Source organism: Quercus lobata, chromosome 11 (genome assembly GCF_001633185.2).
Source record: "Quercus lobata isolate SW786 chromosome 11, ValleyOak3.0 Primary Assembly, whole genome shotgun sequence".
Taxonomy (NCBI): Eukaryota; Viridiplantae; Streptophyta; class Magnoliopsida; order Fagales; family Fagaceae; genus Quercus; species Quercus lobata.
This window is the reverse complement of record NC_044914.1, coordinates 4,144,623-4,211,198: the sequence shown is the minus strand read 5'-3', so window position 1 is coordinate 4,211,198 and position 66,576 is coordinate 4,144,623. Positions and strand designations below refer to the sequence as shown.

The window sequence follows — 66,576 nt, the reverse complement described above, 5'->3', positions numbered from 1 at the left end:
TTTGGGTTGGGCTAATATGTGATTAGGATGTGCAAGATTTAAATCAAGGTGTGCAAAAGTGTTTCCAAGATAAATTAAACTAGTAAAAAAATATTTTATATATAGATAATTCTTTTTCTTTTCCCAATACCCCTTGAACAATACGTAAAAACACAATGGTACATTACTTTCAATCTTTGCTAGCTGTCGGAGTTCAGATTTTCTTCTCTTTTTCTCCAAAAAAAAAAAAAAAGGTTCAATTCAATTTTGTAACACGCTTTTCATTATTGTTTGTATATTTGTTGTATTTTAAAATTGTTATGGACAATCTGACATGTTCCACTATTATTATTTTTTTTTTCTCAAAAGAAGAAAATAAAGGATTTTTTTCCCCCCTAAAACGAGCAAGAAATTTTCTCAAAACAAAACACAATTAGAAATAAGTCAAGCAGCTCATAAACTAGCCAAAAAACATGCAAACACAAGCAAAAAAGAGTTGCAACTCTCTTAGCAAAGCAACAGGCCTCTTGACCAGAACCACTAAATCAAACTTGAGATGCATAATTAGAAGCAGCGTTTCCCATCCCATATACAGAGGGGAAAATGGACCAAAAAAACATATAAGTCAACCTTGTCATTAGTTCAGTCATACTAATTTTTTCTATACTTTTTTTGTTCAGATGATAAATAGTGGGAGTATGAAAAATAAGATTCAAACCACATGTACAGAGCACAAAAGGATGCCATAACAATTGAGCTATCACTTGAGATAACAATTTTTTTTTTTTTTTTAATTTCTTATACAACCATTCACTCCCTTCTAAAAAAGATCCACATTACCAAATAAATAATAACTAATTCACTTTTGATAATTCAATAATTACAATGGGGAGGAGGAATTTGAGCCCTAAATATTTTTATTAAAAACACTAGAAGGTATCCGTTGAGCTATAAGGCTCTTGGCAAATAAAAATCATGATGGAATCAAGTCACAAGAAAATCTTGAACATTAGCAATGCAAAATCACCCTAAAAAGCTTGAACATTGCACATCTTAAAATTGAAAAAGAAATAGAAAATTTCATAATTTAACCATTATTCTATCACCTCCTTATGTGTGAGCCTAGACTTTCACTCAATAAGTGATTAATACCATAATCAATTACCAATTTATGCCAAAAACTTTAGCTGATAACTAGTGGGAGAAATTAACATAATAATTATCCTAAAAAGTTTATTACATCATCCATATAAATACCAAGTCTTTTTTATCATAATATACAAAAATATTTATATTATCTGCACTAGTGAAAACTGAAAAGAATTTGCCTTAAAATTTGGCAAGAAAGTGAAATATTGTAAACCAAGTTAGATATAACTAAAGTGTGTTTATAGTAATGGGATGGAGGACCACAATCCCTATCTTCAATTGCCGAAGTTAGTTACAACTTGGGTCATCCAACATCTCTACTACCGGAGCAAACTACAAAGTTGAACAATGAGCAAGGATGAGATCATGAGTGAGAAAGTTCATAGATCAAAATTTTAATATGGATACGCACTAACCTCGTCATCTTCTTCAAAGTATATTCCATTGACTACACTGTTTAGCTGAAATTCCCACCCTAGATTGTTCTCAAGCAACTCTTTAAGTTTCCTCATCTATAATAATACAAAGAGAGGACATTACAATTTGTCTTAATAAGTAGAAAGCAACTACTTGCAATGAAGCGAAAGCTTAACAATTCCTTATAGGAGGTTTCACTCAAATGAAGGCTCAACAAACTCCTTTCCTATAGCCTATGGACCAAATGACTTCAACCAAAGTGTTAAAATGCATTAAAACTAATGTGGCTCAAAGCGAGTGTAATGGCCCTTACATAACATTCAGAGTCACAGACAAAATTTTACCAAAACTAGCTGAAGCTACCATAGACTGTTGAAAAATATCAAATATTGACAACTTTTGGCCTTTATACCAGATGGCAAATATTGACCCCTATTGGCCTTTATGTCATGCATTTTAGCCATCACTAGCCATTACAGGTATGGCATTGATATCACAAATTCATATCAGGCTATCGGTCACCTAAACCAAGTAAAATCAACTATTTTCCAAGGTAACCACCAAAATTTGACTCTACACTAAAATATGATTTACACCCTTTAAGTTTGGCATTGCCATCATTTTGTCCCTCGACATCTTTTCACTCTTGCTGCTAAACCACCAAATAATTACACCCTTTTGAATATAAGGAGATGAAATTAACCAAAACCCAAAAATCAACCCATCCAAGCACCATTGCCCAAACACCTCAGAGCTGCCAAATCACCACTGTGTATGGCCAACCTAACAACAAACTTAAAGGCTAACCCAGGGTAAATCACTACAACCACCCTGTAATGATGTCATATTTGAGTGGATTAGTAGCGAAAATGAGACAGACCACGATGGAAGGGGCACATTGACATTGATTTCATACTTGAGGGTGTAAATTACAAATTCTCATTGTCGATGGGCCCCAACCCCAAACATACAAAGTGTAGATGGTAGTTTAGCCTTGATTGTATGTGTCCCACCATAAAGCATAGAGGCTAAGGTCATTGATTCAATCTTATAAAAATACGTGAGTTGTCTCTATCTATTAAAAATAGGAAAGTAAACATCCTTATTCAAGGAAATCAAAAAATGCATAATTCAATTTGCAAGATATCATCATAAAACAAACTTAAATTTTCAATATTCCATAAATGTATTAAGATCTAGCTATCCAGTATGAAATGAATCAAATGACACTAGAGATATGAACTTGTAACTGGTAAAAAACAAAAATTAAACATTCAAAATCAAAATCATAAATGATTGAGTTTGAATTAATAAGATTTTTAGTTTTTTTTTTCCCCCTAGAGAGAGAATAAAGCAACATAGTAGGGGTCTTCAACAATTTTTGTAATTGATAATGTTTGGTTTTATGAATGAAGCAAATTTCCTTGACATGAATTTTTTTATAGGCAAATTTATATGTTATATACATGTATCTCTATAAAACCAGTTAAAATAATAAATACACAACATCTAATTTGCAGAGTAGAAAATCCATAATCTTATGCAGACCAAAACAGAGAATCAATTGCTAATGCCTAAAAGGAAAGTGTATGAAGAGAAAATGAAAGCCTAGCAAGTTGCCCCCAGCCCCAACCTCCAAACCGACAGAGAATCAAAATGAAGAACATGAAGAAGCAGGATTAGTGTTCATACCCACGACAGCAGATGTCCATCAACAGATGAGGCATCTAGCATCAATGAAAAGAAGTCTTGCAATTCCATTCAGCAATTCGTCAAAAATCTGTGATAAACTTACCAGTCTTCTTTAACAAGTAAAAATGTTACGATGGAAACATATTTCAATCAATGTGATTAAAACTGACTAAGAAATGATTTTTATTTCTTTTTAAGCAAGTTGCTCAAATTGACCGATAAATGTTGGTGAGTAGGTAAACAGTTCACTAGATCAATGAAAGCCTTGAAATCTGACTTGCCAATAAAAGTTTTGACAACAAGGGAAATTGCAAATTTGCACAAATGCCCGTTAAGCATGGCAGCACAATCATGCATTTAAACAATGACTTAGTAACCTCAGAGAGGTACCTTGCAAAGATGGTATAAAAAGCTATCAACAGATAACCATGAATCATCCAATAGTGCAGATACCCCTGTCGCTGCACCACTGGTATCTGTATGATCTTTCTCAAGCCCAAATTTCAGTTGATAGTAGATGACCTTACTGAACTGCATAGAATTCTATAAGTTGTCAGAGCTCTGTATAATACTAACATAAAAAAATAGGACAATTACATTTATTGAGTATTAATCAGTATTAAATGAAGAAAGAAAATGCAATTTTAATTTGGCAAATTGCCAAAAGCCATGTAGCTAATTAGTTGGCACTTCTTAGTGTTTCCAACCAAAACATCCAAAGTTCAAATCCCCCTACTCCCAAATATCAATGCATTAAAAATTTTAATTTGGCAAATCAAACATACTAGGAAATTCTATGCAAGTTAATTACAGATGTTGCAAAGTCAAAACATGATAAACCAATGAAGCTTATTTCATGCCCAGTATCATAGTTTAATACTTCAATTTATAAGGGGCTACATAAGAATTAAAAACTTTAGCAAGAAGAGGACTTCAAATAAGTAACTAAAATAAAAACTTTTGATAACACAAACTTTTTTTTTGACAACGATAACACAAACTTATAAGTTATAACAAAAGGCCAACTGAAACTGATTAGGCTTTTGAAAATTAGGGCATAATATCAAACAACCTTACCCTTTCTTATTTAGTGTATTGTTGTTGTTATTAACGAAGGAATAAGGTCCTATAGTCTATGAAACAAAATGGCCCCACATTGAGCACAATGATGAAACAGAAAACAAAATCATAAAAAGAAAATAGTTGGCAAAGGGCCGAAGGCTTTGCCGGGTTGACTTGCATCTTGGATATGCTTTAATAGTTACATTCCAAGCTCAATGGTGGCTCCAGGAAAAAAATTTCAGGGGTCATTAAAGGTTAAATTAACAACAAAATTTTTTAAAAATAGAACTGGAACATATTGAGTTATTGGCACACAAAAGATAAATAAATAAATAAATAACACACACAAATACATGAAGTTTTACAATTTCCTTCTATGAGTTTTCATATTTTGAAATCCTTACATGATAGTTAATTATCAATTGTCAATGTAAATAGGTGTGACAAGTTTGTATAATGTTTTTATTTGTATGGAATAGTCATTATTTATTTGTCATTCTTTTTATAAAAATATTTTAAACTAAATGACAAAACACAACCCATAGGCACTGTATTAGTTATTGATCCACACAACCACACTCATCCATACATTATACATATAAATAATACATTAAGTGTCTACTTAACCAATTAAATGCTTAAACAATCAGTCAATCACAAACTTTACTTTTTTTTTTTTTTTTTGAATCTAACTTTATAATAAAAAGTTATTATAACATAATAACAATAACAATACATACACGCATGGAACAAACACTCTACATTTCTTAATTATTAAACTATATAAAGTTATATTGTATTTATACTATACACGCACATTCACACACACCACACACCCAAAACCGCGCTTTGCCAGCCTCCTTGCGTAGATCGACTAGCATTATCCTTGTCAGCTGCCTTATCATCGATCTAGCCGGCTTCATCTTTGGACTCGCTATGCTTCTCATCTTGCCATAAAAAATGCGCAAATGTTGAGCCAAGATTGATCTGAGTCTTCTGGGAGCGAGTTGGAGATGGAGTCGTCAACGATGGCGATGGAATTGGCGTAGATCCAAATATGAAGAAAAGGCAGATGGTGATGGGTTTTGTGGGCATTCAGACCGGTTTGGATCTATGGGACATCACGATCTACAAAATCAACCTAGACCCACGAGAGAGAAAGAGGGAGAGAGAGAGAGAGAGACGATTGGAGGGAGAGAGGGTAGGAGCTGTGGTGGCTTGTCTGTGTGTGAGATGAGGTTTATGCATGTGGGTAATAAAAAATTCTTTTTTTCTTTAACATCCAGCTACAATGAGCTACTAGAGATAGTAGCTACTGTAACACACTAAAAAATTTTTAACTTCACCTTCCTTGCTGTGAATGTTCTAAAGCAGGTAGAGAAAATAGGAACAGATATAAAATGTTCATATTATTGAATGGAAAATAGAAACTCCTCGTAATGCTTGTATATCCTTACCAAATATTCAGACCGATTTGGATCTGTGGGACATCACAATCTACAAAATCAACCTAGACCCATGAGAGAGAAAGAGGGAGACGGAGAGGTAGAGAGAGAGAGAGAGAGAGAGACGGTTGGAGGGAGAGAGGGCAGGAGCTGTGGTGACTTGTCTGTGTGTGAGATGAGGTTTATGCGTGTGGGTAATAAAAAATTCTTTTTTTCTTTAACGTCTAGCTACAATGAGCTACTAGAGATAGTAGCTACTGTAACACACTAAAAAATTTTTAACTTCACCTTCCTTGCTGTGAATGTTCTAAAGCAGGTAGAGAAAATAGGAACAGATATAAAATGTTCATATTATTGAATGGAAAATAGAAACTCCTCGTAATGCTTGTATATCCTTACCAAATAAATAGAAGAAACTGTTACCCTCACTCACTTGCTAATGGACTATAGCCAGAACAAGGGCATGGATTACATTCCAAGTCTTTCTCATACTAGTGCTAGTGCAGATGAAAGCCTTTATGGGAGAGGAAGGGATTATTAAGGGCATCCTTGGTCTTACAGTGTATTTATGCAGCAAGATTAAGATTAAATGGAGGTAGAGGGAATGGGTCTAGTTCAGTTTTAATGGTGAAAGCCTCTTGAAAAAGGCTTAATCATTTCCGAGCAACAAAAGACGGGAGCTATAGTAGCTACATGAAAGTATAAAACAGTCAAGCAAGACAAGACTAGAACCAAAGCCAAGGGCTAGAACTCTATCATTAGGACCAACAAGTCTACTCGCAAGTAGACCTTGCCTCCTTCACACAAGACACAAAAGGATGGATCTAATGGCCTATTTGAATTGAGGGGGGAGAGATGAGAAGCAAGGGGGAGTAGAGTAGAGTTAGCCAAAAATGAGGCTAATTTCCAGCCAACTCCTATGTATTCTTCCTCTCTTCCCCTCAATCCAAACGGACCATAAGAGACTACTATTAGCAAACTTGTTTTCTTTGCAATATATTGTCAATGTATTGATGGAACCTATTTTTTCAAATTGTAGGAGCTGCTAGAGCAAACCTCAAACAAGACAATTGAGCCATTTTTCTATAAAGCAAACTAATGTGTTGATGCAACTTGTTATATTTTGCATATTAACCCACCTCTTGTGGTGGTAAATTTGCTAGCTTTGATAGGGCTGAGCTTTTTCTTTGTAACAGAACAATATATGTTAATGCATTTTCTTCTTATTATCGAAACAAAAGCAAAAAAGTACCATCATCTAGTGAATATGCTCTCATAATCAGCATATTAAAAGATGAAAATACAACGGAAGATGTTACCGTTTGTTTTCATAATTAAATAACAAAAATTCAATCCCATTCATTGCTACATTTTAAACCAAAGAGAAAACATTGCAACTATCCTATACCTAAGGACTATAAACTTTACACTCCAGTCTTTAACTTTTTCAGACAAAAATTGAAAAGATAAAATTGAAAGATATTTACCTCGTGCTATTGATTTACTTGAAAAGTTAATTTATAAATTATATGATTATTATCCATAAAAGGAGGTGGCCCCATCAAATTTGAGAAGACACCATCCTTCTCAAACAACAATAATCCTTTGACACTTGTTAATGTACACTCCACTTGACAATTAATCCACAATTTCAAGAGCAATATCCACATTTTTTTGAGAATACCAACATTTAAAACATTGAACTGTTTCCTAAAAAAACTAAAACAAAAAACATTGAAACGATTGTGTGGCGGACCCCAGTGAAATGCCTAGTGAGATGCCGTGTAAATTTTTTCATTAAAAAATCTGGTAGCTGTAGCAGAACTCATCAGGATAACATACATAACTCATCCCCAATGTATGGTCAGTCAAAGTTGAATGTTCAAGATTAGGAAAGGTCGCAAGTTCATGATATGTTTATGTGCATCTGATCCTAAAAATCGAAGTAAATTATACTACAAGTGTATTATAGCTGTATATTGGCCGTAAGTTTGAAAATTCACAATTTCACATTATATAGAAATTAATAATAAAGATTAGAAATTAGTCTGCATAATACAACAAACCTGTACTCCAAAAAAATCAACCTTCATCTTCATTTTTTGTTTCTACTTATGAAACCAATTACAAACTCGCATTACAATCGCTGCATAACCATGCCCTTAAACTCACCCCATTTGGCCTCTCATACAGCATGTACCAAAATGCAGTAAAGCAAGTTTAAAGCATAATGGCAGCGTGGTTAATTAATGCCGGCTGCCTTTATGTCTTACTCTGGTATAATCAGCTAGAGGGCAACCAAAAAAAACAGCATTTCTCTCTCTCTCTCTCCCCACAAACAAGATGAAAGATTATTTGTAATATGAATTCTTTAATTTACAAAAGAACCCTCAATTGTCTTTGTAATCAAGGCAAAATTGTTTCTTTTTTCTTTTATTTTTTTAATTTTACACGTCAGCAATCAGTTTTTTAATCAGCAGCAATCTTTTTTGTTTATGGAGGGATGGAGAGAGAGACAGAGGGAGGATGAAATCACATTTTCTTTTTATAAATAATGCTAAATTGTATCAGATAAGCATGATTATTAAATATGCCCCACCGCATATCACCCATTTAGTTGAATTTTTCAGCTTTGAATGCAACTTGTGGATTGCGAATGTCATCCTGGCTTTGAATCAAACGAATCTCTAAACTACTTGATTGGGGGTCGTATCCCACGCTTCTATAGTCATTCAATGTCCTCTGCAGAAGTGCCTGCAAGGATGAGAAACACTCCAACAATTAATTTACAATTGTGCAACAATGAGAATCCAATCGCAGATGGTAACTGCAAGCCCTAGTTTAATAATCTCAAAAGTAATGGTTCCTCTACTAATGTCTTCCTTTCTTCTTTTACTTTGTAGGCACACATGCAAAAGTTTCACTTCATATATCAGATCTGAAGTTCCCCAACAGACCAAATACATGCATCAGAGAATGACTTTAAAGATTGAATTTGATGGTCAAACTAATCAAAGCATAAAGAATTTAGATGCAGTAACCTTTTAGAGCGATATAATATAAGTAAGAAGTTACTTAAATCAATATTATTTAATGATAAGTAATACGAATTCTGTTAAAAAAGGAGAGTTATTTAGTCCATTGAATTCTACCAAAACACATTATACTTGAGTCATGTCAACTCAATTTGGTTAGATATAAAGTAACGACTTCTTAATTGGATTAGCTATTGTCCGAGTTCTAAGTGAAACAAGAGGATATAATAATATGAAAACATGGCCACACTTTTCATAAATAGAATTATTCAATATACCCAAGTGAAAATAGAAACCAAAGAGAAAATTTATTTCACTTCCCTAGATCTCAATCTCTCCATGGCTCATAAAAAGAAGTTCATGCGCATGAAAGCATCTGGACTTGAATTCACCCAAAAGGATGACCAGAAAACTTTTCTTTTTGGGGATAAGCATGAGTAGAAGACTCTAAGTTACCAAATCCGTTGCAACTTCTTACAGCAAGCCAATAAACTCATCTCTTTAACATCAATTCTAGACCCTTTTCTGGATGATACGGTAGCTTTGTGCATATTTATTTATCAAAAAAAAAGGTAACTTCCTTTTTTTCCTTAATGAGCCTCATCCAAGTCTCACTTTCTTCTTCCTTCTTCTTATTGAAAAATAAAAATTCAATCCATAGATAGAATGATATCTCATATTGCGAATGAGATAACAGGTAAGATCTAACCTAGGAGCTCAAACTGTCAGATACAACATGTCATCCAAGTTTATGCCTATATATACAAGTTAGTGACCAAATGTCACTTGGGGGGAAAAAAATTTAAAGATTCCTTTATTTTATCATTCTAGAAATACTTCCACTTAATTATGAAGACAACCTTTAGTAATGAACTGCAAAAACAGAATAAATGAGTACCTGCAAGCTTGATACTGCAAGCTCTGCTGCCTTGTCAAGGTTGTCAGGATATTTCTAAATGGCACAGAAAATAATTATAAGTAGAAAATAAAAATGTTATTACCAAAAAAAAACTCTAGCATTTGATTTGAGGTGGAATTAAATTTAGAGGCATTACATTGCTCCAACCTAGTAGAAGAGAGGTCATAAGATCTCCTGTTCCCTGCAAGCAATGCACATAGTGCTTGTCAATGTAGAACCTCTTATGAGGACATATTTGTTGCAATATAAGAAAGGTTGAAAGCACAAATAAGGATGCAAGGAAGAAATTACATCAAAATTAATAATCTAATTAAACAAGTAAATGAAGAAAAATACATTTGAACCTGATTCAATGAATAAAGCAGGAAGAGGAAGTGATTAAATAAGAGAACATCTTGTAAAAAGGGAAAAAGAATTAAGGGATTGTATGTTCTCCCTCCCTGTGTGTGAATGATGTAATCCATTTTCCAAGTATTATGTGCACCACCAAGAAGCCCTTCACGTGTATTTGAATATTGAAGTAAAATATCTTTTAAAAAATGAAGATTAATGGTGATAACGTAATTAAGGCAGAAAACTGGGATTAATAAAATGGACTTGTGCTTTACCAGCTATAACTGAACTTTCTTCTAGTTTCTAACGATGAGCTGTTATATCATTAACATACACAATTTTTACTCTTTTCATAAGTAAAAATATATCATGAAAGCTCATTAATTTTTTTTTAAAGCACGCATAGTGCCATGTAATTTTTCTTTTCTTTATTTATATACAATATTTCACTTTCTCAATTTTCATTTTTGACCATCTAATGCAGATACAAACAAAATTATTCGAGTCATGCATTTAACCTTGAAAAGACATTCCTAAATATCATTGCATTTTAAGATTTATGTCTCACGTGCCCTAGACATGCTACTTCAACAAATATGTCTCATATCTCAGGCCAGATCAAGTAACTTGTCAAATTCTGGTCATTTGGTGAAAAGCTTCATAAAATAAGCAATTCCCAGTTACCAATCAGTCTTGGCACCCCAGAGTACAACCATGAAAGATTTGTATATGAAAGGAAGTATAGTAAGAATTCACCTACCGTGAAATATGCTGGAATTTTCGGAATAACAATTTTAAATTGCTCAGGAGATTGATCCTGTCACATGCAAGTTATAGAAAAAGAATAAGTGAGTAGATTGGCCAAAATCATATATTTTCAAATATCTCATTAAGGGGTAAGCATCTTAATATAGTAACAAGGAAGAGATAAGATGGTTTCATGAATTCACATTTACAAGAAACAAGTTTTGGGGGAGAGAGAGAGAGAGAGAGAGAGCACTATAAATTTCCACCTAAATAAATAGTTTGATAGGAAGCCATATAATTCACCAATCTACTCTCAACAAGAATAATATAGAAGAAGATTTGAAGAGACAACCACAATGAAATTCAAATTTTGGAAGTTTCTAATTTCATATAATTATAGTTGCTTCTCACATTTTCATACACCAGTAGATTACTTTTTTAGTTCAACATTTGAAGAAATTAAAAAGGGACTTGTCACCATATCTAAAAAAATATTTAGTGTTTGTTACACACCAAAAATGAACAAAAATCGTGAACTGAAATCACTTTTGGCGTGTGCGAATTAGTGAATGTGATTGCAGATACATTTTTTTTTTGATAAGTAAATGTGATTGCAGATACATGAGTCCCTACAAGTGTATTCTCTTCTTCTTTTTTTTTTTGTTTTTTAGATAACATAGGGAACCTTTCTAATGAAGGGCCCTATGCTGTGTAAGGTAATCCAAGGGCATTCACCCTCGACGAGCTAAGCAATCTATGCTCATGCCCTGGAGCCCCCCTTCAGGTATATTCTTAGTGGCACACACCAGAAGACCAGCAGGCATTTCTAATGAAAGTAGAAAAAAATAACATAGACACATCCTATTACGCATACCAATGGACAAGAGAGTCCATATTCCAAATTTTATATATATATATATATATATATAAGTAAAGCCACTAGAGATAAATATATTCCAACAAAGAATCAATACTTAGCTAATAATATAATTAAGCATCTCAAAGTATGTGATGATGTCCAATAAGGAAATAGTAGCACAGTTTCACACTTAAGATTCCAGAATGATTAAGCCATAGTTGAAATCTCAAACCGTAACTACATTTAATACAAAGGTTTACCTTCTCCTTCTGATGACTGCCAATAAGATGAAGACTGCCATCAATAACTATGCTTGTAATCACTACCTGCGATCAACCAGAATATATACATTACACTTTGGAAAACATTCAGAATATGTACATTATACTTTAAAATTCAGAGATAAAGGGAGGTGTATTATTCTTGAAGTTCATGGACAAGTTCCTTACATTTTCCTTTCTTTTCTTTTCTTTTTTAAATTAATTTTTATGTTTGGTAAGTAAAAAAAAAAAAATTAATAATATGAAAATTTTATTAATAAGAGGAGAAACCTAAGTATACAGGTTGTAAGAAGGAATCCCCCAAAGAATTACAATCAAATATTATCAATGAATCTATAAAAGAAATATAAGAAACATTGCCAAATGCATTAGACAACTCAAACCAATTGTACAAATAGAATGTCAAGTCAAGAGTAGATAACTCAATTCCATTAAAGGTTCAATTGTTTCTCAATGCCATTAAAAGTGCAATAGAAGCAGATTTTTTATATCTTCCAAACATTCCTTGCCAACAAAAAAACAGATCAACCACCATTCAACACATCACCCATTTAACCGTATATGTCACAAAGAGACCAATGGTCATTAGCAACCATACAACATCGATTCATCAGAATGATATTATGTTTAATTAGTTTAAAATTTTCTCAATGCCACCGTGAAATAAAAAATGCACCATTTCTATGAATTTTACAACCCCAAATACTCCAAGGGGCCTTACTAAGAACAGACATTGAATTGACTATCACATCTTAGCTTCTAATTTGACATATCAGCCCCTCCAATTTTCAGCATTTATAAAATGTTTAGATAGTATTTTGAGGGAGGGAAGCTTAAGTTACACAACATGAAGTGCTGTGTTTGCAAAGTGTAACTAAGGGTGTGTTTCTTTTGGGTGAAAATCACTTCCGGAAATGCGGGTGTTTGTTTGGTCCGGAAAATAGAATTTTCTGGAAATCAATTTCAGTTGACCGAAAAAAATACGCTTTGACCACGGAAATGAATTTCCGTCCCTATTTTCACTTCAAATGAATTCCGGACCGAGAGAGAGAGAGAGAGAGAGAAAGCGAGAGGAAGAAGAGGCGAACCCCGAGCTCCAGTCCAATCTGACGATCGCCGGCGAACCCCAAGCTCCAGTCCGCGCCGATCGCACGCACCAGTCCATCACGCGAGCTCCAGTCCGACGATTGCACTGCGCCACTCGATCTCGCAAGCTCCAGTCTGACGATCACACCGAGACGATCGCACCGCGCCGATCGCACCTTCGATCTCGCCTCCGTGCGATCTCGCCTTCGACACACCGATCTTCGACCCACCGATCTCTCTCTCTCTGTGATTTTGATTTTTGTTGTTGTTGTTGTGGTGGTGTGGTGGTGGTGTTTTGGTGGTTGTGGCTTTTGATTGCCGAAGTTTGCTGCTGTTAGTTGAATTGCCGTGTGAAAAATCTGTAGGAAAATAGCATTTTCAACCATACAACCAAACACCAAAAAATATTTTTCACAACATTTTCTGAAATGCAACCAAACACTTAAAAATATTTTCCTTCCCGGAAAATAGCATTTTCGGAAAATAAGTATTTTCCGGAAAATCACTTACATGAAACAAACACAGCCTAACATGCAAATTTCTTAATGCTACCAATACAAACATTGGAGAATCTAGACTCATCAAATGCATCACAGATTTCAAAGAAGACAAACCATAGTGCTTATTTAATGGACCTATCTGATGCTCTATTAGCCATGATAAGCATGCAATCTTCAGCATATCACATTTTGTTGATTTATGGATTCAATTAATGGAAAATCTCATAACCCAGGAAAACGCTAACCATTTCTGAGAAAGCATAATGGATTCTCATGATTGCAAAGACTAATTATTAAGAAGCTAATGGAGGTGACAGATTACTTATCAGGCATTAGGTGAGGCTTTAGGCTTCTATTATCATAATGCCAATAAAAAACAATGCTTCCTCATCATGTAGTCTGACCACCAAGTGCAAATACCCACATATTGGGGAGACTAGCAGAAATGATATAATTAGTGCATCCAAAGTTAGCTATGAATCTTCCCATCAAAAAGGATTTCACTTCATCCAAGGAACTTGTTCATGTGATTACTTCTAAGACAGAGTGCTACAGCACGCCTATAATGATGCCCTGTATTAATAATGTCCACTTAACTGCAGCATGCTGTAGATTTCAGACATCAAGACTATATCTACAGTTCTTTGCAATGATCCATGTGCATCGTAAAGCAGGCTTGTTTAAAGGGGTTAGGAATCGATATTTAATACCAGAGCTTATAGAAACCATATTTAATAGCAGATCATAGAAGACAAGACCATTAGCAGTTTATATTCTTCGGCATTTGCTAATAATTTCTTTTCATTACAATAAGCATTAAAATCACAGGCTTGAGTGATCATTTTTACCAGATATTGGTACCATACAAATATGGTTGCCTCATTGACTTGGACACATTTGTAATCAAATATCAACTGCTTTTTTTTATTAGTAAATAACTTCAATTACAAAGCACTAAGAAAGTTGCAACCCTAGTACAAAAGGTACTCCAACTTCACCATTGCAGGATAGCAATAGACAAATGATAATTTACCATGGTACATAAATTAGACTCCCATATTCAAAGAACTGAAAGAATCGTAGGTCTTAGAGGGTTCAATATATTATGATATAACAAAACCTTTGATGGTCCTGCAGCATGAAGGATGTTACAAGCTTCCCGACCATCTCTTTCAGAGCCAATCCTGTGACAAGTATATCACATCTTTAGGCACGAGCTACAGCAATGCAAAGGCAAAGGATAGAGAAAAGAATACAAGCTTATCTTTTATAATATATACTAAGATTCGCTTCTGAAATTTTTGTTAGTCTAAAACTTCAAGTAGTAGTAGATTCAAATGGGGATATGAAAACAAAAAATAAAAAACCTTATAGGTGAAATTTAATGTGTTTATGAGTTCAACTCAACTCTTATGTATTTATATATTAATACACACATTTAAAGAAAGACATAAATGCAGGTGAGGAGGAAGGATGAGGGCTCCTAATAGAAAGAGTAAGTGAATGGCAAAACAGGTGCAAAATGCAATCTACTCCAGCATAATAACACAGGACATCTATGTATGTGTCCCATTATTGGTTGAAACATTAATTTCACTTTGTATGAGATGATATCAACTAATTATACTCTTCCATAAAAGTAGTTAAGGACTGGATTAGAAGACAACAAATAACACACAAGTTAGGGGAAAGCAAAGATAGTGACCCTTTTAAAATTTCATATTCCAATTTTTTGAACACTTTACTCTTTATTTTCTATTCATTTAGTTAACTTTTATCTGCTAAACTTATTTCCATGCAAATTTCCAATAATCCAAAACAAGTAGAGAAGAGGGAAAAATGAGAATCATATATTGATGACCTATATGGTATATCTAGACATATCAAGATGTAAAAGACTCATACTCAAAAAGATAAGCTACACCAACCCTATCAAGGTATTAGTAGATACCTGAATCCAGTCAACTGTTCTGCTTCAAACTGGTTGGGAGTCAACATTGAAGCCACTGGGACAACCTAGTCATAAGGGAATACCAAAACGTTACCATCACATCAATTTTTATATAACCTTTGCATTAAGAACATTAATATCAATTCGTAATTATTCATGATTAAATGATTACTCCAGCTGTCCCATATTCACAATCTCATTGACAAATTCCAAACACAGTTAAAGATATTGGTCTTACATAATTTTTAGCTTTAGTAGTAGTCAAGAACATCCAAATATTCCAATTCATATCCAAATTGTATATATGAAAAGGATAAGATATGATAAGTATGCAAATTAAAAAACATATCAATGGATATCAGATTGCTCACCTTTTCACGATATACTGATACCAGCTCTGAAGGGACATATAGCTTTCCTTCATCACCCAGCACTGGATCACAGACTAGCCATGAAAATCCAAATATCAATTAGATATACATGAAAATGTTTTTCCCCATTTTGAGGGCAAAAAAAGATATATAAAGGGACATTACCATTCTCTAAGACACAATTATTATGCTTCACCTATTAGTCTTAAGCTAAAAGGCAACAAAGAAACATTGTTGTATATTTATCACACTTAGAACCATCTATTGCTTCATTGCAATGTTGTGTCAGATTTGTAGAGCCATGTATTTAGAACCTTTGGGATTCATTGGGTTTTACTGGAAACAATTATTGACCTTATGTTTAGGTGGAGGAACTGGGTTGTTAGGCATTCAGCAGATATATGGAATATGGTTCCATCATGTTTGATGTGGACCATATGAAGGGAACATAATTAGCACATTTTTGAAGATGCGGAAAGTACGGGTCTCAGCTGCTAGCAACCTTTACTAGTTCCTTATATGAGTGGTCCCATGCACAGAGATTTATGAACAGTGATTCCATACATACTTTTACGGATATGCTGTCTTTATGTACATGATCTTTTCTTGTTGTAGTTCTTTAGGCATCTTTGTGATCTTTGTACATGAAGTAGCCTTTCTTTAATAAAATTGTTCTTATCTATCAAAAAAAATCTATGACACTTGAAGCCTAAATATAATAAACAGATAATGGAGATTTTATCAGCCCAAGCCAATAGTTTATTCTCTTCAAATCTTCTATTTAAGTCTATAATCTCTTTAATATTTGGCTTATGGGGCACTTTAAACTGAGTTTCCTTGAACTTATAAAGCCAGTATGACCTACAGATTTACTTGTACAAAAACTCATTTCTAACCTAACCATAATTGTCACCAGCAGCAGCCGCAGCCGCAGCCGCAGCTGCATCAACTACAATAAATAACAGCAGTGCCTCATCCAAACTACTTTGTGACAGAAATCAGAAATCATGTTTTATTTTTCCACCATATTTTAACTACGTAGATTGTTTTATTTTAGTATTTACATAAATCAATATTTTTCAGTATAGAAAGAGCGCAACATGAGATGTACCAAAAGATAATCTAAAATTACCATAAATCAATATAATCTGTCAAAGTACTCTTCTTTGTACAAATGAGCATACAGCTGGAAATTTTACATCATACTGAGAACAGTATATTCAAGTAAAAAGTACAACATGTCCATATATGTACTCAACAGATCAAAGCCCTCACAAACTACTTTTCTGTAGTCACTAGTATGTAGGTCACTGTCTTTTATGGCAATGACTGAAAAAATTAGTAGTCCAATCTTTATCTGAAATGTAATGTACTCACCATATATAAGTTTCGGGTTTACAGAACGAAGCTTATTGACAACTTCCAATATAGTGTTCAAAAAAGAAACTGAACCAATATAACCTGCAAATAAATTAGTCAACACTTAGCACCATGTAAAATGAAAAAGAACATGTCCCAATAAAGAACAAATCATAGAAATTGAACAAAATAACCAGATAACAGGAAAGCAATTTTGATCATAGTTTCTTAGAGAAGGAAGAAATAAAAGGGCACTATGGAAAATGTGTCTGAGTTAAAAGCAAACACAATCAGAGGAAGATCCAAATACACATATAATTTCTTTCAAACGGTCAGAAATAAACTCAATTTTCAAAATAATAGATTTTTTAAGGGTAAATAATGCAATATTATTGATATAGATAAAGCTTTATTTTTCACAATGATAAACACTAAGGATCAAAAGGCATACAAAAAATCACAAAAATATCAAGTGGAAGGTCTAACTAAACAATGAATGAACATTGTGAACAACAATTCCACTATAATTCACATCAAACAGCCCAGCACCATATTCCAAACATCTGAGCCATATTTCCCAAACCAGTTTCTCCAACAAAACAATAGACTTGCAGCAGACCCCAGCATGACCCAGTGAATCCCAAACATCTGAAACACATCTGAGAGAGCATGAGCAAAATCACAGCGAATTAAGAGGTGGTCCACTGTTTCCCCATTCCTTCAACACATACAATTCGCTAATGGCAAACCCCTCCTGGTAAGATATCCAACATAAGGATCCTACCTGAAGCTGCTGTCCACATAAAGAACACCACCCTCTTAGGACTTCAAGGAGGAAATTGACATCTTAAGTTAGAAAAATTATTTTCCACGCCCTTAGGTAACATAAATAAAATCATATCTAACAGATCTCAAGCTAAACCCTTTGTTATACCTATAAAAATATTTAGAATCAATATTCTCTATCAAGGATCAGAAATGACTTTGCTCACATAACTTTGGAATAGGAAATTGACACTTTAAGAAGAAAATAAATTTTCTACTCCCTTACTAGGTAACATAAATAAAAACAAATCTATCAGATCTCAAGCTAAAACCATTTGGTATGCCTTTAACAATATTTATAATCAATATTCTCTATCAAGGATCAGGAATGACTTCGCTTACATAACTTTGGGGAGCACATAAATCAGTATTCACTATCTCTCATGGAGATTTGCGTTAAAAGAAACGGGTATTTAATTATGAAAATCCAATGGGTAGATGACCCAGTCAGTTGATCATACAATCATTGTGAAATCAAATTTAATGTCACAAGACTCCAAAGACCCAGATTTAGTTAACCAAAAAAGGTGAGCATGTCATAAGCAGTTCATGGTGCTCTTTTTTGGGCAAAACAACCCTCTATACAAAAATCTAGCACAATGGTTTCCTTCTTTCTGGTTAGTAAAAAATTCATTATAAGCAAAAGAATTAACCTTCGGCCCTCGTGGGCTTAGCTCCACATTGCTAAGGAGTGATGAGGTTGAGTGTTGATAGGTGCCTAAACTACCTAGGAGGTTAGAGTATTCCTTTTGAGGTGATTTAGGGAATAGATCTCATCCACTCATCTCCTTCTTCAGTTACTAAGCAGGAGTTAAAAATAAAACTTTCATTGCAAAATATAGGCCAGATCCATATTACACTAGTGATGCAGGGAGCACCAACATCATTTAAGATTCTATTTTTGAACTTGAAATTAATTTTGTCTTTGAATTTGAATTTGGATTTTGGATTTTTAATGTTGACGGTTCATGAAATTTTATTGGATATTTTCCATTTGAGCAGCATAATTCTTGATACCCTATTTAACTAATGCTCTTGTAATTGGGAAATGCATTGTAATTTAAATATGAAAATTATTATTTGAGAATGTTTTTATCTTTGTTTGATGGTGATGTGGAGATGCCTCGGGCTTGCAGGCTGATTCTAGGTAGTGAAGCCTAGGGTTTGTTCTGTTTATCTCTTTTGTTCCTCATTTATCCCTATTTTCGTACACTTTCCTGCATCAACTAGACATATACCATAGACCACAAAATGGAAAAGAAAAATAAAACCAAATCAGATATAAAAGGCAAAAGACCCAAAAATTTACAAGGAGTTCATTGGACAAGATCTTATAGATGTCAAAAGCTGATTAGGTAGCTAAGGGTTGGAACATGAGGATATAGTAATAGAGTGCACTGCACTATGGTCCACTAACATGCACCATAGAGTCTATATTACCATTGGGCATAAATTATGTCAAACTAGAATTAGAAAATATCTCAATGACTGCCTCAAAATAGACACCTTCCTACTTCCAAGTAGATCATTCTTTAGTTCTATCTAGACATTGTTAGGGCTTGGGTTGATACAATCAAAGGAAAAAGCTTTTGGCATTTGAAACCTCATACATTGAGGAAAGCATCTTTCTTTTTTATGACGTAGGAGAACTTCACTCAGATTAGTTGCACGTCGTAGAGCATATTGTATAACAATCCTCACTATTGATCAAACTCCTACAGGCAACTGACCCCACATTGAGGAAAGCTTCTAAAAGTATGGATCCATGCAAGAAGTAAAATTCAGAATGTAATTGGTAATAGTTTATATATAAGATATAACTGGCACCAAAAGGATCCCTTGCTAGGGAAATTTGGGAAAGAATCCAAAAGACTCAAGTTTAGGGGAAAAAATCAGATGATAGATGGTGAAGCGTGGTAGTGGACTGCCAGTCGGTTTGTGGAATGGATAGATCTTAAAAGAGCTACAGGAGTTAATTTTATGTCTTGTACAGGTAGAATTAAGATAGAATTATCTTGTAGATTTTTTTTTTTTTATATTTATGTAAATATTTCATTAATGAAATGAAAAAGGGGCGCAAGTCAACCCACGTACACAGGATGTATAAAACAGGTACACCAGCATTAGGAGAATTATCGTTTAGGATTTATAGATTCGTTGTAAGCTTGAGCTCTTCTTCATGGACAACTTTTTTTTTTTCCCTTTTTTTAATGAATAAGTGGAAAAGTGAGTATATATCCAGTATACTTTAACAGTTTTCAGGATCTATTGTAATCTTTTTCTAGATTTTTATGCCCTGTACTGGTAAAATTGAGATAGAATTATCTTGCAGAATTTTTTTATATGTAAAAATTTTATTAAAGAAACGTAAAAGGGGCGCAACCCATGTACACAGGATGTTTACACAGGTATACCAACATGGAGAGAATTATCTTATAGATTTTATAGATTCTTTGTATGCTTGAGCTGTTCTTAGTGGATAGTTGAGTATATATCAAGTATCCTTTACTGTATTCACAACCTATTGTACTCTTTTCCTAGATTTGACTAAAACCTTTTTTACTAATTATCCACACAAAAAAAAGTGCTAGGCAAAGTCTAGGTCTAGAGACCAGAATTTTGAATGGTACAGGGTAGTTTGGATTAGGAATTCGTACACAGGAAAACATTTATGTTGTGTTTGGCTTGTACAGGAAATAGGTAGTGATCTACTACAACAGACTAAGATATTTGAACAATCGCTACAGTTAACTTCTATGAAAATTTTTTAATATGGAGCTCAGCCATACAAAACCATTAATTCATCTCTCAAATTCTTCAATGCCTCTTACGAGGAGCCATCTGTAGGAGTAGCTATATAAATCTCAATATAACTCATCAAAATGATTTTGAGATTGTTAAAGCATCAAACAGAAACAAGTTATAACAATTACAGGAGGTTCTGTTAAACATGCTTCCTCTGCCACGCATGGTTCCCGTCTATAAACAACTAGAACCAGATCCTGTTTTTTCTTATAAATACTTGTAGATGACAAAAAAAAAAAAATTCTCCTCTCCTCTCTCCAAAAGGTTTGTTAAACAAATCCTTCTCCAAAGATAATATACAGCTACCATGGCACACAAGACCAAAGATCCAAGAATCAAATGACAATTACAGAAAATAATTTTAACATACCTGTTAGTAAATGAGTGTAGTATAATAAATTATTCGCTTCAAGGCCTTCTATTAGTTCCCATAGCTGCTGTCCATTCAAAACTTGTCCCTTAAAACTTGGGTATCCTGCATCATTTTTCAAGTAGGCTAAACCAGGGTTACACCTTTGTTAGACAATGCCCAGACTATACAGATTGATAGATGACATCGCACCATAAGTCAGGCCTCAGAGTTTCTGAGTCTGTTCGGGTGAAGTAATAGTAGCAGCTTGCCTGTGTGATTTGAGAATTGCACTGAATTAATTGGATCCACATCATAGCCCAATAGTTGTAGAGGGAAGACGGCTGATTTATTTCCAACATATCCCTAAGGAATAGAAGGACCAATGGCATTAGGTATATATACTGTTACAGCCTCAATCTAGATAGTGCCCAAAGTATACACTGAATACATGTTTGGGACTCCATATGGAATGGAATACTTGATTCAAAGTAAATTTAAAATATATATATATATATATATATCTTGTTGTACACAAGGAAATAAGTATAAATTACATCAATACAACAACAAAAATTTAAATTTTAAGCTTGAAACATACTGTTTCAGTTACAATGCTGCTTTGGGGAAAATACACACAGAACTCATTTCAAATGCTCTCTAAAACAAAAAAGAACAAGATCATTCCCTTTGATGTCAAAAGACCTAACGATTTGTAGATGCACTGACACCATCATTCTAGAGAGGGTTCACAGGCGAACGATTATGATATATATTAACACTTCACATGAGAATTAATTGAATGTATGGGGACACAAATCATAGTATCAGATTTTCAAGACTAATGATAGCATAAATCCAAATATCTACCCATTTATTTTTGAGTTTTTCAAAATTGGGTTGTTTGAAAAAAAGTTGTACCTAGAAAAAAGTGAAGTTAAAAACAACTATAATTTGGAAGTGTAATTTGATAACGCATTACCAAATGCACAACCAAAGTGGATTAGTTGGTTGCTTTGCAAAACCAATCATTCCCTTCTTTTATTGATTTCCTTGATTCTTGTACACTCCCTATGTACTAGGGTGTCCCTTTTTTAATATCAATAAAACTTATTACTTATCAAAAAAAATATTGGCTTTTGAATGCAGGTCCAAAATCAATGAGAAGATCCCAACATTCCTTTCTTGTTTCACATGGCACATTCATGCTTCTTAGAATAAAACACATTTCACATAACACACAGTTCCATAGTTCTTTTTTTTGGCAAGCAAATTAGAGGCTATAGCCTGATTTCAGGAGTCACAATTCATAAGAAAATTCTCATAAGTCTGAATATACCTTCCTCAACAAATAACCAGTGTGCATTAAATTTTAGAATACTTCAAATAAAACCAATTTGATGATGACTGCAGAATAAGTAATTCAGCTCCTACAGGTATATTTTTCTTGAGCTGCTTGGCACATTCTATAGTGCCTTCATTCTCCCTCTACTTTCACAAACTCCCAAGGGGTTCCCACAAGAATTGGAGAACGAGGATTAATAACAATCTTCTCAAGCTTGATGGCACTTTCAAGTAGATTAACAGTAAGCTCAATGTCTATTGCACACCCCATAAATCCCACTATTTCCACCTCCCTGAGGTGCTCATTAGGATATTTAATAGCCTTCCTTAATTCCTTTTCTCTCAGGCCCATAACAGCTCTAAAGCAATTTTTTGTAAAAAAGGTGCCACCTCTATTATTGATATAAAACCAATGAGGGCCATGAGGCTCATTCCATCACTTGCACGTACTCTCCATTTAGGGTATCTAAGTCTGGCCAATGTTTGAAATTTTGGGGATTCCATATTTTGATAAGAAGAGATTAAAAATTCAAGCATCAAAAAAGGTAGCTCAACAAAGGACAAAGTGCATAATTCAGAGGATCACATCCACCAACATCTAAATCTAGAAGACGGGGCAAGGCCAAAAGACTCAAGATTTGGAGCAAAAATCTCAAAACTTTTAAATTCAAAACAACATCTTATGTTTAAATACTTCAACCCCAGTGATAAACCGCAAATCTTCAGAGTCACTAGATCTTCAGAATAGGTGACATGTAATCTTTCAAGCAAGGGACAATTGGAAAGGAGGTGCTCAAGAAGCTCACCGGTTACATGTACGTACATTAGAGTGAGGGATGTCAGGGACTTGATGCAAGATACTCCAACCACAGAACTTTTGATGCTAGTAAAACGTTCATGTGGAAATGTATAACACGTTTGTTTTTTGGCATGCCTCTGTTGGTGTAAAAAGTTCAATTCAAGCCTCTTAACTCCCTTTGAGATTGCAAAGTTAATCCATCCATCAATGTGATGTTTATGATGTATATCAACTCAAAACAAACTCTAAATTAGTCTATATTTGAGTCATGTACTTTTTAGAACATGGTTCACCCTTTTCACAAACTTTCTCCTTTCAAATTTTCTTCTTTTCGTCAGCAACGTCCCAAAAAGTACCTGGATCATCAAAGTCCAAACAACCAGTGAAGAATGGCCACAGATGTTTCCATCTGTGCAAAAGAACACTGGTTCCAACTGCTTCTTTCATAGTCAAGAAAGGCAGAATAGAGACTAGCATTTCATCTGGCAACTGACTTATCCAGTCCTCCAAATCCTTGTTGTCGGAAGTCAGAGGCAGAGGAGAGTTATTGATTGAGGAGAAGGGTATAAATAATAACTAATAACACAACACCCATTCAATCTAATCTAACCCTCATCCTCCCTTGTATAATTTTTTTTCCTATTCCTAGAAAGACTTTAACATGTGTGCTTGCTTCATGTTCATGTAGGGAAAGGAATAGAATTCCTCCTCCCACTGAATTCTCCAATCACACAGTTCTGTACTTTACATTACCACAATGAAACAAGCTAATAATTTCTAATAATTCAAAATTCTCAGGCACACATTATAACAAATATATATATATATATATATGAAAATCAATACCAACACCAACATCGAAACTAACTGAGATTAAACTAACGAACTACCATTAAATGCAAAGATTACATACAAACAAACTCCATTAATAAATTGAACAGTAAGTCATGTTAAAATCTAGTCCAGGCGAAATTTTCGATTTTGACAAGATAAAAGTGACAAAAAAAATTCCCCTTTCACTTTCTCAAGTTTCTCAGCAGCCAAACAGAGGATAAGCAACTAAACATCCAAAAATTAGCAAATAAATAAAATAAAACAAACAGCAATACCTGAACTGTGTGAGATTGAATACTGAGAACTCGACCGGTCTCCGAAGGTAGAGCCAAGGAAAGTAACGGAGGTGACATTTCTGAATTTCGCAAGCTTCTTGATCTTCAATATTATTCAAAAAAAAAAAAAAACATAGTGAAGAAGAAGAAGAAGAAGATAAAACAAACTAAAAATGATCAAAAAATAGGATTTTCAAGGAAAATAATTTACCGGAAAATGTGAGTTTCACGGGAAATTGAAATTCCAGAGTGAGAAGAAGTGCCAAGTCTCGGAGACCGTAACAACATATATTATATTGAATATTATATAGAAGTGTGGAGCCCGGCGCGAGAAAGAAATTTAGAAAAGGTCTGAAGATTGAGGGGTTGGTATTTAACTATTTATACTAAGAAGAAGAATATGACGTGGATTTTCAACAAATTTACGATAATGCCACTGCCTCTTGGGCGGCGGCTATGATGCTCTTTAGGAGATACGTCCATCGACTACTGTTTTTTCAAACAGAATTCAAATCTTAAATATTTTATTCGACTGAAATATTATACATGCTGAGTTAATTAAAACTCATAAATGGGTTGAAGTTGTCAATGTTGATAATTGAGTAAAGTGGTATTTAACTATAGGTCTGGTTAATCTATTTTATGAAACTTTTTATTGGAAATTGAAAGAACTATAAAAAAAAAATCAGTTTTTTTTTTTCTCACAAAAAATTTTTTAAAAGATTTTTTTAATGAATGCTCTAAGAGAATCCATTAGTAAAATCATTTAACTATTTATACTCAAAAGAAGTATATTTTGTGGGTGAAGATGAAAATGCCACTACTTGCTATGCACCGAGTTAAGGTTTTTTATAATTATATTTTTTAATAAATATGATAAAAGTGTCAACTTATAACATCCACCCTTATTGAATAGTCATTATTATAATACTAAAACATCAATTAATTTTTGTTATTAGAGGATAAGGGACGGTATATGTTGAGCTAATTGGAAAATCTCAATGGTACCATCGCGCATTTTTGGTACAATAGTCACTTCACAAGTATACATTCTTTTGAAGCGTGGAAAAGTAATAGCCAGAATTCAAGTCACAAAAAATGAGTTTCACACAAATATATTTAGATTATGTTAGATTAAAATTTTTATTTTGTATTAAAAATATATTCTAGTGTTTAGTTAGTGGGAAAGTGGAAGGGGTGTTTTGGTAAATTGGGTGCATGTGTGTTGTGTCGGGACTTTGGATCGAATCTGAGTTGGGAGTTGGAACGTTGACAAAACAGCTAGGTTGGCGAAGAGGAGTACAGCTAAAGGCAGAGTCACGTTGAATTTCATTTTCAGAGTGCGGATCGAACACGCCACTTTATAGTAATAAAAAAGAATGAAGAAAAAAAAAACAAAAGGCAAAACGTGTAGATGCCTCTTTTTTTGGGCAACTACACCAGAAAAGTTCTCTTTTCCTTTTCTGGTAGATCCTAGTTGTAAATGCTATTCCGAATTCCAATTATTTTAGTTGCTGCGGGAATTGGAATTTGGAATTGATACATTACGGTATAAAAATATTTTGATTAAACTACACTTGTCTCCATTTTAGATTTGAGACTGGGGATTGAGAATCTTGATAAAAATCTACCCTGGCAGGAGTGTAACAAAGACAAATACTATTTTTAATAACTTAGCTTATATGAGTATGAATAATTTCCTCTTTGTTTCTTTTTTTTTTTTTTTTTTTTTTAAACAAAAAAAAAATGGTAAGGGGCGACTAATGTGACAATCTTACCTATGCGTGACCATAATAGCATTCCACCCGCTAGGTTCGAGACCCTACTAGGTTGTAAGGGGGTTACAGTGAGTTATAACTTCCTAACCTTACGAGGGACATTAGTAAACCTTGAGCTGCTAAAGGAGGCAACTTAAGTAAGTCTATATTCGAACTTGAACACCACACACTTAGCATAGCTTGTGCATCACCGAAGACCACTAGACCATCCCTTAGGTGGTTTCCTCTTTGTTTCATTTTTTGTGTCATGAAGTGCTCCAATTGATTTCTTAAGGTAAAAATATTATCCACTTTTAATTTATTTTTTCAAATGATAGAAGTCTAAATTTGTAATGTTAAATGGACATGAAATTAAACCATTATGGATTCATTGGGTTGGTATTTATAAATCGTCCATAACTAGGGAATCAATTATGGAATTCAATGCTAAATAGAATCCTATGTTGTAATTGGGTAACGACCCTTGCAATCCGCTATCTTATTCTGTCTTCTTAGCATTGTTGGAATTTTTTTATAATTGTAATTCAATAGCTATAACAGGAGATGCATGTTCAATTAACTAAGAAAGAAGAAATTTTACACAAACAAGTGTTTGCGAGCACACACACAATGCAAGCATGGCAGACACAATTTCGTGCTAAATTATTTCTGTAAAAACACAAAAACCAAAATACAAATAATTCATAATTACCGACATAAGAGTGGTGTAGCCCAAATGAGTTTAACCAAATAAATTTCTTAACAAAATTGCAACTATTACCCATTTTGACATAATAAACTAATGCCAATACTAACAAACTAAACACCATAAAAATAAAAATAAAGCTTTGTTGAATCTTTTCTTTCCCTCCGTTAAAGTTTGTTACTTATATAAAGCTTATCGGCAACCATGATTTTACAAGGTCCTGCAGGAATTTAAAAATAGTAAGTGCATTCTTGTTTGTGATTCAATACCATAAAAAGATAATTGCATACTTAATGAGAAGATATCTTACATTATTTACCAAAAGGCAATTGTAAAGAGAATAATTAGCTCAACTGATAAAGTCTCTAATGGTTGAATAAGAAATCTAGGATTCAATCTCCGCCTACACCAAAAATTGATTGGTGTCTTGGTCTGATGATAAAAAACTATCATCAGGAACGGATGTTATAAGTTAAAATTCTCTAAAAAAAAAAGGCAATTGTGAAGAGAAAAATGTGTTCAAAAAGAAAATGCTTTGAAACTCTCTAAAAAAAAAAGGCAATTGTAAAAAGAAAAATGTGTTCAAAAAGAAAATGCAAGAATAGAAATAGGGACGAAGTCATTCATTGGCTTTGGGGGACCATAGCCCCCCTCAATTTTTTATTTTTTTCAAAATAGTTGGTATAATTAAGGTTTATTAAGAATTTGAGCCCATTGAAACAAAACTTTGCCCCCCTACAGTTTCTTTGACCCTCTAAAACCAAAAATAACTCAAATAACAACCACAAAAATTAATCTAAATAGCCCAAACAACAACAACAAAATTATGAAGAAACTCATAGTTTAAGCCTTTCAGAAACAAAAATAAATAAAAAAATTCAGTCCATAAAATCTCTTTAAATTTACCACAAAAAACCCTAAAATAAAATTAAAATCTAATAGCAAGTGAGACTATGAGAAAGCGTGTCTCACGAGTTACGCCTCCTTTACTTTGGACAGTGATGCCATGCCACCACCAACAACAGTAGGCTTCGTCTCACCGTGCTTAGCCACCAAAACTGATCGGGGATATCTGATTAGATATGTGTCACATGTCGCAGTTGCCGCACAACTTGCTCTCCTTCTTTGATATTTCATCTCTCCATCTCAGACCCTATCTCTTTTGTTTGGATGTGAAATAGGATGGATAGAAACTTTGGAGAAAAAATATGAAGAAAATTTTTTTAGAGTATGTTTGGTTGGGTGGAGAGGAAGGAAAAGAAATGGTGGGCGTAGTTGTTTTCTACCTAAGCCCACCAAAAAGTTTTCTTTTTAAAATGGAGAGAAAATAAAAGAAAAAATGTTTGGATAAAAAACTCCCCTATGCTAGGAACTGTTCACAGTCTCTTTTTTTTTTTTTTTTCTTTTCCTTTTTGTCATATTTGTTTTTCACATTTTGTCTTTTTTTTTTTTTACGTGTCAGCTGTTTTTTTTTATAAATTTCCTTCATTAGTTTTTTTGTCCATTTCCTTTTTTTAATCTTCTTTAGTTTTTTTTTTTGTCGATTTCCTTTTTTTTTTAATTTATAAATTTCCTTCTTTAGCTTTTTTTTGTCCTTTTCTGTACCGTTTTGGTACTTTTATTTTTTTCATATGTATTTTTTTTTCTTATTTGTTATTTTTTTAATCTATCAAGAGCATGAAAGTAAATTTATACAAACTATATATTCTATTTCTCTACTTTTTTACTCTCAAACCAAATATAATGAGAAAAAACTAAAAACTTTTATATCTTTTCTCTCTATTTTTTACTTTTTTTTACTTTTCAACCCCTCCCATCAAACCGGTCTAAGATTCTCAAAATCTGATTTCTCTCCCATCTCTGACTCTATCTCCATCTATTTTGACTTTACAACAAGAAAATTTCTTGCCTTTTGTTTTAACAGTAGAAATAGTGAAGTGTGGCCATTTGATTGGTTACTTTAATGATACGGTACAGTAGTGTATTATTTAAATCGGCGATAATGGATCTGTGGTGAGGACCTGTGGTTTTGTTTTTTAGTTGAGATTTTTATGGATCTGTGCTGAGGACCTGTGGTTTTGTTTTTTAGTTGAGATTTTTATGAAAGATAAAGACAAAGACAAGACACATATATAACAATAACAACAATAACAAACAAAACCTTAGTCTAATCAATTATAATATTTGATTTAAAAAAAAATATAGAAAGAGATGCTAGTTTGAATTTTATACATTGCAAGGAAAGCTTTTAACATTTTTGTACGAAATAAATAATTAAAGATTTTTGAGATTTAAAAGAATGTTGAGACCTTTTGATAAATAATTACAGTGAAATGTTTTAAAAAATGGTTATTTTGTATATTTTACTTTATTGTTTATTAACACTAAATATGCTAATTTGGAATTTCATGATTTTTTTCCTTCCAACTTTTGCCCCCCTTGATTGAAAATAGAAATATTGCAAAATTCATAGTAAAAGAAACAACACAAATACAACATGAACTCAATTGTTAATTACAACCAAAACATATAATTTCAAAGTAAAGCTAAAGCCAACTAGACGACCACAAAACACTATTATGAATTAAGGTTTGTATCATACATCAACATGCTCTAAGTAATAAACCCCTGGTTGTTAGTTAAGGGTTGCTTTTTTTTTCCTAAGTAATGCATCCCTGGCTGTTAGTTAAGGGTTCTATTTGCTTTAGTGTCATGTTTTGAGAGCTTTATGGTTTGGTAGCTCTTAGGGTCTTAAGCAGAAACAAAACTTAGGTACAGTACTTTCAGTGCTGTTTCTTAGGTTTCCTTCTTAAAATTCAACCATATGACTACTTAACTAAAAAATACACTTCCATCCCATAAGGAAAAATCTACATGGCAGAATCTTAAAAAGGAAACCTAAGAAACAGCATTTAAATACTATACCTAAGTTTTGCCCCTTAAGCAGGATGGTTTTAAGTTAAATTCCCCCTGCAACTAATATAATTACTGATATAGTGATATTGTCCCCCAAGTAATTGGCTCCTAAGCTCCAATGAGAGGGTTGATTTTCTGCAGCCTTAAAAAATTGGTGATGTATGAAGGAGCTAAGGTGGATCAGTATAGGCTATATAGTGGACTAATGAAGCTGTACCAAGAACACGACCCCCAGGACAGCAACAATAGTGGCCTCCCCCTCTCCAAAACTTGCAATCTGGTCAAAGCCTGAGAAAGAAGTGATTAAAATTAACTGTAATGCAGCAGTTAGATCAGTGATTGCAACTGTGGCTAGAGATTGGAGGGGGTCACTGGTTTTTACCCTGATTAAAATAGTGGAAACCATTGTTCTATATTCAAAGGGCCATATAGAGAGTGATGCAAAAATCTGTATTGAACCCTTCTCGGACTGAGCTCTGTGGATCTGAGAGAGTCAAACCAAGCAGCCCTCGTTTTTAGCATCGTGGTCCTCAGTTAACAATTATCGTGGTTGCTTTGTATTGTGCTTTGCTCCTTTAGTCTTTGCAATGCTAATGTAATCAGGCAAGACCAAGCCCAGGTTCTGGGTAGTAATATATGCTATAATCGCTTTGCAGTTTTTTAATAGATCTTCCTTTGCTGATGATAAAAAAAAAAAAAAAAAAAATCTTGTAAGCTTGCATAGAGGAAGAATTATCACACAAATATAGCGCTTATAGAAACATTAGCAACCGAGTGTTGTAAGATGAACACAATACACACAGAGCATTGGCAATTATTTTCGTCACAATGCAAGCATGGCAGACATAGCTCAAAGAGTTATTATTTTTTATAAACACTGACAAGTTTGAACACAGTAGTTTTGTTTTTGTTTTTTATTTTTTTTTTAAATAGAACATTTTTTTGAGAGTTTTTCTGCCTATGACATCTGCTCCTAATGATAGCTTTTAATTATAGACCAAAATATCAAGCAGTTTATGGTATAAGCGAAGATTGAACTCTAAATCACTTATTCAACTATCAAAGATTTTACCAATTGTACTAACTGGAATTCACTTTTTAAATAGAACATGAACGTACATAGTGGAGAAGAAAAATTATAAATAGATGATAATTATGTCAATCCAAAAATTGATAAGGTAGCAGTGGAAAAGTTGACAGCTACCACTCTTCCACCATTGAGGATTATTTTACCTTATCAGCATTCCATTCACCACATCTGTTGGTATTTGCTCGGTATTCATTGCCGGTGGGTCAATCAGATAGTTACATCTCTTGGTCAAATTATTGAAAACAAAGAAAGCATCCCCTAGAGATTTTGATATGTAATTATTTTATTATTTGCCGACACCTTCTCCTTACGTTGGTATTAAAAATAATTAGAAAAAATTTCTAGATAACATGGGTATCTCACTCACGTGAACAAAGATGTTAATTTTTTTAAGATTCCACGTAAATAAAAATGAGATAATCTGCGTCCCTCTAAAAAAAGATTAGATTTTTTTTTACAAGATAGAAATTCTATTCTAATTTAATTTAATAAAAAAATGATAGTAAATAAAAATAGATACTTATCAATATGAAAAAGTGATAATCAATATATATATATATATATATTTTATGTGATAATCAATAGCGGATAAGAACAAATAAGTTGTTTGTTTTTATCTAAAAAATTGTAATTTGGTGCAACCGCATTTTATAACATAGTATGGTAAGTATAGTATATGATGATATGACATACAACATATAAGTCTTTCTAGTAGAATTTTATTTATTTATTTATTTTTTTAATATTCCTACTAATTTGTACAAGCTTCAAGTGGAGAGTGTGATTTATACAAGCTTGATTTTGTTTTTATTTATTTATTTATTATTTTTAAAATCCATTTTCTTTTAAAATTCAATTAGAAAAGTCACACATTAACATATGTGTTGTATTTAAATCAATCTAAGTAGTATAATTTTGCAGTGTCATTTCATTCATAGTTTGTGTGCGTGTGTGTGTGTGGAGAGTTGTTGAACCTTAAGTGTAGTTGGTGTAGTTTACCCAATTATTTAAGACTCTAGGAACAATGCTTACTTCTCTCAAATTAATAGTATATTTTGTCATTAATTTAATTAGTGATACTTATTGTGGGTATCTAAGGCATGCTTAGACATGCTTGGCAACGTCCTAAGCATGCATGCAACGTCCTTGACTATCCTCGGCATGCTTATAACGTCCTAGGCGTCCCACATCAAATAGAAATCCCCCTCACTTTCTACCTTTGAAGCGAAGGAGTAGTGTACCACTACTTCTTTAAGTGTAGTTGGTGTAGTTTACCCAATTATTTAAGACTCTAGGAACTATGCTTACTTCTCTCAAATTAATAGTATATTTTGTCATTAATTTAATTAGTGATACTTATTGTAGGTACCTAAGGCATGCTTGGTAACGTCCTAGGCATGCATGCAACGTCCTTGGCCGTTCTCGGCATGATTTGCAACATCCTCGGCATGCTTGGCAATGTCCTTGGCCGACCTCAGCATGCTTACAACGTCCTAGGCGTCCCACATCGAATAGAAATCCCCCCACTTTCTACCTTATAAACTTTGAAGCGAAGGAGTAGTGTACCACTACCATAAATAATAATAATAATAAAAAAATCAATATGAGAATCAAATCCACCTTCTCTCTCCTTGTTCAAAGAAACAATTGTTGTTTTAATTTCTCAAATATGAGAAATCAAAATCTCTAAGCACTTATTTATCCCTTTATTATTTATTTCTTTCATTTTTTTGCCTTTTCTTCTCCTTTCACACCTTCTCTTTCATTTTTCACTTACTGAGCAGTTCTCGATTCAATCATGCTAAAAGCAAACAAGGACGCTTAGGGCAATAAAGAAGAATAATGGGCTTGTAGTGGGTTCCCAAGAAGGCTGTCTATATGGGCCCCTGTTAGTGATTGTTTGGATCCACGTTCACGTTCACGTTTCTTTGTGTTTGCGCGTTTTCAGCTTTTTATTTTTTTTATATATAAAACTAGCGCTTGGTGCACTGTTCATGAGACATGAACAGTACACCAAGGCATGTGAACAGTAAAAATAGAGCGAACAATAAATTTTCACCAATTTAAAAATTATTTTGCTATAGTGTTTTCAGCAAAATAAGTTGTATCCAAACGAACCCTTAATATTGGAGTCGACCATGAGTGATGAGGTGAGTTTTCAAGTGGGTCGTGACTTGGTGGTCACCACGAGGCAAGGTTTTTTTTTTGGGTGGTGGCTTTTAAGCAAGCTTTGGGTAGAAATTGGTGGCTCACAACAATTTGGGTATTAGCTTTGTGGGGCCTAAATGATTTATGGGCCAGGCCCATCTACCCGGGGAGAACCCAAAGGCCCAAGCCGAGGAGGGCTATGGCCCAAACTTGACAAGGTGGCCTATGGATACCGCCGAGGGCAGTTCAGTCCTCGGCAGACCCAAAGTCCCCCCTCAGAGAGGAGGGTAAGAACGGTATAGGACTGAAACTTGGGAAAAAGATCTGAAATATCAAGGGAAAGCTGCCCTTACTACCATTCAATGCTCTGAACCTGACAGAGCCGCATTCTTAGACTTTTTACAACCACCCCCAACGACTTTGAGTGAAAGCTGATGGGACAAATATCAACCTTGGAAATGCTGACCCTATACGTGGACGAAGGACAGTGAACACAAGGGAATATAAAAGGAAAAATCAGTAACCTAAAGAGGGGGCTGGGAAAAATGGCCAAAAACGAGAGCCTCCCAGCCCACCTCCAGGAGAAAGACTCCATGGGTGAAGGTAACCTAGACCCGCGCGACTACCACGAAAAACCCACCGCTCGTCGATCAAGGCCTAGCCTTTCAAACCCACGCTCTACAAATGATATTGTTGGGGCCTCCTTACGTGCGAACCCAACACTGCTACGGTCCGCCACGAATCGTGTCCCCACAGACAATATTTAAAACTTAAAATTAATTAATTAATTAATTCCTCAAATACGAGAATCAGGATTCTCTAGAATTTGTAGGATAAGTCTTCCACTGACTTTTTAAAATTTCATTTACTTATTTAAAAATGTGTGAATTGGAGTTTTCTACAAAGATAAGATCCCCTCATTCAAATTGTCAAATTTCCTTCTAAATTTTAGCAAGGCTTCATGTGTCATTTATTTTATGTTGAATTGTTTACGTGGATTGATCATTGGATTTATTTGTGTCTTACATCTAAATTAAAAAAAAATAAAGTTTTCCTCCATAGGTAACATTTATTTATTTTTAATAACATCATAAAATTTTAATTATCTCCATTTGAAAATGAATGAATAATAGATAAGGATAATTAGACTGTACTCCATTGAGATTTGGAGAAATGATACTACATCTAAAACTTGAAAAGAAAATATAAAGATTTGGGGAAATAACACTATATCCAAAACTTGAAGAGAAAACAGTAATACACTCAATCTTAATAACATGCGTTTCACCAAATATGTTAACTTGAAATTAAAATTTTTGTAAAGTAACCTGCTATTTGGTTAAATGTAGGTTTCCAAAATACTCAATTCTTCTTTATAGGTTAGTAATTCATGTTAGAATTTTACTTCTTAAAAAAAAAAAAAATCAAAGGGTAAAATATTATTTTGGTCCCTAAACTTTACCAAAAATTTGTTTTTTATCCTTAAACTTTGTAAATAGTTTTTTTTTTCAATAGTTTAAAGAAAAAAAAAAGGATGAAAAAGGAAAAAGTTTCAATATATAGTTTAAGGATAAAATTTTTTGGGGTAACATTTAAGGACAAAATGTAAAACATTTTCAATAATTTAGGGACTAAAAACAAAATTTTCAATAATTTATGAGTGAAAAATAAATTTTTTAAAGTTTAGGGATGAAAAACAAATTTTTAATAAAATTTAGGAACCAAAAATAGTATTTTACCAAAAAAAAATTCAAAACTATTTCGTACTTCATTTCCACTTTAGTTTTTTAGGAAATGCCTACATCTTCTTCTCCCCCCTTTACCAACACATCTTTCAAGAACCCCCTTTTTTTTCCTCAGCAATTTAACTACAACTCTCTAAACAACTCTATGAAATTGTAAATCAAAAAGTGGATTGGAAAAACAATAACTGTTTGTCTTCTCAACATTTGAAATTCACAATTATTGCAAATCTTCTTCTTCCCCCTTTACCAACACATCTTTCAAGAACCCCCCTTTTTTTTTCCTCAGCAATTTAATTACAACTCTCTAAACAACTCTATGAAATTGTAAATCAAAAAGTGGATTGGAAAAACAATAACTGTTTGTCTTCTCAACATTTGAAATTCACAATTATTGCAAATTGAAGAAGGATCATGAAATTAGAAATGTAAAAAAAAAAAAAAATGGAAGAAGCATACCTCCTTTATCTATTTTGTGCAGAAAATTTGCCTTTGGTTTCTTTTGCTTGCTTTCTAGGTTGTGGAGAAATTTGACGTTTAAAATCTTTTGATGTTGGATTAACTTTATCTTTTTATCCTAAATTCTTTTTAATTTGGTTTTACAAACCATAGTTAAAATTTAGTAAAGAATCTTTTTACAATTTAGAATATTTTGTATTTTTTTTTTTTTTTGGTGACAAAGGAAAAGTTTTAATATTTTGTAACTTGAAATTAACGGAATGAAGGGGAGTGTCAATTTATTTAAACCTCAAGTGATTTTTTTTTACTTCATTTTTTTTTTTTGATAAAATTTTTACTTCAAATTTAGGTTGGAGTGTTATTTCTCCAAATTTGGATAGAAGGTAGGATTGTTGTAATGGGTCACATTAATGGGTTCATTTAAGACAATTGTTAATAAATTATAAGGTAAACTACAAGTTTGGTCCTTAACCTTTACACTAAATATCAATTTGGTCCTTAACGTTTCAAATATATCAATTTAGTCCTTAACATTTTGGTATTGTGTCAAAATAGTCCTATCATTAAGCGATTGATGGAAAATATTGACGTAGTTAATGGTTAAAATAAAAAATTATTTTATGCCACATCATATGACCCACATGGAATAAACAATAAATAAAAAGAAAAAGGCCAGTTTAGAATAAACTTGGATCTCAAAATCCCAAACATCCACAACAGCTTCATTCTACCGCCACCAAGGATTCCAATTTCCAAATTCTATATTTTTGCAAAATCGAATAAGAACCCAGAAATTATCCAGCCAAGATAATCACAATCAAACCAATATCCCAAGCAAAACAAAAGGAAAACGATATTTACAGCAGAATGATTTTTTACTGACACCAACAATCGACACATGATGAAAGCCACTCTCCCCTAGTCTAGCAAAGAAAAAAACCAGCTAACCATGCCAGGGAATTTCATCATATAAACATATTAATTTAGACCCCAAATTATCTAACCAAATCCTAAAGAGTAGTCTTGCAATTTCCAAAAATTCCATTGCGTAGCCACCTAAAGAAACCAATACCTAAATCATTAACACATTGGAAATTTTAGATAAATAGATGCCCAATTAATCTCTTAGGTGTACTTTTGCAACAAGAAATCATTCGAAGTAGCAATATCCCACTCTGGCTCATTGGCTTGTACCTTTGCATCCACCGAGGAATGAAGAGGCTGGTACTCACCGAAGCTGTTCAGGGTGTTTGAGATTTGACTTTTGAGATCCAATTTTATCATAAACTGTTATTTATTTATACATTTTTTATGTGGCATTACCCGTATCATCTGATGTGGCATAAAAATAAATTTTTTATTTTAGCAGTTAGTTACGTTAGCATTTTTCATCTATTACTCAACGGTAAGAACTATTTTAACACAATACTAAAAGGTTAGAGACTAGATTGACACATTCAAAATACTAGGGGCCAAATTGACATTTACGGTAAAAGTTAGAGACCAAACTTGTAATTTTCCCTAAATTATATTAAGAAAATTTTGACATCACTTTTATGAAAAATATAAAAAGCTATTAACAAAAGTAATTACTTTATCATTTTCTTATAAAAACATTTATAAACATAATTCCTAAATAATAACTTAGGGCATTCGTTAATATATATATATATATATATATTAGAAGAAATTATCCCTAAATCTGTTTTTTGAGAGAGTTTCAACTTATATTATTGATTTTTGATAATAGGTTTTTATCATTAGACTAAAACATTAATCAATTTTTGATACAAAAAGAATTAAAATTAAGGCCCTGTTTGATGAGTAAGTACTAAGTTCTAACACATTTTTTTACATTTTAAACAATTTTATACATATTTTAATACACTTTTACCACTACATATATATATATATATATATAATACTCAAACAATATTACTCAATCTCTTCTAACGGCCCTACGTAATTATGCGTACTCTCTTTAGTTTATTGGTTCAGCGGAAATAGTAAGTGTACTTCCAACTGGTATAATGGTCACACGAATCGAAGTATTGAACCTGTTGTTGTTGTTCAGTCTCGAAGTTCTCTAAACTCACACACCTCTTCTTACCGACAGACTAAAGCCTCAAAGAGACTCTGGAGAGTCCAAAATGAAACGCAAGAAATGGTCGGAGCTGGAAGAGCAAACCTTGCTCACAAAGTACTCAGAGCTCCGAAACTCTGGTGCCTTGGCCAAGCTCAAGACTCGGGAGAAGAAATTCAAGCCTGTGGCTGACCATGTTAACACAATACACCATCTTCAAGACCCAGCCACCTACCCCTTCAAGTGGAGCTGGCGTGACGTGTCCATCAAGGTCCAAAACATGCGCCACCAGTACCTGGGTGTGAAGCAGAAGATCCGACTCTCCAATGATGAGTTCAACTGGAAAGATGGTGAGAATCACTGGGTCAATTTTTTTAAGTACAAGGAAGTGTTTGGGGATGTGGAACTTGATGTTAAGAGTAAGAGGTTGTGTGAGAACAATGATAATGATATTCATGTTTTTGGGGATTGTGGGGATTTGGGGTTTGGGATTGATTGTGAGGATGAAGAAGATGGTGAAGAAGAAGATGAAGATGAGGAAGATGAGGATGAGGATGAGGATGTGGATGATGATGATGATGAGGAGGAAGATGAAGAAGAAAATGAGGAAAATTTGAGGAGTGAAGGTGAATTTGAGGGTGAGAGGCAAAATGGGGAAGTGGGTTTTGCTGGGGTGAAGAAATTGAAGATGGGTTTGGGAGGAAATGAAAGATTGAGGCTAATGGGTTCTAAAGTTTTGGACTTGAGGGATGTGATGGTGAAGAAAGAGGAGAGGAAAAGAGAGAGGGAGTTTCAGGGAGAGAAGGAGGAGGCAGTGAGGGAGGAAAATAGGAGAGAGGCGCATTGGAGGGCGGTGAAACGGCGGTATGATAGGGAAGAAGGGTTGGAGAATAGGGAATTGGAGTTGGAAGAGAGGGAGTTGATGTGGGCAAAGAGGGAAGTTGAGAGAAGGTTGAGATTGGAAATGGAATTCGATGATGAACGGCGGGAGAGAATGAGGATGGAGGAGGAGAGGGAGGAGAAGGAGATGGAGTGGAAGGAGAGGATGTTGGGTTTGCAGATTGAGCATGAGAAGCAAATGATGCAAATGCAAGCTGAGGCATGCCAGAACCAAATGCAGGTTCTTGGGGTCATGGCTCGGCTTGTTTGTCAGTTTTTTGGGTCGGCGAGTGATGGGTTGGGTGGTGCATTGGGAGTTTTGCCGCCTCAGGTTTTGCATAATTTGCAGCATCCAGGGGGATTGGGCGACAATGGGAAGCCGGATGCAAATTCGCCTTCTGAATTCATGTAAACTGTGTAATTCAAATCCTTTATTATTGTTTTTGTAGCTCTAGAGACATGTCCATCAGTTGTTTTTCATGATATTGATTATCTTTATAATATGATCAATGAATATAATTCTTTTTGCATCTTTATTTGCAATGGAATATTGTGATTCTTGTTTGTTCTGTTTAGGAGTTACAAATTCTATCTACTATCAAGCTGCACTTCATCTGGACCTTCTGGACTATTGTTATGTTTCTTATTTTAACTCTCTGAATTATTTGTTATGTCAGTTCAAAACCTGGATGATGCTCACATATGTAATGAGTTTGCATATGCTTGGGAGTAAAAATTAATTTCATATGGTTTCAACTACTTAATAAGCTGTATTGTGAATTAATATCGTCATTGTTTTGTTTTTATGTTATCAATAAAGGTGGTATGAGTTACTCTTTTGTGCTATAATATCCTTGAACATTGTTAAGGCATCAAAATGGAGCAATTCTTCATACTGTTAATTTTTGACAAGATCAGAATATTGTTCAAACAATGTGAAATATATGAAGTTTCAAAGAAATAAAAAAAGGAAAAGGGGGTGGGGGGAGGAAGCAAACTAAGATTTCAGTTGAATGCAGTAGAAGCTGACATAATTCCATATAGTAAATTAGGGTTTTTAAAGTGGTAAATTTTCCCATGTTACGAAGGTTTCATGGATATTATGAGTGTGAAGGCAAAAAAAATTACTTTTGGGGTTGTAGTACAAGGTATAAGGCAAAACACCCCTTATAATTTTTTTTGTCTTGTTCTGGTTTGGGCCTTTGCCCTTTATGCTTATTGTGAAAATTTAGGGGAGAAAGTGAGGATATTCATGTTTCTGATAAGAGTATTAACCCCTTGAGAAATTTTCTGATCACAATATTATGGAGGTGTAGGTAGAAATTCTGTAGATGTTCATAAGCTGGCAAAAGCAAGTTCATGCTATCAGGAAGTGTAAGTAGAAATGCTGTATCCTTTATTAGTTCTCTTTATGAGTGGTCTTTTGTAGCAGGTCTTACTGATAGTATTTCTATTCACTCCTTCATAGAGTCAACTCATATGTAGATATTACCCCATTGTAATTCTTTAGGTTCTTTAGGCTATTTCATATTTATTTTCACGACGTAGTCTCTTTTCAATAATATTATTTTTACCTATAAAAAAAAAAGTAGGTAGAAATGTTGTAGATGCTCATTAACATTTGACTGCTCATGGGAAAGTCTTTTGGGTGGATTAAGATCTGATGCATTAGCTAGGGAAATTGCACCGTGCAATTGGCTTGCAAGGGCTGAGATTGAAACTTAAAATGTGCACTTTTAATCTTAGCTGTTGGATCAGAAATTTTATGACCTTTTACCTTTTTAACTTTTCTCTCTCGCATTAAGGTTCAATTGTACGGTGCAATTGCCCTATCTATTCCACTAGATCCAAATTCCTTTTAAATAGCACTTGGGTAATTGGGTTATATGAACCAGGGTATGGTCCATTGTTGTTCAAACTTTGGTGGATTTCTCTTCTTGCTTGTTGATTTGACGTTGCTGCTTGAAGATTTGTGGATTCTTTTTGACATTCAGCATCTGGAATTATACGGCTAATGCTTCTAGCTCTTATTTAAAGTCATCTTAGGCACTTTTGTATGTAGTTAGGACAAATCATAGATTCCTGAACCAATAGCTTCCTCTATGACTTCATTCTTGTGAAATTGCTTATACATTTGTTGGGTGCATAATGCATCCTTCTTATTAAAAATTGGTCAAAATAAAATTTTGGACCTTGAATTATATGTAAAAATTTTGATTTTTCCCTAAACCATCAATTGTTTCACTTTAGTACTTGAAGTTATAAAAATGCCTTAATGTTATCCTTATCCTTCCTGTTACTATGCAATGATAGTTGCTGTTTTACTAGGAAGCATGGATATGGACATGGGTACGGGTATGGCATAGTGACACAAGCAATTTTTGAAAATTAATAACATGAAACGGTCGGTACGACACTGGTATGACATGGGTATGCCACTTTATATGAAGTGTTCGTGCTTCCTAATTGTTTGTTTATATATATACATACACATACACACGTGTTCTTATAATGTTGACATAAGACATTAAGCCAGATGTTGGTTTTACTAGGAAGCATGGAACATATATGAGACATGGTGTACGGGTATGGCATAGTGACACAAGCAATTTTTGAAAATTAATTGAAATACGACACTGGTAAATATCATATGTTGTTTGCGGTGTTTATTGAGATCACGTATGTGGCCTCATATAACGTGCTACATCAACATTAAAAAGATGCATGTAAAGCAAGGTTTGTTGCACTAGTAATTGCCATTCGCATTGTAAACTTTAATTATAATATCAAACAGTTGATACAATAGGGAGGAAATTAAAAAATGTCATAATTCAAGAACCAAAATCATATTTTGACCCTAAAAAAATAAAAAATTTGAAACCCTCTCACTTGGTTTGCCCCCCCCCCCCCCCCCCCCCCCCCCCCCTCTCTCCCCCTCTCCCTCCCCCTCCCCTTCTTCCTGACCAACTTTTTATCATTTAAATCAGTTTTACTACCTGCAAGTTGAATATTAGGGGATGTGATTGATTTCTAAGATGGGTATTATAATCTTGGTGAAATGCCTATTGAGGTTATATATAAATATGTTCATTTTTAATTAGTAAGGTACACATGCACTTGGTGGGTTTTGAACCCATGACTTTACACTCCACCTTGCTTTTACAAGGGAAGAGATGCCATTTGAGATAGAGCTCATTGGTGCTTATGGAGGCTATGATTAAGTAGGAAAACAAAAACGGTTTGGGCATGTTTAAGGATACCACATCCATGTCAAAATTTTCTAAATTTCAATGGACTTTAAGATCTGCAACTTTCCAATGTTTAGTCAGATTGATGTTTACCCACATTTTGGTATGGTGGTTAAGCATGACTTTTTTGAAGGGGAATGCAGGATATGAATCGTGAACTGTCTTTGTGGCATGGCTTCAACTCACTGCCTTTGCTAATAAATGCTGTTGAATTAATGATGTAGATCTTATTTTCTGCTACTTCTACAAATAGGCAATTTGGTAGGGGGTACTTATCCCCTTGAAGCAGGTTCCTGGAGGACACTACCAGTTGCTCGATATCCTGAACTGCCACAACCAGAAACACGTGGAGCTCCCAAATTAGAGGCCTGCTCTAATTCCCTATTTGTACTTGGATTTGACAAGGTTGTGAGGTATAGCATTTAGAGATGTGGAGGCAAGTTAACCTGGATTTTGTTTTTGTTTTTGTTTTTTGTTTGTGTTTTTGTTTGTTTGTTTTTTTTTTTTTGTTTTTGTTTTTTTTTGTTTTGTTTTTGTTTTGTGTTTTGTGTTTTTTGTGTTGTTTATTTTTTTTTTAAATTTTTTTATTTTTGTTTTTGTTTTGTTCTTTGTTTTTTTGTTTTGTTTTTGTTCCTTGTTTTTGTTCTTTGTTTTTGTTTTTTTTTTCTTCTGTTTTAGCTCTTTAGTCATTTTTCTTCACAGAAGACTTTAATGAATTGTCCTGGTTCACAAATAAATAATGTAAAAAGCATATAAGATATTTACAGTATTATATCAAATTAAAAAAGGATTTGAATGTATGCAGAATTATTGCCTTAGCCCCATATTGCTTGGACAAGGAATTATTGGGTTGAGTCTCCCAGAAACTTGACCCTTGCAAGTTTGTGGTTGTAATCTTGCAGATTTCACCTTTAGAAATTAGTTTCTGGAAATATCAGTGAAACAAGATTTTCTCTTTGCTCCTTGTTTAAAAAGCACAGAGTCTGAATGGTGAGTAACACGAATATTTATATGGGCAATAATGCTTTTTTTTTTTTTTTTTTTTTTAAATTTTAAATATGATTTGTGTCTTCACATGGTTCCATAGTATTTTGCCATTCATCTTTTATGATCTTGGTCTCTATCAGTATTAAGTATTAACTTTTATCTTTGATTTTGTTGCTTCAGGTGGTTTATAGACACAGCTGAGATTACAGATTCCAGGTATTCAAATTAACTAAATTAAGTATTGAAGATATTCAATTGATTGGTCTAAGCATGTGGTTGTCCCATATCTATTGTGTTGACTGGATTCTTGTATCCAAAATTGTAAGTACTAAGCATACATTCAATTTTGAATTAGTTCTTATATTGCAAAATATTTCAAAAGATGAATGCAAATTCAGAACTCTCTTAGCCATGAGAAATTTTTTACCTGATGCTTTGTTGCTTTTATGAAAGTAGTATCTCCATTCCTCTTTCATGTTTAAATGTTGATTGTTAACGTCTAGTATATATCATGTATAGTCTGTAATCAAATTTACTGCAGTTGAATAATTCTGTGTGCCCTTTGGAAATCTTCTTCCTTCCTATTGTGAAGAAAGTAATATAGATTACAACTTATCAAAAAGAAAGTAATATAGATTATAAATTTCTTCGGATACATGTCAAACCTACACTGCCTCCTTTATTGTTCAATTTTATAAAATATGTCCTGGTTTAGGTTGTAAAGGGATGGCGTGAAGATGGATGTCTTAGATTTAATGTTTGCCAATGGTTTTCGAACCAAATGCCATCTTGACCCCAAAATAGGGGGGTGGGGGGAGGTGTCAAGTTACAATTTCAATCTTTTATGGTTGTGTGAGTTGTAACTTATTAAAAAAGAACAAGTCTTACATTTAAAGCTTAGCATTTAAAAATGGGAAAAAGAAAAGTAGAGAGACTGCACATAAAAATACTGTGCTTTAGAGATCAGGAAAATGCCACTGATTGATATAAACATGTTTTTGGATAGATTTAACGAATTTTATAACGCATATCTGCATGTCTTTTCCAAAGCCTCAAATACTCGCACATAAACTTGTTTACTACTATTTTCATTTTTCTTGCATTTGGATAAAGAATTTATTATTTGTCTTAAAATTTATGAAATGGTAGAAGTATGAAAGCTAATTTCTTAAGAACCATTATAATTGTGTTTGGTTTTGTGTATTATCCACCACCTCCACCACCGTTTTGTGTATTGGCAATGCTGTCCGTGCAATGATAATAGTGGTGGTAATATTGGAAATTTAACAACAGTAGTTCTAGTGTCAACGCATGGTGAAGTGATAGTAGCAGCATGATGATGGTAATACAAATGATAATGTTGACAAATGGTGGTGTAAGTGGTTGATAACATGGATCGAGTAATGGTGATGGGAGTGAAAGTGGTGATGTTTTTGGCCTAGTGGTGTTTAGTATTGTTGAAGCAATGGCACTGATAGAGGAAGCTGGCAGCAGTAGATAATGTGGTAGTGTCCTAGCAAAAGTAATAATCAAAATGGTGGCACTGGCAGAGATAGCATTGGGGTGGTGGCTTGGTAAGAGGGATGTAATTGTGGGAAGGGTGTGACTGACCTTTTTTCAAGTGGAATCTATGCATTGACATGTGCATCCTTGGATTAAACTGGAGATTTTGAGCCTTTCAAGTCCTGAGAACAATTTTGATTGTTGAACCCCTAAACCTTCATAAACCCAAATAGGAAAAATGGTACATGGAATTCCCATAATACACCTTCAAGTACATTTTCACATTTAAATGCAACTTTTAAAAAAAATTTTGTTTGAGAACCAAGGGTGTTTTAAAATATTAAGATATGCTATTGATAAACTATCACTTGTACCTAAAGATTAAGATGATGGGGAAATAATGGAATTAATCATTTTACTAATTTTCTATTACTCCTCATATGTGGGTATAGACTCCCCCTCAATAAGTGATACTCAAGTACTCAACACTTGGAATTTTTATTTTATTTTATTTTTTTAAAGGGAAGGTAGTGTGGGGGTAGGGTTTGGAATCATGATTGTCTTCTTCGATCCTGTGATACACAACCACTTGTCTCAAAAGCATAAATGGATAGGAACTAAAGAATTAAATTACTTAACCAATATTCTAACAACAATAGCATAATCCCTTCATATTCTTGGTGCAATAGTTATTTAAATTAAAACATGAACAATCAAAAGAGCAGGTTGAATTTGGAGTCTCACTAATATTTGGATGTATGTATAATAACTATGTTGGTTAAATTGGCAGTCATGTTACTTTGGTCAGAAGGGTTCAACAATTGGAGAATTTAACATGATATTTAGATGCAATATAGGAAGGCAACCTTGAAGAGCAGATACATTGGACGTAACTACGATGCAGTTATTAAATTTAAAACTTGAAGAGAAGATCAGAAGAAATATACTATGGATTGATGTAGAACAATGAATGCACTGATACCAAAACTGGTGCAGCATGAGTTCTCTATAAGGGGATATGAGAATCACAAGAGTAGAAAAATAAAAATAATCCTAAGAATCTACACTTAGTTAATTGGAATCAACACCAAGAATGATGGAAAATTTGGAAACTAACACCTCGGGTTGGTTGGAATTAGCACTGAACTATTGAAGGAAAAAAAAGTAAAAAATCCTAACAACAAATTTTATTACTCAAGCAAACTGTTTTTATTGGGGTACAATAGCACATTTATATAGACTACTATAAGACCAAACCCTAATCATAATTGACTTCAAAGCTCTATTATTGGTTTACAAATTTAATTTTTATTCTATGAAATTAATTAAAACACTAATAACTTAGTTAATAAGACCTAAATTAAGATCCAATGAATCACAGATGTGATAAAATTGACTATTAATCCAATGAATCAACAGATGTGATACAATTTACCTAAAATTAAATACTAATAACTTAATTAGCTAATAAGACCTAAAATAAAATCCAATGAATTAACAGATGTAATACAATTGACTATTAAGATTAAATAGAACTAAATTAAGTGTGTTTTTGGAACTAGCTTATAAGCTAGCTTTTTGCTTTTTAGCTTTTAAGTACAGCTTTTTAAAACCTCACTTTTTGAAATACAAGTGTACTTTAGCACACTTTAGCTTTAAGCTAAATAAGTTGTTCCCAAATAGACACAAACCAAAATTGTTTTTTTCTTGCACTTCAACACGGAATTGTATTGTGATAACAAACAGCATATAGGACTTTGTAAAATTTCACATGAATTAGTTTGCTATTGGATATGACAACATATTTTCATATAGAATTTGACTATGGTAGCATGAGCTTGGTGTTGGGACTGAATCAGGTCATTCTGGTTTGGATATAATATACTACATCTTCATGCTGATAAGAATCATATATTGGGTGTGTGGATCAAAGTTGGCTATGCATGTGTCGAGGGGTCCCCTCACCTCCACATTGAGTAATAATAAGATTTAGCTACATTAGAAACTCACAAGGCAGAACTTCACTTTTTATTAGTGTCTGGTGTAGATTATTGGGTTCTCTGGAGATGTGGTGGCTTCATAACAAATTCGTACTCTTAGAGATGTCTATTGAACAGAGGTTACATAACCTGTTTGATATTCATGTCATCCCAGTTTAGATATGAAACATATTTCAGGCAAGGTCTTTTGAAGGAAACTTTCTTAGTAGACTTAATTTTCTTCATTTTGTACTTATTCAGCAAAAGAAAAAAGAATAAATGAAGGGCTTAACCAGCTATCCTATAGATTTTTATCAACCATTCATGGAGCAATTCAAAGTTTTAGGTAGAACTCAGGTTTATGTTGATCTTTAGGCAATTAAGAAGAGGGAATTTTGGATGGGCTAAATTTTTTACATAGATTGTGCAAAACCCAAGGTTCAAATTATACCATTTGGAATTTGTACTTTAATAAGAGAGAATTTCTCTGAACCACATCTGTATTCATTGCTCTGCATTTTGGTTGTTACATGTAAGTGTAGCAAAAAAAAAAAAAAGGAAAAAAAAAAAAAAGAGAGAAGAAAGTTGATACAAGGCAACTTATTCTCATCATTAATTTATTAATGTTGTTAAAGCCATAACGAATTTTCTATGATTCAAAATCTCAGTTCAAATTTCTCAAACACCCAGACCATGAAAGGAAAAACAACTAAGAATATTCTTAGAAGATACATGTATCGTATATGTTTGGTTCTGTGATCACCGCAATTTGTCATTAGACTCAGTTCATTAGACTCCTTTCTGGATTGTTTAGATATTTTTAAATTTTAAGTTCTTGAATAGATAGATGGGTTATCTCATGATTTGTTTGAACAAAGAAGTCCTATTGGTGTGTGTGTGTGTGTGCGCTTCCCGAAAAGGATATCTATTGAGATACAAAAATACACTCTTCTTCTTCTTCTTCTATCTTTTATTACTAGGTGCTCTTCCATCTTTATTGGTCTGTGTGTGTGAGTGCAGTAGAAGCCAATGCTATTGAGATTCTCAGTTGCTATAGTACTCTTAATATTTACATATCTTCAAGCCTCAGTTTTTATTTGCTCCTTTGAGACGCATTCTCTAAATCACTCTTTAACACATCCTATTAATCCAAGCAGGTTTTTGAGGTTCAAACAACTGAATGTGATTGTAATGTCATAGGAAAGAAATGGACTGTGTAGCCTTATAATCGAACATAACTAAAACCTGTTTTTTAACAATTTGCTTTCAAATTGTTAAACCAGAACACTAATCTTAAAATTATTTGTCACAGCATAGGAATCTAAAATAGTTAATCAAAGTCATGAGACACTCTTTATCAAATTATTCCCAATACATCCCTTGACTGGTAAAAAGAAAATGAAGTTCCCAAGGGCAAGATAAACATTTTGACTGGTTGGCAGCCAACTGTTGGTCAACTTGAGGGTAGTTTAATCAATAATGGGAAATTCAGGGGCTAAACAGACTATCTATTACCTGTTTTGTTGTTAAAGCACCGTCATTTTATTGTATTCTTTTAAATGCGTAGGTGGATGATTTATACCAGTTGATGAATGTCAATTCTAAATCTAGCTAGGACTGTTTGCTGCATAATCAGCAAGAAGCAATGAAATCACCCATTGTAGATATTTAGAACCCTGTGTAAGCATGACTGTTAGATGGAAGATGTTTCATAACCAACCAGTCCAAATGAAACTGATTCACAGACTAATAATAGCCATTTATTTAAAAACAGTGATGTTTAAACATATTTGTGAAGATACTGTGTGAAAGTCAGACCATCTCAGCTATTGCAGGGTGGAAACAAAAAAGTGACCAGTAGCAAATAATTTATGGTGACCTAGACTTCCATCAGGATTCGTGGCTTTATTAGAGAAACGAGTCTATTTAGACCTCTTCGAGTACTAACTATTTCTCGTGTGTGTGCAGTCCTACGATCTGTCCCACACACAAAGTTATTACAGAGAGAGATTCCTTTGAGGTGGCCCCATGATTCTGGGTAGAGGTTTTGAGCTTAAGATCTCATGGATATAAGGAGGCATTAGGAACCATTAAGCCAATCCCTTGAGGTTCAAATTTCTTGGCACTTTGTAAAGCAGATTAATATGTTCTGAATTTACACACTTGTGTCTCAAAATAAATAATAATTTTTATTTCTGGATAGTCCTAAAATACGTTAAACTTTCCAAAAGTGAGTTCATATTTCAATTTTCTACATTGGTCTCACCTTTTCTTTTAGTAAAAAAAAAAAAAAAAAAAACGGATTCTTATCAAAAGTATGTTATCTCAGTATAAAAAAATGACATTTTAGGTACATAATTATATATTTGCATTTTCATTAATAATTGCATCATTTAAAAAATTTGGTCTATTGGAAGAAGAGTAATTTTCAATGTGTTTTGATTGGTCTGTGATAGCATGGAATCACTTTTGTTGGTTACTAGATTACTGCTACAGAACTATAATTTTTTTTTTTTTCAGGTTCTGCAGTCAAAACTATTTTTTCTAAAAAGAATTCTGAAACATTCCTCAAATGTATCTTTCTTTATCCTCTTTTAAATAGGATAGTCAGTTGCAAGAGAGCAGAACCTGTTAGTAATCATCGGATTCTGAAATTTTTAAATATTTTAATTGGTTGGTGAGCTTTCAATTTCATATCAAGTATCAATACGCTTGTATTTCCAAGAATTGTTGCGTGGCATCATGGTTGTTATCCGCCAGCCTTTGATTCATATCTGGATTCCTATCCAGTTTTGTGAAATTGGGGCCCAACAATACTCAGCTTCTGCACGACACATCTGCTTGGTACTGAATTATTGTGCCACTGGTAACTTTTGGTTTTCGTCTTATATATGAATAGGCTATTCATGCTCCACTGCTCTTTGTGATGCAACTTTTTTTTTTTTTTTTCAATAATTGTTAACATGATTTGTTGAGATTTATTTAGCATTACTTTCACTTGTATCCACTACCGACACTACTTTTATCATGCACAAAACGGGCCAGTACAGTTGTGAAAAATATTGTGTTCCTAGACTTATTGTTATGGTTTCTCTCTACATGTTTTCTCAAGTTTAATGTTAGTTATATTGTAGAGTACATGAAGCTTAGAGCATGGATGGAGATATTTGTTATTTCTCTCTGTTCCTGTTTGGTATTTTTAGTTTCTTTATTAGCTAGGTTTTGTTTAATTATTTATTTATTTTTGATAGGTTGATAGTGGGGAGGGTTATTTATTTGTTTATTATTAAATCGTGTGCTATTCTAAGGTAAGTAGCCCCCAAACCCACCAATAACTTGACTAAGATTAGAATGTGGTTTATAGATCAACTATTGACGGCTTTCTGTGGTGGTTTTTTTTGGAATTTTACTAGCAGCCTGTTTCATGCCCCTAGTATTTTTTTTTATTTAATTTTTTAATTTTTATTATTTTTCTGGTTTTTCTCCGGCAGTTAGGTCTCATGTGCTAACTTTTTACTTTATTGTCTTCTATATGTCTTGATTTATTTGAGAATTTCTTTTCATAAATTAACAGATGCCCTTTTTGAAGACAATGGCTAGAAATTGTACTGACTAAGCTGTCTTTAGGCAAACTTTCTATGATATAAAATTTTCATTGAGGTACATAATTATTGGTATATCACTTGTGACTTGGGAACTTGTATATCACTCTTGAGCACTACTTAGACTTTGGCATGACAAGACCCTTTTAGGCTTTGTTGGAATTTCCTTGTTCCATTTATGTCTCATAATGAGAGAGGGAAATCAATTTGGTTGAATATTGCATTGAGTCAAGAAGTCTGCCCAGTCGGTATTGTTGTCTGAAGTAGAGTTTTAATTGAAAGAGCTTTTGTAGTAGAGTTTTATCAGTACAGATTTTATAATATAAAAGCTTTAGCCAAAATGCTTTTTAGTATTTTGAGTGTGTGACAAATTAATGGATAGTGTTTCAAGTTATGGATATAAAGCATCAACTGTGAATTGTAGAGTTTCTGTTTTCCTTGTTTTGTGTTTGTTTTTGTTTTTAACTCCAAATTTCAGCTTTGGCTCCTTTAAAATACTTTTAGTTAGTGGGTTGCTAGACACCCCATCCCCCCTCCCATATATATATAAAAAAGAAGAAAAAAAAAAGAAGAAGAGAGCTTTAGAGCTCTTATAGCTTTTTTATTGTTGTGCTAATCTACAACTAGATGGACCCTAAGAGTTCTTAGAAAGGAAAAAATGTTTATCAAAATACTAGTAGTGGTAGGTTGGTTTTGAAAGATTTGTTATTAAGCTCTTTTAAGATAGAATACAAATCTTTTGTTCTATTTTTTACTTACTCTACCAATTATGGTATGTTATATGTTCGATTTTTTCTTTCTTTCTACTTTAAGCTTTGGATATTTAATAAGAATATATATTAAGTTGTGATTAGTGAAGTATAAAGTGGGACAAATTATTAAAATAATAGCTAACCTTCTTTCCCTCCACCCCCCCCCCCCCCCCCAAAAAAAAAATGAAATATGCGAAATTTGATTTTCTTTTTAAGGACACACTATTACATATAGTCTAATAATGATAGTATAAACATTTTGACTATTACTTGAATTAATTAAATTCAAGTATGAAAATAAATATTTATAAAATAAAATAGCAATACGTTTTTTGATTGATAGGATATAATTTTAACATATAGTGTTCACTTTATGATAATTGCTCATAAAATAACAATACTTAGTAATAGTTTTTTAATTTACTTTTTCCTGTGATTTTATATTTCCTAAAGCTTTTTATCAATGTTGTTACTGAACTGATATAACATCTGCAAAAAGTATTTTACTATAATTTACTAAACACTAACAGCATTCCATATGGTACATACTCTTTACAAAAACTACACAAGTAAACTCTGTCAAGAACTTTGTCTCTCTTGGAGTGTCGGTAAGGTGTTTGCGTTTCTTTTTTCTTTATTTTTTTTACCAAGGTGAAATCAAATGGTTAAAAGCGGTTTGACTGTGACACACATTGAAAAGTTCAGTGACGTATCGCTTCAATTCGTAGAAGTAGATGCTAGCAGTACTTATTAGTTATTACATTTTAGCTTGGACGATAAAGCAAATGTCATAGAAAATGTGGTGATAAGGATGGAGTAGTACAATGATTGGTTTTCTTTGAGTCTTTGTGAATGACTTACCTAATAGCACAGACTCAAAATGAAACAAGACCTTAGACTTATCCTAAGATGTAGGGACGGTGCAAGAACTTTTACAACTTTTTAACATAATTTTTGAGGTGGTATATTATAATAGATGTACACTTATGTGAAATTGATGTTGTATTAAGTATTTTTTAGTTTAACTAATAAAATCTCTTCTTGTTGAATAAAAAATTTGGAGTTCAAATTATGTTTGCACGAAAAATTAATTGGTTTTTAGGCCTAAAAATAAAGAGAAATAAACTTGAAGCTCGTAGGTTAAAACTATATCATATTTATCTAAAAAATTAAACTTTTTGTCCATCTTAATAAAAGTGATTTTAGTAGTGGAATTATGTGAAATTAATGTTGTATTAACTATTAAGTATCTTTTAGTTTAACTGATAAAATCTCTTGTTATAGAATAAGTGATTTGAAGTTTAAATCTCGCCTACATGAAAATCAATTGGTTTTTTTTTGCTAGAAAATAAAGAAAAATAAATTTAAAAATTCGTAAGTTAAAATTATGTCGTATTTATCCAAATAATAAACCTTGTGTTCATCTTAATAAACTATATAATAATATAAAAAAAGTAATGAAACCTTCTTGTCTCTACTGTCTAGCATTACTTGATATTTCATTTGACTGCCAGAAGAAGAGAAAAAGAAAAAGAAAAGATAATGAGTCTTTTGTTAGTTAGATCATAGATGGGTCTGTTTCAAGTTTGTTTATTCAAAAAATAAAAAATATCAGCTGTTATGGGTGGATATGATGATATATATACTTGGTCCCTCCACATGCATCCATTTTCAGAGATATAGTTTCACATGTAATGTCTTCTCAAAAAAAGAAAAAGAAAGAAGTTTCATATATATGTGATGAAAAACGTGGTTCAAAGCAACTTACATATATAGTTATTTTGTTCTTATGTTGATGTTAACCATTCTATATATATCGCACGAGATCCACGGTTTCTTTTCTCACCAATTAAGAAATAAACACAGGTATACAAATATACTTTCCCTTGATTTTTTAGCAAAGAACAATGAGAAATTGCCTAAGTTTTTGTACTTCCCATTAATTTTTTTGTTGTTAATTTCTCCAAATTTAATGGTGGGAAATGGTGGATATAGCACTTAAATTTGTGAATAGTTCAATTGCACGGCATGAGAAAATTCATGTGAATAATTCAATTTTTTATTTTAATAAAAAATTTCAAGTTAAAAATGATTTTACTTTTACCCAAGGCTCATGGTCCATTTAGATTGAGAGGAGGAAGGAGTAAAATAGAGTAGATTTAAATAAAAATTAGTTTAATTTCAGCTAACTCTACTTTATTTCTCTCCACTCCTTCTCATTTTCCCTTTAATCCAAACAGACCGTTAGGTATTTCCTTGTATTAGTACCACTATACATTTGATTGTTTCCATTTTGCTCTTTTAACTTTTAAAATTAAAGTATCTCAATTGTGTTAAATTGCCAAGAACTTTGTAATTCAATTGATAGTTTTTAGTGTTTTTAAAACAGACTTTAACGGTTTAGATGTGTCCAACTTTAACTATCATACCATCAAAAAATAAAATATGTCAAATTTCTCCCTCCACTGTTAAAATTAAATCAATTTTATTTTTGAATTTCTAAAAAAAAAAAAAAAAAAACTAAAAGCGACTCAATTAAATAAATTGATGAAATCAAACCATCCCATTTTCTTTTTGGTAATTCAGTGAATCTTATTGATGAAAACAACAATACAAGGAGCAATAAAGACAAGCTAGGCTAAGGCCTCTGCACCAAGTCTTAAGTCTTAACCTTCCAAAATTGTATATACAAAAAAATTATGTTACTACATTTTAGCAAAAGGTCAATTATTATTTCAGAAAGGTCTATATCACTGCAACCAACCTTTTAAGAGCATTATTATTAGAATCCAAAAGCAGGTTAGGTATCTCCAGCATTGTTATTACAATCAAATGGATGATAAGCTAGGGCCTTTAATGAATATTATAATCACTGATTCAATCCTCACTTGGGTTTACTAATTCATCTTTTTGCTTAACAGAAATCAAAGATATATATTAAGAGGTGAGAAAAAGTACAACAAACCAACAAAGCCACCTAAAATGTAGAAAGCCACCATTGGTTAGGGTGAATATCATGAATTCAGTTCTTGGGATTATCGTATGGGTTTACATAGGATAATCATTTGTTGATAATATTGGAATCCAATGAGATTAAGTTAAAGTTATGACTAAATTAACCTACTTACGAAGGTGTCTATAGCTAGGATCATCCATGTCATCTAAGTTCCTTTAATATTGGGTCCTTACTTAGTGGTATAGTACCAAGAATTTATCTTATAATTATAATTATATATATATATATATAGAGAGAGAGAGAGAGAGAGTTGAGTTCAAGTTACACATAATGTAACTTTAAGCAATGTTACACCACTCAATAACTTGTTATTGAATTTATATTTTGAAAATCTTACCATTGAATTACATGTTTTATATGTTTATAACATGCATGCCAATTTTCATGCTAATCGGATGTTATTTACTATTTCATTCATAGACTCATTTTTTATGTATTATTTTAAACTACAAAAACTTGAATTTAAATAATTTATTGATGAGATGACTCTTGATATTTAATTACCTTAAAATTTTGCAAGTATAGAATATATACACACACACATACTACATAATGTAGATAGTATTATAAACGTAACTCAAAATACATATTAATGTACTTTATAACCTAGTGTACTGTAAAAAAAAATACATATTACACTTCAACGACTTAAGCCAAGATTAACCCAAGGAAAAATGATACCTTTAACCAGGGAGAAAAAACCTTTTTTTTGCTTTCCATTTAATTTTTGAAATAATTGTTAGGATAACTATGTTTTTATCTCTCTCTCTCTCTCTCTTTATTTGAGAAGCAAACACACATACACAAAAGAGGAAGAATGATGTTTTAACATAAAAGTACACCACAAACTCCACTCAAAATTCATGATAACTTGGTATATATCACTAGTAAGGTTGTAACTCTATTTAAATTAATATAAGGAACCTTATACTCTCTCCAAATATATATACACACACCCCAAAATATATCAACTTTGAGTTATATCAATAACATTATGTTAGGGTCAATTAGTCTAGTTCAGAAACTACTCAAAGACATTGAGGTTATGATATGCAAAAAAAAATTGCAACAAATAATTGGATGAAACTTATTCCATTGAAATGTAGACATTTTGAGTTTGAAAATAGACTATCCATTTGAGAATAGTTTATTTAGCTATTTATTGAAAGTGTGTTAAAATATGTTTGTACTTCGAAAAAGTGAGAAATAATGAGGTTTTAAAATACTGTACATCAAAGTTAAAAAGAAAAAAAAAAAAAAAAGCTTATAATTACCTGTTCCCAAACCTACTAGGAATATTTTTCATAGGGAGCAACTATCGTGCTGAAACCATTGAAATAGAGCTTGAATTCCTTGAGCCTAAACCGTTAAAATCCTTTTGTGAGTTTCATCTTTTAAGTTTTCATATATACTGTGATTGTTTTACATTCAAAGTACAAAAGCTCTTAATTAACCTTATACAAGCGAGTTCACTAGTGTAATAGAGTTTCAAATCAAAGAAGACAATTTCTTTCATGGAGGAGATGTTACAGAAGAATTTTACAGATTTGAAGGCACTGTGGTGACGGACAAACCAAACAGATTTCCTGTTGAGGTTACAACTTACATGTTTAGTCTAGTCCATAGGTTTTGTGAGTATAGATTATTTGTAACTATTTCTTTTATGGTGGAAATTTTCCATAGGGTAAGTTATAATTGTCCATAAAGTGGTTATTTATTTTAAGAGCATTACTATTAGAATCCAAAAGCAGGTTAGGTATCTCCGGCATTGTTATTACAATCAAATGGATGATAAGCTAGGGCCTTTAATGAATATTATAATCATTGATTCAATCCTCTTACTAATTCATCTTTTTGCTTAATAGAAATTAAAGATATATATTAAGAGGGGAGAAAAAGTACAACAAACCAACAAAGCCACCTAAAATGCCAAAAAAGGAAAAAAAAAAAAAGTTCCACCATACGATGTAATATACATCTATCATCCTTTCTTATTAAAACAAAATTACTAATTTCTTTTTCAAATATTCAAGATAGTATTTGCACACCAAAGATGATTACTCTATTGATAAATATTTATTTCATGTGATTTGATTGGGGTCAAAATCAACTAGCAGTCAATTGGCGAATCTTTGTTTTATGTGATTTGGTTAGGGTGAATATCCTGAATTCAGTTCTTGGGATTATCGTATTGGTTTACATAGGATAATCACTTGTTGATAATATTGGGATCCAATGAGATTAAGGTAAAGTTATGACTAAACCTACTTAAGAAGGTGTCTATAGATAGGATCATCCTAAGTTCCTTTAATATTGGGTCCTTAATTAGTTAGCGGTTGGACCAAGAATTTGTCTTATAATTGGATATATATATATATATATATATATAGTATTATAAGCATAACTCAAAATGCATATGAAGTACTATATAACCTAGTGTACTGTAAAAAAAAAAAACATATTACACTTCAACAACTTAAGCAAAGATTGACACCCCCCCCCCCCCCCAACTAGGGAGAAAAAAAAAAAAACATTTTTTTGCTTTCCATTTAATTTTTGATTGGGGTCAAAATCAACTAGTCAAGTGGCGAATCTTTGTTTTCATGTGATTTGGTTAGGGTGAATATCATGTATTCAGTTCTTGGGATTATCGTATTGGTTTACATAGGATAATCACTTGTTGATAATATTGGGATCCAATGAGATTAAGGTAAAGTTATGACTAAACCTACTTAAGAAGATGTCTATAGCTAGGATCATCCTAAGTTCCTTTAATATTGGGTCCTTAATTACTTAGCGGTTGGACCAAGAATTTGTCGGGGATATTTTTTTGCTTTCCATTTAATTTTTGATTGGGGTCAAAATCAACTAGTCAAGTGGCGAATCTTTGTTTTCATGTGATTTGGTTAGGGTGAATATCATGTATTCAGTTCTTGGGATTATCGTATTGGTTTACATAGGATAATCACTTGTTGATAATATTGGGATCCAATGAGATTAAGGTAAAGTTATGACTAAACCTACTTAAGAAGATGTCTATAGCTAGGATCATCCTAAGTTCCTTTAATATTGGGTCCTTAATTACTTAGCGGTTGGACCAAGAATTTGTCTTATAATTGGATATATATAGTATTATAAGCATAACTCAAAATACATATTAAGTACTATATAACCTATTACACTTCAACAACTTAAGCCCCCCCCCCCCCCCCCACACAAAAAAAAATGATGCCTTTAACTAGGGAGAAAAAAAAAAAAACATTTTTGGATGAAACTTATTCCATTGAAATGCAAACATTTTGAGTTTTAAAAGTTTGAAAATAGATTGTCCGTTTTGGATTAACTTATTTAACTTTTTACCGAAAGTGTATTAAAATATATTTGTATTTTGAAAAAGTGAAGTTTAAAAAAAATGTAAATAAAAGTTAAAAAAACAAAAAGTTAGCTTATCATTATCTGTTTTCAAATCTACTAGGAAATTTTTTCATGGGGAGCAACTATCGTGCTGAAACCATTGAAATAGAGCTTTAGCTCCTCGAGCCTTAAAATCCTTCTGTGAGTTTCATCTTGTAAGTTTTCATATATACTGTGATTGTTTTACATTCAAAGTACAAAAGCTCTTAATTAACCTTATTCAAGTGAGTTCACTAGTGTAATAGAGTTTCAAATCAAAGAAGTCAATTTCTTTCACGGAGGAGAAGCTACAGAAAATTTTTAGAGATTTGAAGGCACTGGGGTGAAAGACAAACCAAACAGATTTCCTGTTGAGGTTACAACTTACATGTTTAGTCTAGTCCATAGGTTTTGTGAGTATAGATTATTTGTAACTATTTCTTTTATAGTGGAAATTTTCCATGGGGTAAGTTATAATTATCCCTAAAGTGGTTATTTATTTATTTATTTTAAAGAGATTTTCAAAAGATTTTCACTTTGTCACAAAAATTCTTATATATATATATATATATATATATTTAAAACTTTAATTGTATTATGTGATTGTTACTTTGGTTTGCATTATACGTTAAACTAGTAATTTTGAGGAATAAAAATTATTTTTATATTTTTTGTGTTTTATTTTATGCTCTACTAATTACGGTATGACATATATTTAATTTTTTATTTTATTTTAAAATTTAATTATTTTATAAGAAAAGTCAAATTAAAATGTAACAAGTTGTGATTGGAGTATAAGCACGGTACTTAGTCTATTTATTATTAGATTGTTGGGACCTTAGATTTATCAATTTGGTCCTAAGGTGATTCTGCCTTGTCCTTAGCATCAATGAGAAGGGTCATTTTAATTATGTTCAAGAGTAATTATGATCAGGTCCAAGTAGAATCTTGATGTTTGGCAGTTTCTCTAAGAAATAAATAATAAATTATCTTTGATGTAATTATTAAAAAAATATTTTTACCCAGACAAAATAGGTAAGGTGAAAGAGTCAAATGTGCAATGTAAGAAGGAAAATGACGTATACTAAACGGTAAGCAGCATGAGATGAGAGTCTCAAAGACGGTGCTTAAAAGACTTATCCTCTATAACTGTTGGACTGTGTGACCCACCTAAACAGCTAAAACCACCGGTCCAAGTCAACAACCTACCCCAACTTCCTTACTAGTATATCTTCACCTATATCCTGTGCATTTAGGATTTGGCTAGGCTCTCTCTCTCTTTCTGCATTTTCTTGGCGTTTCTCAAAAGAGCTAGAGGTAGAAAGATTGGATAAGGAAGATACAGCAATGAGAAAACCTTGCTGTGATAAGGAAGGCACAAACAAGGGTGCATGGTCTAAACAAGAAGACCAAAAGCTCATTGATTACATCCGAATCCATGGTGAAGGCTGTTGGCGTTCCCTTCCTAAGGCTGCAGGTCTGTCATTGCTGCCTTATGGATAACAATTAGAATAATACAAATTAATCTTCTGTTTTCATTTTTTGTGTTGTACTTTATATCGAGAATTTGTATTCATAACAATTGGAACATGTTTGCACCCATGTTTACCAACCCTTTTCTTATTTTTCCTATTTATTTTGTAAATTCATCACCTAATTGATTTGTTTTATTTTTGATGATTAGGATTGGATCGTTGTGGCAAAAGTTGTAGGCTCAGATGGATAAACTATCTCAGGCCAGACATCAAACGTGGGAACTTTGGTCAAGATGAAGAGGACCTCATCATCAAGCTCCATGCCCTACTCGGCAATCGGTAATAATCATTAACTAATAACCTCTTTCTTTGGATTTGGCTTCTTTCCATTGTTGTGCACTGGAGGGAGGCGGGTGAGCACAACACGTGTTTTACAACCGTTACATGTTAGTCTCGTGTCCCGTCTTGTGGTACTGTGATAGAAGCCTAACTGTCTTTTTTTTTCTTCTTTTTCTATTAAACGTTTGACATGCATGAACGTACTTACCTAGGTGTTTGTATGCATGTGTGAACGCGTGTGTTAGACTTATAAGTCATTTTCTAACCTAATGTTTTTATGGGACTGTTAGGTGGTCACTCATAGCCGGAAGGTTACCAGGGCGGACAGACAATGAAGTAAAGAACTATTGGAATTCACATATCCGGAGAAAGCTAATAAGTATGGGAATTGATCCAAATAACCATAGGCTAAACCAGATTCCACCTATTCCTTTTTCTCAACCCAAGTGTGTTTCTCCAACTGGAACATCTTCTCATGAGTCTATGAATAATAACGAGTCTTCTAAGCCTCTCATCAAACCCTTTGCCAATACTACTACAGCTGATAGGGTATCTGACACAACAAGTGGTTTTGAAGATGAAATTTCTGGTTCTTTGGACTTGAATCTTGATCTCACAATTGCTGTTCCTTCAGCTTCTTCGCTTACACTTGTACAAGAGAAGCTACAAATTAATTCCAAGTCCATTGTCACAAAAGAGGTGACAATAAGTGAACAAGTTCCTACCCTTGCTCTTTTCAGATAATTAAGTTGATAATTCTATAGCTATTGCTTGGTGTTAGTAGATTGAGAAATTAATTAATTATATTAATTATATTAATTACTCAATGCCTGTCCTGGGAATCGGAGAAAGAAAGAAAGATTCACAAGGGGGAAACTGTTTGGCTGGAGATCTTTTTTATTTTGGCACTAGGCAAACAGCAGTGCATTATATGTAACAATGCTTGGATATGTATTTACATAAAGTAGACTAGACCAATTTAACCATTCATATCCAGTTTATGGGGTCAAGTCTCTATATTTGAATACTTGTGTAATCTTTCACTGTACAGCTCAGAAGGATAGCAATAGCTTATAGTTGAAAGATTGATACATATGGAATGCAGCTAGACTCATCATCAAAAATTATTTGATGGGGCAGGTCTTTTTATTTGTATCCCAGAGCCCAAAACTAATAAATGTACTTAGAATGATCTTGGGATTATGGAATATATGTTATTCTCTAGTACTACCGATCAATTATATAGTTATTTAAAGGATCTGATGGTTTTTAAACCCCTTAAAACACAATTGATTTAACCTAGGTAATTAGTCAAGTTGTTACTTAATCTAATTTAACAAATCTAGGTTATCACAATAACAAAGATCATATCATGCAAAGCAGCGGAAATATAAATAACACAAGATATGATCACCTAGGAAACCAAACTGATAAAAACCTATGGAGGATTTGACCTAGCTATTTTCAAGGTAAACTTGAATCCACTATCTTGAAAGAATCGAAGTTCATACAATAAGATTTACAAGCCCTCACGCTCAATTTCTTATTGCTACCCACCAGTAGAACTTACTGACACGACCACGTGCAAATTCCGAATCCACAGACTCCTTCTTTCTTGGATTCACCACCAGATACAAGCACACCCGCCTATGTTTTCTTTAAGTTTCAATGGCAGCAACCGAGTTGATTATCAAGGTGTAGATAAATCTTCTCCTTGAAAATCCTAAGTTTGTGTAAAGGAAAGTTTCTCTAGATCTCACAAGAGATTTACACAAACCGCAATATGAGCAACACTAAAACGTGGCTAGAGTTTGCCTTTTATACTTAGGACAATTTAGAAAACCCTAAAACGTTTTAAAACAACTAGGGCTGAGTTGGAAAATCTGCAGAAAAAAACATTCTGCCCGAACTTCGATCGATCGAGCCAGGCCGAAATGCATAAAACTTTTCTGCATTAGGTCGATTCCAACTTTACATAAATGCACAACTTTGAGCAAGACTAAAACACTTTTAAACACATTGTTTTGATCATGGTTTGTCAACAATACATATTAGAGTTCTAAATACATAAATACCTAAGTCTTTAGAACCTAACAGGATCGTTTTCAGACTTTGAATTTTGTGGCTACTTGTTCCACTTTTATTTATTTATGTTTAGTATGATACACTTAAAAATTAACATATAGATTGAAATAGCTTAATTATGAATTGACCAAGACGTTTAAATTATGTAATTGGAAAGAGAAATTATATCATTGTTGCTGAATATTTTGGTAACATATTTCCCTTTACGTAAATCATAAGGTACGGTGTACTTTCTAGGGATTTAGGATCGCATGTTACAGATAACCCATGTGCATGCTTGCTGGTTTTTGTGTACGAGAGAAGCATAGGTGGGGTTCAAGGGTTAGGAGAGAGAGAGAGAGAGAGAGAGAGAGAGAGAGAGAGAATGGCATGGTGACCCTAACACAATTGGTTTCAACAAAAAAACTAGCTTCTTTTGGTGGCCCCTACGTTTCATTCCATGTTGGATGAAAATGTTGAAAATGATTGTATATCCGATTCATGAGTAATAACTGTACTGCGAGAGTGAATTTTCCAAGCAATATTGATGGATCCTATATAATGCTGAAAAACTCTTGGAACAACTTTCTTTTGTGTATGTGTGTGTTTTATTTATTTATTTATTTTTTAGGAAATCTTTCCATTAAATATTTAAGGGTGTTAGTACATATCATAAAAAAATTTCACAGAATAAATTGAAAGATAGATTTTCGGCAAGAGAATAATTTATCTTCATAGTTATAAAATGCGGATCAAGATCCTCTAATTATAGAGTAACTTAAAAATAGAGTTCTAAAAATTCTAACAATCAGGAATAGAGCTAGAAGTTTAAGAATTAGGGGTCAAAGTAATAAAAAAACATAAAAATCTAACTAGTTTAAGGTCATATACGAATGAAGAACAAATATCCATATATATTTTTAAATTTTAGCTAAATATCCAAATATCCAAGCCTGTATATATGTAGTTAGATCATTCATCCTTTTGTACTGTCATTTTTTTTTTCTGCAATATAATTTTCTGTTAAGCAAGAAAATAAAAAAATCATTCAACCTCATAAGCCAAAATGGAGTCTCAAACCATGCATCGTATCCAATTCAAGAGACCAGTTTGCTAGGCAGTAACTGGGCAAGGTAAAGATTTTGTTTATGAGGATGAATAATTAATGAACCTTTTACTCAATCATTGTTTCTAGCTAGGTAAATATGTAAAGAAAAATTTACAGGAAGCTAAAGAATGTGGTTCCTATAGCATTAATTACAATTATTATACTCTAATGAGGCAACAAAACTTTCAGATATCCTACAATTGAACTAAAAACCAGAAAAAGACAACAATATGAAGTCCATTTCCCCATACTCATGATATTTGATGAAAGAAATAATAATTTTGCTATTAAAACATTGGTTGCATGAATTCAGAGAGTATTAATAATTACCAAACATAATATATATGTTGTCATATAGTGATCGTTGAATAGAAAGTAATGCACATTTAGGCACTTCAGGCCAGCTGCCTTTTCTGAGTGATGCTGCAGCTTTATTATTGAAAATGGTACAAGAGTCAAGACTTTAGACTTTACTAAGCCTTCTCTTCTGGAAGAAAAAGTGCATTGTCACATTACCTAGTCAGAGTAAAGTTTCGAATGTTGAGTGCGCGCAGTATAACGAGTGGTCTTGTAAAACATCTCTTATATAGTTATGATGCATGAAATGATGAAATCAATAGCAATTATTGATCAAATAAATTAAACAAAGGAGGTTACTACATAATGTTCAACATAAACCAATTCTTAATATGTGTTCAATGTCAACTTTCCATTATTAAAAGAATCAAAGTTCAAATCCCTTCATCTATTGTTCTAACTAACAAATTATAACTATCACTTATAAGTGGAATGATACCTCTCCACACACTGAGTGCATAAGGAGTTTAAGAGAAAGGAATTTGCTATAACTACCGCTTATAAGTGGAATGGTACCTCGATCTCCACGCACTGAGTGCATAAGGAGTTTAAGAAAAAAAATGTTCGAGTTGCAAAGTCAACATATATAAATATTTTTAATCATCTTAAAAATAAAAAATAAAAGTCTTCTGATTCCCTTGTGAAGAGGGTGTGACCTAATCTTTCAGCATGATAATGCTCCTGAATCACACCTTGAACATGTGTGTCATACAAGAGCTACCATGTGTCATATAAGAGCTACCACACACTAGGTGCATAAGGAGTTTAAGAGAAAAAAAAATTATTATAACTACTACTTATAAGTGGAATGGTACCCCTTCAGGCACTGAGTGCATAAGAAGTTTAAGAAAAAAGAGGTTCGAGTTGCAAAGTTAACATATATATATATATATATATAAATATTTTTAATCATCTTAAAAAAAAAAAAAAAAAAAAGTCTTCTGATGTCCATGTGAGGAGAGTGTGACCTAATCTTTCAGCATGCCTATGCCCTTGAATTACACCTACAACATGGGCGTCACATTAGAGCTACCATTTGTCATATAAGAGCTAGCTTTGGAGAACAGGTGTAAATATTTCAGACCCTACACATTACCGAAAGCACGGATGTTGCACGCTTGTACTAACTACCATTCAATATTAATGCTAGTAGCTATTGTAAGAAATTTGGTGATTTTTTTTGTTGTTGTTTCATTTATTTGGAATGTGTTCATGGTGGTATGACTCGTGAAACGAATTTCAATTTCTCTTCGTTGTAATACGGGCCATCGTTCTTAAACAATAGATTTCATTGAAATATGTGAAGAATTTATGGCCAAGACCAAGGTTAAATCTCAGTTCATTTTCTGGTCCAACAGGCAGTCAACTTCACGTATTTGGAAGACACAAAAATTATAGTAAAATGTTAGACCGATCCATCTGCTACTTCTTGTTCGGAACAATTAAGGACATGTTATCTAATTTATAGACTATATGGTCTCAATCCACCAGGACCACCACTTATGGAAAAGATTTTCAGTTTTCAGGTAGAAACGAAGATTTAAAACATAAAACATAAAATGAAAAGATTTAGCTTGTTCAAGTGCTTCAACATGATAGTATTCTTACACAAGATTGGTTGTGAAAAATTTTATGAGTTTGAGAATAATCTTACAAAAAATTGATAGGAATGAAGAAACTAGAATTAGACACAAATACACATAAGAAAATTAAAGAACACAAAAAATTTACGTTGATCGGTACGTAAGCCTATGTTTATAAGTACCACATTATGAATTTGATCACAATATCAAAGAGATATTACAAAGTATTTATGCACTTAACAAATACTCACAAACCACAATTTTTTTTATAAGTCTCTCAAACTCAGTGGCGACTTTAGGAATTTTTTTCAAGATATTCTTTAAGAATTAAGCATAAATTATACAATCTAATAAAAAAAGAAATTCATATATTGACAATAACATCAATAAAACAAACATGCAAATACACAAAATTTACAATTATCTTCTACGAGTTTTCATATTTTGAAATTAGTACATGATTGTTTCATTATCAATGCTACAAGCTACATCTCTTTCAATGTACACAATCAAGCAATCATTCATCCACCGAATGTACAACAAATTATGGAGCAAAATTTAAATTTATTAGCATAAAAAAAACTGAGGGTGTTCCCAAATTTTTTTTGAAGGGTAAACAAATAATTTTTTTTTAAATTATTATATATTAAAAAAAAAAAATTTAGGTCAGGGTGGCTGGTCCTGGGACCACCCTAACCTTAAGGTGGTGCTGCCCCTGCTCAAACTAATTCAAAATTTCTCACCATGAGGGAGGACCATTGGGATAAAGCTACTAAATGCTTTGTATTGTCTATTTATAGGACTTCAATACATTTCCAAAAATAAATATCGATTTATTACTTCTTTATTTATTGAATAGTCTTTCTTTCATTTTCAAGAAAAATCTAAACCAAGTGAGACTAGAAATTTGAGGAAATATTTCTAACAAATTGTCACACTGACTCAAATTTCACCAATAAGTGTCCCCCCACCCCCTCCCCTTTTGCGTACAAGTTCCACTTGATCCAAATGCAAGAATAGCAAATTAAGCAAACTCTACAACAATTCTCCACATTGCCAAAATTTTCAAACCTACAAAGTTCATCAAATCCTCACTTTATTGAAGCACTTCTAATCCTTGCCCAAACACACATGCAATGCCACAGCAAGCTTTTCAATTGACATTTTCTAAGATTTTCTTTGACATTTATGCAAGTTTGTTTTCTAAAGTAATATTCAATTATTGTTGGATCAAGATATCTGTATCTTTGCGTTACAGTTACTAAAGTTATTAATTCTATTAAAGTTATTTATCTTAAATCTGGTAGTAGAGATTGTAGTCCTTACTACTAACTGTTTTGTAGATGACTCACTTGACATTTTTATCCCTTATATTTTAAGTCAAATCTATTATTATATGTTCATACATATGGAGACAAATTAGAATAGGGTTAGGGAACTTAGGTTATATACATTCTACTCAAGTGTATGTAAATAGATACTTTGATTACAGATCCACATAATTAATCAACAAAATATCCAAAGAGATAAAATTCAAATGCCTAGATAGTGAACCTTTGCTTTTAAGAACGAATATCCAAAAGCCTAAATAGTGAACCTTGGCTCTAAAAACAAATTCATAGATAGTGAACCTTGCTTTTGATATCAATTTGTTGCACTAAAGACCTTTTGAATAGTACTCCCACACAAAATTGATTATGAAAATTATTATGATTTTGAGAAAGATTTCACAAACAAATAATTAATAAGAACAAAAAAACTAAAATTAGATACAACCACACACAAGAAAAGAACACTAAGAATTTATGTGATTCAGCCTTAGGCCTATGTCCACGTGTAGTCGATAACGAAATCACTATATCAAAGAAAGATTATAAAGTGTTTACAAAGTTAAGGAGCACATAAATAACAAAATTTCATTATAACTTTCTCAAATTAATTCAAAGTCTCTCCTAATTAGGGAGGATCCGTACACATTTTGTTGACTTTTGTTGGCTTCTTCCATATTAATGTATAAGCTTTTAGAAGACTCACATTTTTCGACATCGTTATTCTTATATATATAACATGATATATTTACATTATTTATTAGAATTGTTTCATTATATTTTCTTTAAATAGTTGAATTATGCATAATAATTTTTGATTAATAACTACTGTAATGACTAAAGTTAGAATTATAATTAAGTAAATAAATTTATTATTTTCTAAATAGTTATAAGATAATCGTTAATTTAGCAGCTAGTGTAACCTTTTTTTTCTTTTTTTGATAGGAACAGCTAGTGTAACCTAAGCCCTAAAAGGTGGATGTTTTGGCCAGATTACAAGATGCAACAGGATTGGAAATTGAAGGCCGGCCGACAAGATCAATGTTGGAGATATTCTTCATTCTACTCAGCATGCATTTGACCAAAGGAAAAAACAAAACACAGAAAGCTAAAAAGCCATTATGCAACGCCTTTAGTCTTTCTATAGAAAAATAGTTTTTTGACTTTGCTCGCAATATTATGGGGGAGTAGGCGCTGAGATTCTTTGAGTTCTTAGAAATGTGTTATAAAACAAAGAATAAATAGACTAACAGTAATAATTAGATACACGAACCGAAATGGACGAATCAATTGTGGTTCTTATGCGGAGTCATGTCTGTCAACAAACTTAAAATGCTTTTTTCTTACAAGGTGGAGAGAAGGGCATAGAGTTTTTTTTTTTTTTTTTGATAAGTAGAAGGGCATAGAGTTTGGCAGTAGTGAATGTTGAATTTATTTCTATTATTATTATTTGATATTAGATTTGTGTTTATTGTTTGGTATGAGTATTTAAATATATTTTTTTGTTTTGCAATCTATAAAATGGTGGGTCTCATCTATTGTTTGGTTGATATTCTCTAAATACAATTTTCGGAAAATTGTATCATATTTTTCTTATTTAAAATGAGATTTTTTTTGAAAACCGTTGAAGGGATGTTTTCAATGGA

General features: G+C 32.8%; 3 protein-coding genes across 15 annotated transcripts; 2 read left to right on the top strand and 1 right to left on the bottom strand.

Moving 5' to 3' along the window:
* Window positions 1-7,813: 7,813 nt before the first annotated feature.
* LOC115968819 (pyridoxal kinase) lies at window positions 7,814-24,775 on the bottom strand. 2 transcript variants are annotated; one of them, XM_031088327.1, is made up of 13 exons: window positions 24,628-24,775; window positions 24,417-24,519; window positions 21,437-21,530; window positions 21,186-21,311; window positions 17,204-17,287; window positions 15,827-15,900; window positions 15,456-15,520; window positions 14,625-14,688; window positions 11,898-11,963; window positions 10,792-10,848; window positions 9,835-9,879; window positions 9,678-9,731; window positions 7,814-8,498 (listed from the first exon to the last, which is right to left on the bottom strand). In XM_031088327.1, the coding sequence occupies exons 1-13, from the start codon at window positions 24,702-24,704 to the stop codon at window positions 8,358-8,360; spliced, it is 1,050 nt and encodes a 349-aa protein (XP_030944187.1). In that variant the 5' UTR covers window positions 24,705-24,775; the 3' UTR covers window positions 7,814-8,357. The 2 variants fall into 2 exon arrangements, with proteins under 2 accessions (XP_030944187.1, XP_030944188.1); XM_031088328.1 differs by having other exon boundaries at window positions 21,186-21,290.
* Window positions 24,776-37,231: 12,456 nt separating this feature from the next.
* LOC115969259 (stress response protein NST1-like) lies at window positions 37,232-42,856 on the top strand. Of its 12 annotated transcripts, XR_004086909.1 has the most exons (4): window positions 37,232-38,604; window positions 41,669-41,857; window positions 42,347-42,434; window positions 42,612-42,856. XR_004086909.1 is itself a non-coding variant. In XM_031088865.1 (3 exons), exons 1-3 carry the CDS (start codon window positions 37,385-37,387, stop codon window positions 42,658-42,660), a joined length of 1,458 nt encoding a protein of 485 aa, XP_030944725.1. In that variant the 5' UTR covers window positions 37,232-37,384; the 3' UTR covers window positions 42,661-42,856. The 12 variants fall into 12 exon arrangements, 5 of the variants coding, with proteins under 5 accessions (XP_030944725.1, XP_030944728.1, XP_030944727.1 ...); XM_031088865.1 differs by lacking the exon at window positions 42,347-42,434; XR_004086911.1 differs by lacking the exons at window positions 42,347-42,434; window positions 42,612-42,856 and adding an exon at window positions 40,529-40,626 and having other exon boundaries at window positions 37,234-38,604; window positions 41,698-41,779.
* A 15,068-nt stretch (window positions 42,857-57,924) lies between these two features.
* On the top strand, window positions 57,925-59,700 carry LOC115969272 (transcription repressor MYB6-like). The gene is made up of 3 exons (XM_031088888.1): window positions 57,925-58,153; window positions 58,361-58,490; window positions 58,781-59,700. The coding sequence occupies exons 1-3, from the start codon at window positions 58,024-58,026 to the stop codon at window positions 59,232-59,234; spliced, it is 714 nt and encodes a 237-aa protein (XP_030944748.1). The 5' UTR covers window positions 57,925-58,023; the 3' UTR covers window positions 59,235-59,700.
* The last annotated feature ends 6,876 nt before the right edge of the window (window positions 59,701-66,576 follow it).

Excerpts from the sequence above, each read along its gene's own strand:
- LOC115969259 (XM_031088865.1), top strand. The coding sequence starts at position 37,385 with ATGAAACGCAAGAAATGGTCGGAGCTGGAAGAGCAAACCTTGCTCACA. Across the intron at positions 38,605-41,668 it reads AATTCGCCTTCTGAATTCAT|ATCTTATTTTCTGCTACTTC; the intron begins GTAAACTGTGTA and ends TTAATGATGTAG. Across the intron at positions 41,858-42,611 it reads GGATTTGACAAGGTTGTGAG|GTGGTTTATAGACACAGCTG; the intron begins GTATAGCATTTA and ends TTGTTGCTTCAG.
- LOC115968819 (XM_031088327.1), bottom strand. The coding sequence starts at position 24,704 with ATGTTGTTACGGTCTCCGAGACTTGGCACTTCTTCTCACTCTGGAATT. Across the intron at positions 24,520-24,627 it reads CGTGAAACTCACATTTTCCG|ATCAAGAAGCTTGCGAAATT; the intron begins GTAAATTATTTT and ends ATAATATTGAAG. Across the intron at positions 21,312-21,436 it reads GCAATTCTCAAATCACACAG|CCTACTTGAAAAATGATGCA; the intron begins GCAAGCTGCTAC and ends ACCCTGGTTTAG.
- LOC115969272 (XM_031088888.1), top strand. The coding sequence starts at position 58,024 with ATGAGAAAACCTTGCTGTGATAAGGAAGGCACAAACAAGGGTGCATGG. Across the intron at positions 58,154-58,360 it reads TTCCCTTCCTAAGGCTGCAG|GATTGGATCGTTGTGGCAAA; the intron begins GTCTGTCATTGC and ends TTTGATGATTAG. Across the intron at positions 58,491-58,780 it reads CATGCCCTACTCGGCAATCG|GTGGTCACTCATAGCCGGAA; the intron begins GTAATAATCATT and ends TGGGACTGTTAG.